The following is a 72089-nucleotide window of genomic DNA, read 5'->3' as shown; positions in this document are numbered from 1 at the left end:
ATAAGTGATATAAATGACAGACCTGGTTAATGCTCCTGACTCTATCTCTAGCCCTCTGCTCTTCCCACTATCTGACTCTCGATCCTATACAGATTTTGTGGAACTCAAAGAATATCCACCTGAAAAAAATGAACACACATAACTTGTTTAGCTCTCTGAAAAAAAAGAATCTTACTTTAAATATCCTCAAATAGTAACTTCAAGTTAAAACTTGAAGTTTGGAAAGTTTCTATTTTGGGGTGTGGGGAGGAAAGCAGAGTATATTTTTTGTGAGAATGCAGAAGTTCTTTCAAAGTGAAAAAGTAACAGAGAATCATAAAGGAAAATTTTGATAGATTGTATTACATAAACATTTAAAATATTTAAAATACTTATGTATAAAAATTCATAATTAAATTAAAAGGAAAATACACTAAAAAATATTGCAGCAAGTATGCCAGATGGTTAAAAGTTTCAATATCTAAAGAGCTCATAGAATTTAAAACCATGGCTTCAAAAAAATGGGCAAAGGCTATAACACTTTTCAAATGAGGAAAAGCACATGTTTGGTGAACATATACAAATATTTTGACTCGACAAAAGAAGTAAGAATTTTTAGAATGAAATACCAGTTTGTTGATAAGGTATACTAAGACTTTAAAGATAATGAAGGTGGAGTAAGGAAATGGCTACCCTCTTAACATATTGTCTGGAAAACAATTGCCTTAAAATTGTTGATCACCCTTGACCAAGGATTTCAATTTCTGGAACTCTATTCTAAAGAAATATTCAGAAATATGGTTAAAAACTTATACCCAAATATGTTCTTCACAGTGTTTATTAATGAACCTGAAACACTAGAAACAACCACTGTGCCCAACAGTCAGGGAATGGCTAAGTCATATGTGATGGGGGTGAAGCAGCACAGACTAGCAGCTAGAAATATAGATCTGGAGTCTCACCGCCTCGCTTCAAATCCTGGCTCTGCCAGTTATTAGCCCTTTAAGCTTAGACACCTCTCCATGTCTCACTTTCCTCATCTGTATACTGGGGATGACCAGAGTACCTATCACAATAGGGTAGTTTTGTGACTTAAATGAATTGATATAGGTTTACAATTCTAAAATCCTCAAAGCTTTAAAAACATAAAGGTTTTTTAGAACTTTATTATCAGGAGAACATGATTGAATAACATAAACTAACATAACTGTATCCCACTTACTGTGACTATTTTCTACTATTATAATTAAGATTGAATCTTAACTCTTTTTCATAGTTTCACTTTCCTTGTAGAATCTCTAAGGTTCTCCTTATAAATTAATAACCCTCTTGCACATGTGAAAAGATTAATTTTGAGGGCAAAGCTAACTGGAATCAGGTATATCTACTTTGAGCTAATCTCTTGGCCAAGAAACTTTTGCACATCCTCCAGTCCAGGGCTTTCATACTTTAAGATGGGGATATTGTTAACATGCAGATTGCTGAGCTCCACCCCCAGGAATTCTGATTAAGTAGGTCTGGAGAGAAGTCTGCTGTCTTACAGCTCCCAAGGTGATGCTGGTGATGCTGATCCATGGACTACACATTAGGTAGCCCTGCTGTAATCCACGCTTTAATTTTTTTTATATACTAAAAGAATAAAGATTTTTATTAAGCATTGTAAGTTGCATTCAGTAGCCTTCAGACACACCACACCACAACCCATCTACAATCGGTCAAACCCAACAGCAGTTCATTCTTGCACAATCCATGAGTTAGGGCAAAACTCCCTTCAACTTACAGTAAGATCCTATTCAGGTCTTGTCACGCCTTAATTTTTTTTTATTAATTAGTTATTTTTTTAACATCTTGATTGAAGTATAATTGCTTTACAGTGGTGTGTTAGTTTCTGCTTTATAACAAAGTGAATCAGCTATACATATACATATATCCCCATATCTCCTCCCTCTTGCATCTCCCTCCCACCCTCCCTGTCCCACCCCTCTAGGTGGTCACAAAGCACCGAGCTGATCCTGTGCTATGTGGCTGCTTCCCACAGCTATCTATTTTACATTTATGCCTTAATTTTTAACACCCCTTACGTTGTCCCTTTTTAATGTGAACATTTTCATTTCTGGAAATCTTCAATTTGCTTTTTATATTCTCATTCTCCTGTCCTCTTATTTCTATGCTGTGCTTTTATGTCCAGGAGTAGTAACATAATAAACTTATCTATCACTTTCCAAAGCACTTGTCATGTACCAGTAACTGTGTTAGTGCTCTATTCATATCATTTTTTCACCCTTTCAACAACCCTGAAAAGAGGGCATTATTACCCTAGTTTTAGAGGTGAGAAAACTGAAGTACTAGGACTCCCAGTAAGTGGGAAGAACAATTTACTTTCCATTTTACTGTCCTACCTCTTTCACACAGTGGTACATGTCACCAGGTCTCCAGTGACATGCCTTCTCAGTCCTGTCCCAGCTGCTTAGCTCCCCAAAATGGAACACCCTTCACCTCAGAATCTGTCCAGATCCCATCCAGGCCTTCTATGCCAGGAAGCTTTCCTAGCTATACCCCGCCCATAGCCCACACCCCTCTGCATCTTTTGTTATTATCTGGCCATTTATCATATGTGTTTGCATTTTCATACCAAGGGATTTTATCTTCCTAACTGGACTTGGAACTCCTCAAAGAAAGGGCACATCCCGTGCATCTCTCAGTCACCCTTGGAATAGCCATGGTGGGGACTGATTGCCTCCCTTATCCCCCTTCCTACTCTTCTCCTTTCCTTTCCCCCCAGTCTCTACCTTGTCCTTTCCTAATTTGGTAAAATCAAGCCACCACATTGAGAAGGTGGAAAATAGGCCAGGCTGAACCCTTCTTAATCCCCTTCCCTGAAGTGCAGTTGTGGGTGGTTTGCTGGTGTTTGCCCTGTTGTTCCACAGTATCATGAGAAGGAAGCTTTCCATGCGGCCATGCACTGGGCAGCAAAGTACCTGCAGTGCCCTTTAACCCTTGGTTCTTCTTGAGGGTTTCCAGACACCCCTCCCCTCCTTTCATATTTCCTCAAATCCCATTTCCTTTGTTTTACTTCCCAGTAAAACAAGAGTTTCACTCTCCATCCTTGTCTTCATTCAAGTATATGTCAAGAAGTTCTCACTTGCCCAATCCTAACTTGTACATCTTCGGAGTTACTTCCCCACTAATGAAACCTCCTAGGTCCAGTACAGTGGGACACATTCACCTGGTCTGTACACTTTGGTTCTTTTCTCCTTTCTCCTCCCCTCCTCTTTCCCCTCCTCTTCCTCCTCTTCTCTCCCTTCATTTCTCCCTTCCTCCTTCTGAGGTCATCATTCCTGATATTGCTTGGTTGGTATTATCAACCCACTCTGATAGCTTACACATCTCAGGCCTTGTAAGCTTCCTTTTGTAATTTTCCCAAAACTTGTAAGGGGTCTTCAGAGCAACTGGGCCTCGTAGCAAAAGGGTGAGATTTCCGTGTTGCTTTCATTTCCTCCCTGTCCATTAGATGAAAGTATTGGTTGTGTCCGCCTCGTGGGGCTACACTGATAAACTGACACCTGCACTAGTACGTGATTTTAGATTCCGTTAGTTTTCTCATTCAGATGGCTTTTTGTGACCCATGCTTATGAGCCAGCTCTGTGGTGAGCCTGATACTCTCCTTCAGTGTCTTCTGGGGCCTCAATTCCTTCCCCTTGGGGCCTCATTCCATTTTCTTGGATGCTTTCAGAGTGAAACCCTAGGAAAAAAAGTCTTTCTGAGGACTGCCCTTTACTGTTTCTTTAGTGTTTCCAATGTATTAGGCATGGTGCTAAGCATTTTTATACCTTGTTTTGTTTAATCCTGTCAAAAACTTTAGTTAGGTATTATCCCAATATGATGGGGAAACTTAGGTTTAGGAGGTTAACTGACTTGCCTGGGGTCTTATGGCCAGTAAGTGGAACAGGCTAGATACAAACCTATGTCACATAATTCCAAAGCTCATAGTCAAAATTTAGTTTCTGGGGCTTCCCTGGTGGCACAGTGGTTGAGAGTCCGCCTGCCGATGCAGGGGACACGGGTTCGTGCCTCAGTACGGGAAGATCCCACATGCCGCGGGGCAGCTGAGCCCATGAGCCATGGCCGCTGAGCCTGGGCGTCCGGAGCCTGTGCTCCACAACGGGAGAGGCCACAACAGAGAGAGGCCCGCATACCGCAAAAAAAAAAAAAAAAAAGAATGCAAAATATGTTGTGATTATACTAATGTGTTTATTAGGGTTTTTATTGGTTTTATTAATATTCTGTTTACGAAGTGATATAGCATTTTTTTCATTTTTTCCATAGGAAAACAGTCCATAATCTGTTACTTTTATTTATTTTTTTAAACATCTTTATTGGAGTATAATTGCTTTACAATGGTGTGTTAGTTTCTGCTTTATAACAAAATGAATCAGCTATACATATACATATATCCCCATATCTCTTCCCCCTTGCATCTCCCTCCCTCCCACCCTCCCTATCCCAACCCTCTAGTGGTCACAAAGCACCGAGCTGATCTCTCTGTGCTATGCGACTGCTTCCCACTAGCCATTGGTTTTACATTTGGTAGTGTATATATGTACATGCCACTCTCTCACTTTGTCCCATCTTACGCTTGTCCCATCTTCCCTGTGTCCTCAAGTCCATTCTCTAGTAGGTCTGTGTCTTTATTTCCGTCCTGCCCCTAGGTTCTTCATGACCTTTTTTTTTTTTTTTTAGATTCCATATATATGTGTTAGTATATGGTATTTGTTTTTCTCTTTCTGACTTACTTCACTCTGTATGACAGACTCTGTCATCCACGTCACTACAAATAACTCAATTTCGTTTCTTTTTATGGCTGAGTAATATTCCATTGTATGTATGTGCCACATCTTCTTTATCCATTCATCTGTTGATGGACACTTAGATTGCTTCCATGTCCTGGCTATTGTAAATAGAGCTGCAATGAACATTGTGGTATATGACTCTTTTTGAATTATGGTTTTTCTCAGGGTATATGCCCAGTAGTGGGATTGCTGGGTTGTATGGTAGTTCTATTTTTAGTTTTTTGAGGAACCTCCATACTGTTCTCCATAGTGGCTGTATCAATTTACATTCCCACCAACAGTGCAAGAGGGTTCCCTTTTCTTCACACCCTCTCCAGCATCTATTGTTTGTAGATTTTTTGATGATGGCCATTCTGACTGGTGTGAGGTGATATCTCACTGTAGTTTTGATTTGCATTTCTCTAATGATTAGTGATGTTGAGCATTCTTTCATGTGTTTGTTGGCAATCTGTATATCTTCTTTGCAGAAATGTTTATTTAGGTCTTCTGCTCATTTTTGGATTGGGTTGTTTGGTTTCTTTTTGATATTGAACTGCATAAGCTGCTTGTAAATTTTGGAGAATAATCCTTTGTCAGTTGTTTCATTTGCAAATATTTTCTCCCATTCTGAGGGTTGTCTTTTGGTCTTGTTTATGGTTTCCTTTGCTGTGCAAAAGCTTTAAGTCTGTTACTTTTAATGCATGGTTTTGTAGGATGAGAGAGTTTTCTTTTTTTTAATACATATATTACCTTATATGAGAAACACCTATGTATCCCTAAACAATGCATTGTTTAATTTGCATTGTTTTGAATTTTGTACAAATGGAGTCATGTTCTTTGCATTCTTCTTCAGTGTACAGTTTTTTTAATATTTTATCTGTGAGAGTAATCCATGTTAATGACTATAGCTGTGGCTCATTCATTTTCACTGATGTATAGAATTTCATTGTACAAGCATTCTAAAATTTATGTATTCTCCTGTCGACCAGCAACTAGTATTTGCAGTTTCCTGCTGCCGTAAAAAAAACAATGTTGTTATAAATATTTTTGTACATGACTCCTTGGCATATGTGCAAAAATCTCTAGTGCATTCTACCTAGGGGAAGAAGGGCTGGGCTTCGAGTATGGACATCTTCATGTTTACGAGATAATGTTAAATGGATTTGCAAAGTGATTTTACAAATTCAAACTTCTGTCATTAGAGTATGCAACTTCTCATTTATTCACGTCATTGCCAAGAGTTGAGTTGTTGCCAGACTGCTGTGGTTTTAATTTGTTTACAAATGTGTATATGTTTCTTTCCTTGTCTACTCATTTTTTTCCTCTGTGAAATGTCTGTTGATGTCTTTTGCCCATTGTTTTTCCATTGGGAGGTTTCTATTTTTCTTATAATAGGAATGCTATATATTCTGGATACCACTCCTTTTTCAGTTATATTGTTACAACTATCCTCTTCCTTTTTGCACCTTATCTTTTCACTTAATAGGGTCTTTTTATGAATGGTAGTTCTTAGTTTAATATAGTTGAATTTATCATCTGTTCTTTTGTTGTTTGTGCTTTTTTTACTTGTTTAAGAAATCTTTCCATATTCAGGGTTATAAAGATGTTCTATATTTTATCCTAAATTTTAAAAAATTTTGTCTATCACATTTAAACCTTCAAGCCATTTGCAATTGATTTTTGTGTATGATCTGAGTACAGGTCCAATTCATTTCTTTCCCACATGGTTAACCAGTTGTCCCAATACTGTTATTGCATAGTCTGCCCTTTCTCCTACCAGTACAGATGCCATCTGTCAACTGTCACGGTTCCATGTATGCATGAATCTGCTTCTGGGCTCTCTGTTCTGTAATATCTGTCTTCTCTGCCATTATCAACTGTTTTGATTATTCCAGCGTAGTATTGTTTTGGCAGCTGGTAGGATGAGCCTTCCTTTCATGTTCTTCTTCAGGAGTATTGATTATTCTCAGCCTGTTGCTCATCCATATAATTTTAGAAGAAGTTTGTCAAGTTGTGCACATGCAACACACACACCTGCTGTCAAGTACACACGCGCGCACACACACACACACCTGTTGAGATTTTTATTAGGATTGCAGTGAATTTATAAATCAGTTTGGGGAGAATGACATCCTAACAATATTGAGTCTTACTATGCATGAACACAGTAGAGATCTCCATTTATTTCAATTTTTTCAAAAAGTTTTTCAATAATGTTTGAAATTTTTCCATACAGTTCTTACACATCTTTAGTTCATTCTATTTTTGACAAACTTACTTTTTTCTATTATAAATAGTATCTGTTTACAAAGTATATATTTCTGTTATTGATGATTAATAGAAATGCAGTTGACTTATATAGTATATGTCTGGTAACTTTGCTCATTTCTCTTATTTATTCTCATTATTTGAGTGTAGATTCTAAGGTTATCATGTTGTCTATAATTAATGATAATTTTATTTTCTTTCTAAACCTTACACTTATGATATCTTTTCACTATGTTACTAAACTGGCTAAAACCTCTGGGGAAATGTTAAAGAGAAGTGGTGATGGGGCATCCTTGTCTTCTTCCTGATTTTGAACGGAAGGCTTTTAACATTTTATCATTACGTGTTGTTTTCAGCACCTGTAGCACCAAGTTTCTGTGCATTTTGGAGTACACTTTTCTCATACTTAATTGGAAAGAGCTCAACTCAAGGTTAGCCTTGGAGAAAGGGGCACGATTGCTTGCCTTAGTCTAGATTATTTAGGCTAATGTAGTGGAGAAAGAGGATCCTCCGTGTGGTTCACCCTCAGTTACTAGAGTTTGACATTGGAGTTGGGGAGCAAAGCCCAGATAATATTCTCTGTACTTGCATTTTCCTCTGGAACCTTGAGGGCAGGATTTGAGTAGTTCTGAGTCCCCAGCCAAAACCACCTTATAATGCAGTGAGTGGGTATCAGAATTACACATCGTTGGGTCCCACCCCAGAGTTTATGACTTGAAAGGTCTAAGTTGGGGCCTGAGAATTTGCATTTCTAAGAAGTTCCCGGGTGGTGCGGATGCTGCTGGTTTTGGAATCACACTTTGAAAAACACTGTCCTAATACTGTCTCTTTAAAACATCCCAACACTGGGCAGAACAGAGACAAGGAAACAAAATTATTAAAGTGCCTGAGAAGGAAGGAGGAAAACTCAAGAGAGTGACAGCAGCTACCATGAGTAGCACCCCTGGAGGATGACAGACGGCTACCTCCAAATGTGGGAGAATGGAAGGAGAGGGAAATGCAGGAGGAAATGGGAGATTTGGGACAATGAACAATGGAAGGAACTCATGGGAAAGTATGAAGGGAGACCATAAATAAGCAAATACATCAGGTCGGGCTGATCATTCAGTTTGCATCCCACAAAGGACACTGAGGGGAACGATAAGAGACCTGTGTAACTTTGGGAAGGAGAAGTAACAGGATGGCCATTTAAGCCATGGTTCCTTGTAAAGATCTGTTCCACATCAAGACAAGCCTCTGCCTAGTAAGACAATAAGTGCTGTATAAAACAGAAACCCAAGCCCCAGGAAATGACAGACTTAATGCAAATTTCCTATTAAGCAGATAAACTGGATTTATTCTTTTTTTATTTTTAGAATTTTATTTATTTTTTTATACAGCAGGTTCTTCTTAGTTATCTATTTTATACATATTAGTGTATATATGTCAATCCCAATCTCCCAGTTCATCACACAATGAATTGGATTTATTCTTAAAGTGGAAAAGAAAAGGGGAAGTATTATAAGCAAACAAGGCTTAAAATCACGTTCATCACTTGGGGAGCTGCAACTCCTGCCAGAGACGCTTTGACTTGGGCTCAGGGCCTGCGAGGTGGCAGGAGTGGGACAGGGAGAGTCACTCGAAGAAGAGGAGGTTGGGGCTTTGCCCTGCTGGAGGCAAGGCAATACCAAAGGTGCCAGAGAGAGCCAAAGGCTAACTCTACACAGAGAACTGGATTCATATGGTGCTTTTGAATCTGGGTTTTTACTCATCAACAGTGTGAATAAGCAACTGATAAAAATAAGAAGGGCATGAGTTCTCCACTCCCCTTGCATACCTGCTGCCAGCCACCTCCCTGTCAAGGACTAGCTGGCTCTCTGGGGCACCATGTCTTAAAGCTGCCTCTGGCTTTGATAGTGTACAACATGTCAGAGCTGGAAAGATCTGAAGAGGTGATCCTCACTGGTCCAGCAGGGCCCAGACAGCAGGAGTGACTTGCCAAAATTCAACCAGAGTAACTGCATTCATTCATTTATTTTATTTTACAAATTTGTCATTAGGACTGCTTGATTCAATTTATTGACATATTAAAACATAAAAATCAGTATCCCCATATTTACTGTATAAAATCTGAAAAGCTTGCCTTGGATTTATGTAGTATCTTGCCTCTGGGTAAACTCAAGTAGCTTCATAGGTATAAGTGCATAGAAACCACTGAGAATTATATGGAATAGGAAGGGTTTTGGTGTTTTTTGTTTTCAATGTTTTCAACTTAATTTTAATGATAAAACTCAGCTTCTCAGACTGATACATCACATCCCACCGGCTCACTGGGGCCCAGATTCTTCTTGCTATGATCACAGAGTGAATGGCAGTGAGGCCTTATGCCCAACGTCCAAAGAGAAACTGAAATAGTACCTATGTGTTAAAAGGGAACATTTCATACCTTTTATATTTTTAAGACATTAAGGAAAAAAATGCAAGCATTTTTTAAAAGCTATCAAAAAAGCCTTCTTAAACTAAATGTTTTTCAATTATTTAAAAGCTATGCCTTAAAAAATATTTTTAATCACTCTCCTTTAAAAAAAAAAAAAAAGATTTATTTATTTATTTATATGGCTGTGCCGGGTCTTTGTTGCGGCGCACGGGATATTCGTTGCAGCATGCGGGATCTTTTAGTAGCAGCATGTGGAATCTTTTTTTTTTTTTTAGTTGTGGCATTCAGGATCTTTAGTTGCGGTGTGCGGGACCTTTATTTGTGGCATGTGACCTCTTAGTTGCGGCATGTGGGATCTAGTTCCCTGACCAGGGATCGAACCCGGGCTCCCTGCATTGGGAGCTCAGAGTCTTAGCCACTGGACCACCAGGGAAGTCCCTAAATCATTCTCCTTTAATGTTATTTGAAATGTCAAAATAAATGTTATGATTTTTAAATTAAGAATATTAAATCTACTTTTGCAAAGCACCACTTCTCTCATCCCCACTAACAAACAACAACAAAACCCATTGCTTTAACCTGCAGCTCTCTGTGGCCACTAGTGTTTCCTAGAGGCCCAGAGCCTGGTGGCCGCTGATTGACAGGCCCACAGAAGGGCTGTGCTGCCCCTGTGGGCAGCATCACTGCTGGGGCTCATACGAGGTCCGAACTGGGAACTCCTAGGAAGGGTTTTGATCCCAAATTGGTTGCAAACAATTTTTAAGCAAGTTGCTTCATTGTTCTGTGATTCACTGAATCTTGTGAGACTAGAGGTAAAGGCACTTTAAGTTCCAAGAAAGAAAAGTGCAGGGACTTCCCTGAATGTCCAGTGGTTAAGACCTCACCTTCCAATGCAGGAGGTGTGGGTTCTATCCCTGGTCGGGGAGCTAAGATCCCACATGCCTCGGGGCCAAAAAACCAAAACATAAAACAGAAGCAGTATTGTAACAAATTCAATAAAGACTTTTAAAAATGGTCCCCGTCAAAAAATCTTTAAAAAAAAGAGAGAAAAGTGCAATATAAATTCAAGATTATTCTTAGAATTTCAGGTTCCTCTAGTTGGACCTACACGTCTCATGTCCACACTTACCCTGGCGCGATGTCCTCTCTGCTTCCCTTACACCTGATCATCTAGCCTTTTTCTGAAGATGTTTTCACTTTCACTTTGGGAGGCATTATTTCCATTGTTGACTAGCCCTACTTGTTGTAATGGGAAATTTTTCTTGTGCTGTGTTGGAAACCTAGTGCATTGCTGTACAATTCTGAGGTTAGAAAATTCTTCCTTACATCACACCAAAATCTATCGCCATGGAATTTCTGCCTGTCTGTCCAGCCCTATTCTCCACACCCACCTAGAAAAAAATCTGAGACTTCTTTTAGCATCTCGAGTATCCAAACTATGTCCCAAGTAAGCGTTCTTTTCTCCAGGAGACTCTCAGGGTTAGTTCCCACAATTGTTTCCTCCCCATGGCTTCATTTCCAAGCTTTCACTGTCCTGCTCGCCTTCTCTGAACATAGGCCAGCTTGTCTGGTCCCCTTCTCTGAGACTGAAGTACACATACTTGGACACCATACTGCATATGAAGTCTAGGCCAAGGCTGAGATTGATAGGTCCCCCTGGTCCTTGCTAATGATACATTGCTTTTAGTAATCACCTGACCCTGAGGTTCATGTATTGTCTTTATGAGGCATCATAGACTCTTTTGTCTTTTTTTCTAACTATTTACAAATAGTTACTAAGCCAGTTTCATAAACACCTATCTGAATGACTGAAATCACTTATTCCCTATCTGCCATTTTGACGACCATAGCAAGGAAAGGTCAAGGATAATCTAGGATGACTTGCTCAGGGTGGCTCCTGACTATTTCACCTGTAGTTTCTAAGAGGTGCAAGACCTCCACTTGAAGTTGTCTTTCTCATTTCTCCCATGTGGTTGTTCCTCTTGACCAGATTCTGCCTGTTGTCCAGGACCTATATCAGTGCATTGTCTGCCCACATTTAGCTCCTCAACACTTGATCCTGTGTCATCCCCTCTTCTGGAAAACTCCAAGGTGACTTTTAGAAGTGCCTGCATTTTTGCATTTTTGTTGTTTTGTATACTATTTCCTTATCCCTTTGTCCCTCTGTGCCAGAGTCTGTCATTTGCTCTTTTAGGTTTGTTGATTCAACTTTATGACTCTGTTCTTTTTTTCTACCTACAATATCCGTTTGAAGATCCTTTAATGGAGAATATCCATTTTACCCATTAAAGTATTTTGTGCTGTCTTCTAAAAAAAGAGAAAAAAGGGAAACAAAGCTTCCTTCTGAACCTCTCTAAAATATGCCTTAGTAGCTTTATGGTATCTTAAGTGGGAGGGGAGTGGTGAACAAGCAGTTTCAGAGCTGGAAGAAAACCCAGTTCTCCAGCTTCTCATTTGTGTATCTCAGACAAGAGCATGGAGACACAACCTTCTTATTCTCTCTTAGTTCAGAATGTTTATAAACCTCCAGGAGATAGTGGGGTGGGTGGGAGGTAGGGGTGCTGAGCTGGGCACATCAGGAGCATCTAATGCCACATCTGATTCCCAGCTCTAGCCCAACAGGAAGAGGTGTACCACTATTCAAGTAAGCTCTGTTGTCATTCACTTTGTACTTGGACTGTATAGGAATGCTTTACGGTCTAGACTCTAATGGCTAAAATTTAGCCAAATAAAATTTTTCTTGGCTGCTAAGGAGTCCTTGGAATGAAAATGACCAAAAAAGACCATTTGCCCTAACAGGACACGTGGCAACGAGGCAGTAAGGCCAATTCCTTATTTGAAAGTGCCCATAGCACAGTATTTTTTCATTGACTGGACTGAGGGTCACACAAAAGCCCATGATAAATGACTTGCTTTTCTTCAGAGTCATTTATTAACCTCAGGAGTGTGGAATGCATCACCAAGAGACTAATCTGTGTCACTGAAAGGACATAAACCAGAGTTTTCTGGACCTGTAAGGGGGAGGGTAGAAGAAAGGAGGAAGTAGGTTTATCCTTGCCTTTGCTACTTTCTCAAATATGGATGCTGCACCATCTAACAAATGGATAAAGAGCCTTGCCTGCACATATGAGTAAGGTGGGCCATATTATGATTGATTGCCTCTGCCTCCAGGTGGGAACAAAGGGCACAACTGGACAGTTGGACTACGAATGAAGCATAAAATAACTTAATTTATTTTCCACCAACACATTGGTGTGTACACAGCCAAATGAGTGTGGTCTTCTTTTAAGAAAAGCCTTTTGAAAGGCTTCCCACTTATTCCATGATGCTTCCGTTGCTCAAAAGATTGTTGGGGAACTGGGTAAAGGAAAACACACACACGCACACAAATGACAACCATCTACATCTACAACTCAGAATTAGATACTGTCAATATTTTGGCATATTTGCTTCCAAAATTTTTGTTTATTTAAGAAATCTCTTTCTGTTGTTTCTCATTAAAATGAAACATGGTTTATTATAGCAATTTCAAGTAATGTAGAAAAGAACAAATATTAAAAGATTTTTTATAAACACCTGGAAGTTCATAATTAATATTTGGTGAACATTATTACAGGCATTTCTCTGTATTTCCCATTCTTTTGAATATCTTCAGTTTTGGCCAAGTTTCCACCTTTGGAGGAGGATTTGATTTTCAGAAATAGGTCCAAGTTGCCAGGAGCCAGCTAAGTCTGGTGAAGGTAATGATTAAACTAAGTAACAAGATTGTGTTGCCAAGTCAGGTGTAATTGATTTTCTTGGACAGCTTAGAAATTGGCTCTAAGAGGGGCACTCATATCAGAAGTGTTCTGAGCATCAACAGCAAGAGCTGCTCTCTGAGGGGCTGTCTCTGAAGGACATGTACATGGGGTGGCAGAAGCCTAGGGAACCATAAACTCTGGAACTGAGCCAGGCTTGTGCCCTAACTTGAGGGCGGTGGCTTCGATCAGGTCCTTACCCTCGCAGAGCTTATGTTTGCTCGTATTTAATGGGATGTTCCTAATGTCCACTTTTCATGAGCTGTTATGAGAATCAAATTAGGTCATGGACATGAAAGCTCTTTTGCAAACTGTCAAGCCCTATACAAATGTAAGGCACTATTATTTAAGTATGTTTGTCAAATTAATCTTGTTTCTTCATAGGTGCACCTCCTACAAACAAAGTCACTCCATGGCCACATCATCAAAGCATAAGTGGGTAGGACCATTCTCTTCCCTTTTGCTCTCCTCGGGCTGCAGGTTTATTATCCCTTCGAGGCTGCTTTGCCCTTGACCTTATGATCATTTTACCTGATTTTTCCAATACCCAAGCGTGGGCAAGGGAAATCAGAGAAGGCCAGTGGGACACAGTTTGACTCATCACCACTGGCATTTCTAGCTTTCAGCAGCCTGGGGTGGGGGGCAGGTGTGAATGATCTCAGTTTGGGGTGTCTATCTTGGAATTTTAAAAGGATCTGATCGATTTACTAATACCTCAAAGTTCTTTTGACATTTGAAACCCATCAAATCATCTTTCACAGAACAAGGGAATCTGAGTTCCCATGATGCATTTAAAAAGGGAAGAAAGATTTAAAACTACAGTTATCTCATCTAGAAAAATGGGAGTAAAACTGTACCATCCTAATAGGTGGTTGGGTGGGCTAAATTTCAGATACTAGTACAGTCTGGCACATAAAGAGTGCTCAATAAATGTTAGCTATTATTTTTGGTGTTATTATTAACATGAAGATTGGAATCTATTGTCTCTGTAAGTTAGAAAGATGTCAGTGTATATGTTATCAGTGACTTTTGACGCATGAAAGAGTACCTCAGCAATAATGAGCTACTACTACTCATACATAATTTATAGATATAATTTCACCATTTGGAATGTCTGCTTTTTAATTTTTAATCATCATATATTTATTGAGTGTTTACTACATCTAAGGCATTGTGTGTCCACTGGAGATACAACAGAGAACCAAACAGCCCTCATCCCCATGAAGCTTACTGTATACTGAAGGAGACAAGCAGTAAACAATTACAGAAATGAATATTCTATTAGAACTTAAGTGCAATGATGGGAAAGTATAATTCTATGATGTTGTGTAGCTGAGTAGACCCAGTCTTGTGTGGATGAATGGGGAATGGGTAGGGAAGATTCAGGGGAATTTTCCTTAAGTACATGACAGGTGTGCTGAGATCCAAATAATGAGCAGGACAAATGTAGCAAAGGGTGAGGAGAAGCAGATTCCCAGTGAAAGGAATGACAGATGCACAGGCCCAGAGGCTGGAAAGAACAGGACATAGTCACATCTTGGAGTAGTGAGAATGATGGGTGTGGAGCAGAAAATGAGGTTGGGGGCAGGCGGTGACCGAAAAAGGCGGGGCTTTGTAGACCATGATAACAATTGTGGTCTTGACCCTCACAGCAAAGGAAGCCATTGAAGTGACTTAAGCAAGAACATGAAATGACCAAATTCCTGTATTCAAAGATCACTCCCACTGCAAAAAGAAGCATGGATTGGAGGGGAGCGGAGCCCAAGTGAATGCACGGAGACAGTGTGAGAGGCCATCACAGCATGCCACATGAGGGCTGATGGTAGCTTGACCTAGGTGATAGTGGTGAAGCTGGAAAGAAGTGGGAAGAATCAAGCGTTATTTAAGAAGCAAAAGTCTATAGGATCTCCTGATGAATTGGATGGTAGGAAAGGGGAGGGTGAATAGTCTGTTCATTCAGCAAATATTTATTGCACCCGTATTAAATTCCAACATATGCTAAGTACTGAAGATTCAGCTATGAACAAGAAAGGCAGGTCCCTGCTCTCAGGGGGTTACAATCTAGGTTTGGAGCTTAGAGAGTTGATAATAAGTAAGTAAACAGATAAACAATTACATGCTTGCCTTTGCAAATTACAATTCCATGTTACAGAGTGTGTGACTACAGATAAGTGCTACGAATTTAAAATATACAGGAATGTCAGAGACTAGGTGAGGGTAACTTTTGATATATTAGTCAGGAAAGACATTTGAGGTCAGACCTGAAGGATGGGAATGAGGCAGACAGAAGAGCATTTCAGGTAGAGGTAACAGCAAGGCCAAAGAGCTTGGTGTGTTCCAGGAACAGATAAGAGTCTAGGATGGCTGAATATAATGAGCAAAGGGAGAATTGTACAAAATGGAGCTGGAGAAGCAGATCATTTAGATTTAGATCATTTAAGAGAGGCAGATCAGTCGGTATTTAAGATTACTCTAATTGCTATGTGAAAAATGGGGGGTAGGGTGGGGTGGGAAATGGATTATTTAGAAGGAAGCGTGAGAGCAGGGAGACCAGTTAGGAAGCTGTCATTCAGGAGATGGAAGATGATAGGTTGGACTAGGTGGGGTGTTGGTAAATCAGGGAGAGGTAGACAGACATGAGGTGGATAGTTGTGTTTCGTAGATAAATCTAACTAGCTTCACTTAAGATCCAAATGGCCCCTAAAGCAGTGGTGACGTGATTCATTTGCAGATCTGCAGAGGTTGACAGCCTGGTGTAACCTACCTATAGAAACAATATAGGGCTCATTTCCTGAGTCCAGGCAAGGATGGGGCTGCAATAGTCCAAGCTCCAGAAGAGCAGGTTGTTGGCATTAGGGAAACCCAGCCTGGATCAGGGATCGAGACTCAAAACTGGCACCAGGGTAACTGGGATCAGAGTTCACCAAGACTGGGGTCGCCAAAGTCACAGAGTGAAGGGGAAATCTGTTGAGCTAGGTCTCAACAGGAAGAGCTGCCTTCCTGGCACCAGAAGTGGGAACTGGTTCAAAACCTGGGTCAGGGCTGGGCCAACCATGGAGGTTAGAGTGGCAAAGCTGCCAGTTAAAGGTTAGAAGGATGGAGATGTGCCGCCTATCACACCGGTTTGATGAGACATTTGGAGGATGAGTCAGACATTTGAGATCTATTGTAGAATAGCAGGTAGTGTGATCTCAATGTTCTTTATTTCTTTGTGATTTAGACAGGAGGAGTCCCTGCCTCCCAGTCTTGGTTTGATCTAGAGCATAAGGCCTTTTGGAACCCTTTCTGGGAACATAATTGGCTTCATGATTCCATTCTGTTTCTCTGCCATTTCAGCAGCATTTTGCTCATAAGGTAAAATATTCAGAATTCTGTGACAAGTTTCATTCCAGTGCTCCCATGCTGGTATATTTGCACACACATAGGTGTATACACACGTTGTGTCAACCATGATGAACACATGTGGCAGCTGGGGTGTGAGTAATGGCTACACTAAGGTGCATTAATCTGCAGGGTAACAAGCATCGCCATGCTCTGAGTTACATACGAAGTTAAGATAAGCAAAACTAATCTCAAGTAATAGAAATCAGAACAGTAGTTGGGGGTGTAATTGACTAGGAGGGGGGATGAGGGACTCTTCTGGGGTGCTGGGAATGCTCTATGTCTTGATCTGATTGGTGGTTCCATGGATGTTATACATTTGTAAAAGTTCATCAAGTCGTACTTCTATGATTTGTGAACTTTGTTGTATGTTAGTTTTACTTCAGTAAAAATGCTTTTATAAAAGAGAGAAAGAAAAGTGACACCTGATTCCAAGGCAGACGACAAATAAGGATGGTCCATTCTGGTGTCAATCACAAGGATCAGCAATTACCTCCTCCCAGAGCTTGCCTGCATCTGACCACTCCTTCCTGTTCTTCTCCCAATCTCAATCCCAGCCAATGCTAAATACCAAACAACACGCAGAAAGTTTGGCAACTTATGACAATAAGCCAGAAGCCAGTGATGTGTCAGATAGTACTGATTATTTCCAACTAATCCAGTGTGACACAGACTGAAAATTTCTAGAGAAACACGGAGCAGCATTCCCGTTCATCATCATCAGGGAACCACAGTTAACCACAAATGAATTAAATAAATCATAGAACATCAAGGACTTACAGCACTTTGAACTTAGATCCAGGGAAGAGAAAAAATAAGAAGAAAATTAACAAAATGACATTATTTTGTCTTAACTTTCAACTTTATTTACTATGTCCTTTTCTTGGAGATTATACGATGCACATTAGACTGTGTATAAATCCTGCAGTAAAGAGACATGTTTACTTTTATTTGACACTGTGTTTCCATATATATTTGACCAAGAACACTTTGTGAAATTCCACCTTAAGGCTATCATTCACTTTCTTTTCCCCTTACTGCCTTCCTTGGAGAATCATCACTCCTTACCATTTGGTGCTAAAGTCTTTCTTGTCCCAGCCCCAGCCCCAGCCTCTCCCTGCCCATAGCAGATCTTCACCTGGATGGTCCATAATGGGGTAGAGTAAGGATCTACAGAGGTTTGGAGGAAGCTTTGAATTTATTAATCTTTCCTTCAACAGATATTAAGAATGAACCTAATTGGTATGGAAGAGGCTCTAATTCTGCAGTTTTTATTAAGCCATTTAAACTCAAATCTTTTATTAAAGATGTAGGCTCTTGGGCTTCCCTGGTGGCACGGTGGTTGAGAGTCCGCCTGCCGATGCAGGGGACACGGGTTCGTGCCCTGGTCCGGGAAGATCCCACATGCCGCGGTGCGGCTGGGCCCGTGAGCCACGGCCGCTGAGCCTGCGTGTCTGGAGCCGGTGCTCCGCAACGGAAGAGACCACAACAGTGAGAGACCCAAGTACCGCAAAAAAAAAAAAAAAAAAAAAAAAAAAAAAAGATGTAGACTCTTTACAGATCTATTACAGCTAGAAAGACTGTAACAATAAAAAAAAACAACAAAAATCTCCAGTACACCAGTGAAGTCTTCTGGGAACAATCCACCCTAAGTTTAAATTCTTTCTCCATCATTTATTACAGTGTGACTTGGCCACATTGCTTCACATATCTGAGTGTCACAAAATTCATCCTGTGAGTGGGAGAACATCTGTGGAGATCGTTGGGAGGGTTTAATGAACAGCTATGGCAGATACCTTTTACCTTTTACTCACGTCTCTCTTATTTGTCTATTAGCTCTCATCTTCTCCTACTTCCTTTGAGATCCCATTAAGCTAGCACATTCTCCACACAAAATACCTGCATCCACATCTATTAAGCCCCTTCCTCCTGACCCAGGCACATCAACTAAGAATTCTACCAGAAAAAGAGAACTTTCTTTCAGGTTGAAGGTGGGGTTGGTCTTCTTCTGGGATAGCCTCTAAAAGACAACAGCATTATTTCAGAGTAGATTCTACAAACTGAGATAATGGGGACTGGAAGAGGCCCTTAGGAGTGTCCATTCCCAGCTGGGAGTAAAGACAATTCACTTTGTCCTGACCCTTCATTTTCTCATTTGCTAAGTATTTCCCAGGGTCCCCTCCAGCTCTGATAGCCTAGGTGCAGAGAGTGTGTGCATAAAGTGCCTGGCAGCTTGCCCACACGACTTGCTGATGAGAGATTCAGGAAGCAGGGAGGATGTCTTTCTAAAGGCATCTAAATGACCCTGTGGCCATGTCAGTATGGCTATGTTAAAGTAACATGTCCTTCCTGAAATGTTATACCTATGAGGGACACCAGCAATCTGGAGAAGGAGTGGCTTAGAATGGTCCAGTGGAAGAACATTGAATGAGGAATGTGTAATCTGGCTCCAGCTGAGGCTCTGTCAGTTACCAGTTATGTAATATTGGGCAAGTAAGTTGCTTAATCCCCATGAACCTCAAGTAATTTTGTTTTTGCTGTTGTTTGTTTTCAGCATCATGGGACTAACACTAGTAATCTCTTCCCTATTTAGCTCACAGGGATGTTAATACTCCTCCATCTTTTCTTCCTTTGTCTATTCATATTTTCAGAACAAATTAGTTTCACTGTACATTCTGTTCTGTAAATTTGTTTTTTAAATTTATTTAACGGCATATCATAAGTATTGTCCCATGTCTTTAGGTAGTTTTACCATGTGTTTTTTAGGACTGCACAGTCTTCTGTTGTGAGACTGTACCATCTTTGCATGCCAGTCCTCACTTTTTGGGCATGGAATTCCATTATTTGCTGTTGTGAATAGTGTTGCCAGATGCAGAGAAAAGGAAGGGATCTGAGCTCCTCAGACTGAGGTCACACCTCTTGTGCTGTACTTACATAGACCCATCTGTCTCTGGCTGGAATCAAGACCCTGAAAACCCGAGGGACTGAAGGGCTGGTAACTTTGAAGAGGAGAAGGGTCTGAGTAGAACAGAGCCAGAACTGTGTCTGCTTATTGAGGACTAACACTTTTACGTGTGCTAAAACAACAACACTGTGAGGTAAAGGTTATCCCCTAAGAACAGAACCACCACTGTGCCACCCCCTCCTGTGCTTCCTGTCCCCACCTTCCAGCCCCCAGCACCCCACTCCTTTCAAATACATCCCTCAGATACTCGCTGATTTATCTTTTCCACGATTCTCAACCGCATATTTAGCATTTTATTTTGAATGACTTAACCCTCAGATTCTTAGGGTTACCACAATTGATTGACACAGCCCTGCCTGCGTGCAATCACGTCCCTACAAGTTAGACAAACTCCTTGAGCTTAAATTTTCGTGATCCCACAACATTATAAAGATACTCTATACTAAGTGTATATTTTACGGTAAACAGTCTTAAATTTTAAATGTACATTTTTAAGTCTGCTAAACACTTTTTACCAGCCTCCATACTTTTCCCTCCCACTCCACCCTACCCTCAAAATCAGGACACACACTAGAAGCAAAATTTTTTACTTTTTTACTGGATTGTGTGTATGGATTTTATTTGCATTTCTATTAAGATGAGTTTCCTTATTTAATAACAGCTGGAGCAGTGGCAGGGTCTGTGGGAGTCTCTGCTCTTCTCTGCCACTAAGCAGTCCATGACTGAAGTGAGGGAATGAGCCAGAAGACCTCTAATATCCTTTCCAAATTTAAAATTCCGTATCAGTTGGACATAATATGTAAATGTTCCAGTGGGATGGATCTTTCTGTCGACAAAAACAAATTAGCCAATAGTCAATCTAAGAAAGAAATAGAAAAATTTATTCAAGCCAAACTGAGGATTATAACCTGGGAGTCAGTCTCTCAGAGGGCTCTGAGAACTGTTCTGAAGAAGTAAGGGGGGAGGTCAGAATATATGTGCTTTTGATGAGGAGGGTATGTGCAACCAAGCATACGTCTTGGTAGAAGGTTGCTGCTGGTCATGAGGAACAGACATCTTAGTTAACGGTTTTAGTGCTTTTCTAAGTATGGGAAGATGCAAGATTCCAGGTTCATAAAAAATTTCTCCTGAAAATATCTATCTGAGGGCCAGTTCTGTCAGTTTCCCAGGGCAGAGTCCCTCATCCTGATCTTTTGCTCTGAGTTCCTTTTAGGATGTATTGTAGGTCAGCAACTGCAGTGGTGAATGACTTGATTCATATAGAACAAGAGGTCAGGCAACATTATTTTATAATCCCTTCCCTTTCAGTCTTAATTTCGACCAAGATTTGGGAGGCATTTCATGACCAGTTTGTTCCAGGGCACTAGGAATGCTCATTCCCAGGTCAGGTGAGGATTTTGTTGATAGGCCACTCAATGTGCTATTATTGGACTAGGCCCTGTTAACAGTAGCCAAAAGCCTCTGGATTGCCTGTCATACTAGTCTCTCATGGTCCAGGAAATGCTTCCCTCTCATTGGTTCTTCCCGTATCTGGAGTTACACTGTTAAAATCATTGATCTTATAAGACTATATATTTGGTCAATTGTTTCAAGTCACCTAGTTGTTAATTTTATCGGAGGCTCAGTCACACATTTGGTAATGCGAGAAACAGTAATCTTATAAAATAGGCAGAATACAAGTAATATAGCTAGTAACATTAATAAGGTCATAAATAAGTATTTAAGCTAAGAACTTCCATTAGGTGTGGCCCAGTATCTTCCCAGGTCAGCTGACCAGTCTGCACCAACTGATATCTTTAAGGAGATAATATGATGGCATTTGTACATAACATTCACCAAAGATGTCTGCACATGCAAGTCATTGTGACGTTACATTGTGACCTGTAAGGTCATCCTTACGGGATTGAGAAAGGAATGTTATCTTCTGGGGAGCTACAGGGCTGGCACCAGAAGAAGAAAACTTAACTTTTATAGCTGAGCAGGTATTTCTGCCATTGGGGAGGTCTAGTTAAGACATAATGCACAATAGAGAGGAAGGGGGAGGCCAAAATGGGCAGAGAAAATTTTTATGTTTAAATTTTTCTTGTCATGCCTTAAAATATGAATTATTTCATCATTTCCATTGTTTTATTTTCTTTGGTAAAAAGTTTGTACACTAAAATATTTTTGAAAACCTTCCGTTCCTTACCTAAGTAAGCTCTGTGGAGTGAGAGACATTCACATCCTACTCCTAGCACTGCTAGAGGCTGGCCATGTGACCTTGGCAAGCTGCTTCCCCTCTCTGAGCCTCAGTTTACCCTTTTGTAAATGGGAGATTTAAGCTAAAATTATTCCGAGATGACTTCTGGCCCAGGCATTACTGGATTCTAATTACGTATGCATTCTGCTTAGAGTATGTCGCTGGTCTTAAGTTATCAATAACCCCTGGAGGAGCTAGGCCCTGGGCCGGGATGCTCCGAGCCCAGCAGAGGCGCGCAGGGGCGTCCCTTCGGAGGAATGGCCCGCCTGGACCAGGAAGGCTCAAAGGCAGCATCCCCGCGCCGTGGAGCTGGCGCCCGAGGCCAGAGGGCCCCTCCTCTAGCCTCATGCATCACAAGTCAAAACAATCTCTCTTCCCTGCTGACGCCACGGCTGGGTTGGGGCTGAAAATCGATCTTCAATCTTTCTGCTCCAGCACAGCCAGTCCCGCGGCGGATGTGGGCATGGACGCGCAGGCGGAAAGGCCGGCTGGCTGCTGACGGCAGAGAAAGAAGCCCGCGTCCGGGGAGAGCCCTTCTCCCCCCGCACGGCGCCCCTGGCCGCAGGACGGTGGCTGAGCCCCCAGGAGATGGGCGGTGGGTAGGAAGGAGGAGGGAGACCCTCTCACCCACGAGCCTAGGGGAGGGGACAGGAAGAGTGGCCACTTGTAAGCCCAGCAGTCACTGAGGCTCCGCCTGCATAGACAGGCCCTCGCAGGACCCACGAAACCCGCGCTGCTCAACTCCGACCCACTTACAGATGAATAGACCAACGCTCAGAAAAGGACAGCAGCTGGTCCCAAGGGGCAGTGGCAAAGCTGAGCCTAGAACCACAGTCTCCTCCACCAGGTTTCTTCAGCCCGAGGGCTTTCACTTGGTTTCTTCTCTAGTAGGCTTCCAAGTTGTTGCATTGACCTGTCAGATTGTTGGGTTTGCACATTTGGAACCTGAAACCCATCCCTCCCTGTGGAATCTACAGCAGACTTTCCTTGCTTGTTCTGCTTGCCATCAGTTCAGACTTTTTGCAGCTTTCTGAATGTCACCATCTGGCCTGTGTCACCTTAGAGATGTCGGCAAATGTTTTGATCATGATCCCATGTAAGAGTATGTCACACAGCTAATCTCATCCACCCTGTGGACAGGATGCTAACTGCACTTGGGAGGGTTCCATTTCTCTAATCTAGCTGTTGGGTGACTTGCCTGGCTTTCTGAAGCAGTCCTGTCTCATCATCATACACGTGCTGTTTGAAGGCAGCCATGCTGCAGGTGAACTAAACCAGAGGGAGATGGCAAACTGACAGTTCTGCTCAATTCAAGTGGGGCGTCACTATCCTCATCATATTAAGAACTAAGTTTCTTGAGCATTTACTATGTGCTAGGCTCTATGCCAAGTTCTTACAAGTATTTTAATATAAGCAAACCTGCTATTGTTATTCCTGTATTGTTATACAGATGAGGAAACAAAGTCACAGAAATTAAACAACTTGCCCCAAGTCACCAACTAGTGGTTGTCGAAGCAGAGATTTGAACCCCAGGTTCATCCAGAGCCCGTACCTTCAAAGGTTATGCCCTGTTGCCGCTCATGATGGAATTTTGTTGTAAGGGAAAGGATACTACATGAGGAATGAGGAAACAAGCCTTCTATTCTAGCTCTACCTGTGTGGGCAAGTCACATAACCTTGTTTTTCAGGTACATGAAACCCCTGAGACATTTAGAATCATGTGCAGATGTGCATTTTTCTGGGACAAGCCACCATAGTTTTCATCAGCTGAATCTCAGCTAGATCCATATACCCTCTCTGCCTCCCCAACCTGCCCCAGAATACTATATATGTATAAGAACTCTCTGAACTATGTTAGCTTTATACACTTTTTCATGTCAGTCTTCTCTATATTCTCTTCTAACATTTTAGATAATGATGCAATAGCAGCTTCAGACTCCAGGACCTTTCTCTGGTTTAGGGGTGTGAAGGGCTCCTGGCTGCATGCTGTTCTTTCAAGCACACCCGCATGTCCAGATAGCGATCGCAGGAAAGACGACGTTGGAATAAGATCATCAAATTAATCCTCCAGCTCCTTGCAACACCTCAGCATTTTTACTTTAGCCCGTTGTATTCTTTACTTGCAATCAGACTGTACGTTTATATAGAGGCCCCAAGATTTCAGAATCCTTTTTTTACTCTATTATAAAAAAAAATTCTAGTGGTAGAGCCTCCAGCAGGCTTGGGGTAAAGCATCCATTCATTAGTGAGCATCTGCCGTGTCCTGAGCATACATCAGTGAACAAGATAGACCAGACCCCCGACTGCATGGAGACTCAGAGGGACTCTGGCAGGGCAGTGTTAGAAAGATGCACAGAGCACAGGAGAGTGGGGCCTGGGGAATCAGGAGGGGCCTGCTTAAGAACTGGTGTTTGAGCCAATCCCTAAGGATGAGGAGGAATGGATTGAGCAAGAGGTGGAGATCATAGGGGTGGAAGAGCATTCCAAGCAGAGGGAACAGCTTGTGGGAAGGGCCTCAAACAATAAAGAACCTGACCTGTTGGAGCAACTGAAGGGATGGGCAGGCTGGAGCACAGAAAGAGGGAGAGCAGGGTAGGCTCTCCCTGTACCTATGGATGAGGCTGCTGAGGAGGTAGAGCCAGTGTATGCAGGGCTCTCAGAGTCAAGAAACATGGGTCCCAGTGCCAGCTGTGACATGCCACCTGTGATGCTTACTGGCTGTGTGATATTGGCAAGGGAGGTGACATCTCTGAGCTTTCATCTCCTAAACTTAAACATGAGAGCTTTGAACTGGGTGGTTTTTAAAGTCCTCTCTGTTTCCACTATCCTGTGATTTTGTGACTTTGAAAAAAGTGAAGTGGTTAGTGAAAAAGAGAAAAATGGCACCTGATAGCCAGGAGCAGGGCTGTACTGTCAGTGAGGCCCTGGTGTTCTCCTGTTCAACATAAGCAATTTCATAGAACATCACTATCAAACACGGCCACTCTTTAACCATGATAAATAAAGATGAAAGTAAGGCCACTCCACAATCACATCCGAACATGGACAAAAGCACATTAACGTTGTCACCACTCCACAGTCACACCTGAACACACACATACACACACAAAATTAACACTGTCCAAACCACAAAAATGACCAAACATCCCCTTATCCTGGCTCAGATGACTGCTGCTTCTTTACCAATTACAGCTTCTGCATCACTCTAGTCTTCCTTCCTTCTAGACAAGATTTACTAAGATACCCAATCATAGAATGACCCCTGCTTCCTGACAGCATGCAAAGCTCTGCTTCCTTAAACCCTCCCCAGAATCACCGTGCACAAGCCCCAACCCCGTAAGTCCTTTCTAACAGTCTACTTCTCTGCAGTGAGTAACGAACCCTCTTGTCCAACCACAGGGTGTTCCTCAAGCAGGGTGGGACCAGGACCATTATAGCAAGCAGCGCCTTTTGCATTTTGCACCCTCGCTGTCTGTTTCTCCTTCCTCACCCTAGTTCCAGCCCCGTCCTAGGGTTCCTTGGCCAAAGGGCATCTGCTGCTGATGTTCACCCAGCTCTGGGCCCCAGGGTATTAGGGAGTGGAGCCTTGAAGTGGTGGGGCAGGGGAGTGAGGAAGGGAGATGCAAGATGACGACTTCACACGGGAATTTGCTCCCATCCAGCGATGAGGGAGCGGAATTAAGACTACCTCCAGAGTGAACGTTTCTTCCCTCACTTGAAGCCCTGGGCTTTTTCCTTCAGGCCTACACCCCACCCAGATTATGCCTGGGCTACTTGGGAGGTAGCCGTACTTCTGTTGTACTTCTGTACAACCACACCACACCAATCATACCCTCCCTCAGAGTTGTCTTCACAGGAAGGTAACTGGCTCCCAGAGAACTGACTCATTTGCCAGTGTTGAAGGGGCAGAAAGTGCTGCTGCTGGTGACTCAGCTTCTCAGCTTGGACTTCCCATTCTTAGCCAAAATTTTTTCACTGGCGGGAGAGTCTCACCGCACAACCCACTCTATTCTGTTCATGTGAACGAATGGTAAACAGACACCACGCCTGGTGCCTTCTGAATCAGATGGCAACCAAGGGGAAGAAGTGACCTGTTTGACCACAAAACAGACTGTTGGACTCACTCTGAGAAAGCTAGTGGAGTCAGCTCCTTCTTACCTGCAGAAACCAGTGCTCTCACCGGCACATAACTATTTCCAAAGCTATCAGTATACAGTCATGGCAAAAGTAGAGTTTTCTCTGTGTTCAGTTTAATGCAGGGGTCAACAGACTTTCTCTGTAAAGGATCGAACAGTTAACATTTTAGGCTTTGTGGGCCAAACAGTCTCTGTCATCACTACTCAAATCTGCCCTTCTAGCCCGAAAGCAACCATAGATAATATGCAAATGAATAGGCATGCCTGTATTTCAGTAAAACTATTTACAGAAACAGGTGGACCAGATTTGGCCCACTGGCTTGGTTTGCTGACCCCTGGTCAAATGTAATCCACACATGGGCATAGCTGAATAAGAAAGGAATAGTGGGCTTCTCTGGTGGCACAGTGGTTGAGAGTCTGCCTGCCGATGCAGGGGACATGGGTTCGTGCCCCGGTCCGGGAAGATCCCACATGCTGCGAAGCGGCTGGGCTCGAGAGCCATGGCCGCAGAGCCTGTGCTCCGCAACGGGAGAGGCCACAGCAGTGAGAGGCCTGCGTACCGCAAAAAAAAAAAAAAAAAAACAAAGAAAGGAATAGTGTATCCTTACATGTAACTTTTAAAAGAGCCTTATTTTTCATCAGAAAGATTGGAAGAAGACTTTTTTTTTAAGTTTAGAAACTTCCAGAAAACAAAGGAAAGAAAAGAGGGAGAGAAGAGAGAAGAAAGCAAAAATAAGAGAATAGGATTTTATTTCCAAAAAGGAGTGGGGACCTGAGATGGGGAAAGCTCTTTGTAAGGCCTCTGGTGGCTGTTTCTTACCCCAGCCAGCTCTACAGGAGCCCCTCACTGGCTCAGGGGCAGGCAGAGAGGCACTGAGAATGCACTGGATGGCCAGGGATTGCAGAGTATTCAGGACTGTTCCAGCTCCTGAGGCAGAGGCCTTTCTGAGCCCTTGGAAGGACTCCCAGAGAGCAGAAGAGACTGGTGGTGCTGAACAGAGGGGATTCGTTAAGGTGACTTCTAATGGCCCCATGTAAACAGGGTCCCAGACCTTCCCGGGCTTCAGGGGCTAATGCACTGGCTGTGAAGAATATTCCCTCAAATTTTGCAAATCTGAAAATGGTTAATAATGAAAGATTTAAGTTTAAAAGTAGAGGTCCCAAGATTCTGCCAGGGAAAGGTAGAAGAGAATGGTAACCAGATAGGTAAATCCCCTCCATTTCTCTGGGAGAAAAGGCAAGAAGTGGCTGGTCTATGGTAAATGGGCATTTTCTGTAGTTCACAGAACATGCATACTGATTATATATTCAGAAAGTTACCCTAGCAACGGAGCAATGATTTCTGAACTGTGTTTCCTGGAAAACTAGTGTCATAAAATGTTAGCAATTATTGCATGAGAAAAATTTCAAGGAATCTGAAGAATGAATTGACATTGACAGGAAACTGTTGTGTTCCTGTGCATTTCTGTTTTTCTAGGTTATGCTCAAGGGTGGGGGGGAGGGAGAGTCATAGTATTACGGAAAAAAAAAAAAAAAACACGTTCATTTTGAAGATCATTTTTAGGAAACACATTTTTCAGGGCCAAGACCAGTCTACTAACCCGAGCTAGTGCAGTGGTTCTCAAAATTGAGTGTACATTAGATTCATCCAGAGGGCTTTTTAAAACACAGGTTGCTTGGTTCCACCCCCAGAATTTCTAATTCAGTAGGTTGGGGTAGAACCAAGAACTCGCATTTCTAACAAAGTTCCCAGGTACTGCTGCTGATCCAGGGACCTCACTTTGCCCTGTACCCAGCCTGACAGATATGAGGCTTTTTATACCATCACATTTCTATCTGAGGAGTACCACATTACAGAAAATCAATTGGTTGGGTTTCCACCATGTGTGAGGGTGTGTTGGATAAGCCAGCTTCAAAGTCAGGCTTATAGAAACATACATGTGATTTATTTGGGGAAGGCTTATTACTTTGGGACAGGTTTCCTCCAGAACAGCTGCAGATGTCATTAGCAATGGAGCATCTTCTCATAGGGTCAATGGAAGGTGGCATATTGCAGGATTTATTTTTTAAATGATGGCTCACAATTCTCCTGTGCTAAGCTGGAGATGCCAGTTGATAAATCCTTAAATTTTTTACTGACATTTTCTGACAGGGAGACATGGTCCTTCAAAAATGGGAACAAAATCCAAAATGAATTTAACAGGGGGCTATAGTTCTTCAGTAATAAAATGCAAATTCAACAATTGCACTGTGATATATTTGGGGATTTAAAAAATACAAATATAAGTTTGGATAGGACTGTTGAAGCAAATGTATATTAGAAAAATGAAGAGGACCCAAATGACCAGAATGTGGGTGTGAGTCAGCCAAATTATGGAGTTACGGGCAAAAGGCAACAAAACACAGTCATGGAAGGGCTGGGACATGATGCCTCCCAACCTTAGGTCAGTCTCAAACATGGTACCAATTTTTGTTAGCATACTCTAAAAAATGACATAAAGGAGTTAGAGAAAGTCCATGGGATATTAGCGTATATCTCTAGAAAACATGAAATAGCCCTAAGCAGAAACATTTGAAAGAAATTTGGGTTGTTAAGCCTGGAAAAAAATGAATACCACTCTATTCTACCTTTAAATGAATGAGAGTTTTCTGCCTCTGGTCTTTCATTGCAGTGGTAAAGTAAGCAAGAGGAAATGGCACTAATTTTTAAAATATTGGGTTGGCCAAAAAGTTCATTCAGGTTTTTCTGTAAGATGTTATGGAAAAACCTGAAAGAACTTTTTGGCCACCCCAATATATATGATTTTCATTAACTTTGAGGAAAAAAATCTTCTTTAAAACAGCATGATTAAAACACTGGGGCATGTCATTTTGACCTTGCAAATGTGCAAGAAGCTAATAGCAGTTATCCATTTTAAGTGCCTTTAGAAGTTCATAGAGCTCTTGCATGATTCCCAAACAGTCCTGGAGCAAACTTGAAGGAAAGAATTGCCATGTCATTGAAACAGGCCAAATGCCCATCAGTGGGAAAGTGCATGCATGAAGTGTGATATACTCACACAGTGGACTATTATACAGCAATCAAATGATGAACTATAGTAAAACAGAGTAACATAGGCAAATCTTATTAATATAATATTAAGTGAAAACAAGTCTCGAAAGATTACAGCATGATACACTTGTATAAAGTTTAACTAAAAATTTTTAAAATACTTTTTAGGAATACAGGTAGATACAATATATCTATATAAAAGGAAAACAAGAGATGACTACAATCAAAAAGACTGGCAATACCAAGGGTGGGCAAGGATGGATTAATGGAAATTCTTGTATACTGCTGATGGGAAGATAAACTAGTTAAAACCATGTAAAAAATTTTTGGCAGTATCTACTGGAGCTAAACATACACAAACTCTATGACCCAGCATTTCCACTTCGAGGTATGTACTCAACATATTTCACCAAAAGACATGTTCAAGAATGTTCATAGAAGCACCATTCATTAAGACCCCAAACAGTTCAATAACAGGGAAGTGGATAATGTTTGATATAATCATATAAAATTCTATATAACAGTGAGAAAAACAAACTATGGTTACACACAACAATACAGATGAATCTTGCAACATAATGTTGGACAAAAGAAGGCGGACACAAAAAAGTATATATTATGTAATTCCATTTATCCAAAGTTCGAAAACGTGGGACACTGATTCGTAATGATAGAGGTCAGGCTGCTGGTTACCTTGGGTGAAGGGTAGTGACTGGGAGGAGTCATGAGTGAGGCCTCAGGAATTCTGGTTCTTTTCTGGATCTGGATGCTGCCTACATGGGTGTGTTTACATTGTGAAAATTCTCTTATGGTTTTGCACATGTCTGATGTCTTATATGTCAATTGAAAGTTTATTTTGAGAGAGAGAGATAAAAAAGGTGAGGTAAAAATAAGGGGAAAAAAGGATGGAGGATATGAAGAGGTAAGAAGCATCCATAAGCATATTTTTCAATATATATTTCAGAGTATCTATAGTATGAGTAGACAGTAAAATCTTAGTAAAATCTCTTTTTTTACAATTTTTCCATCTTGTTTAATGTTTATGTCTATTTATATTGCCATCATTTTAAATAACATTTTACAATAACATCTTCTGATTTTAAAATAATACATTTTTTTCAAAGAACAAAACAAAGAAGAAATACATAATTCCATCACTGAGATCTAATCACTCTTATCATTTTGATGTGTATCCTCCGAGTCTTCATTAGAATTAAAAAAATTTTTAAGCAGGTGTTATGGGGGGCGGGGAGGAAAGCAAAGAAATGATGAACACGCGGTTCAGGATGATAGCTTCTTTGGTGGGAGGGAGGCAGGAGAACAGAATGCAAGAGGGGAACATAGGGTACTACTGACGTTCTTTGTTTTGGATGGTAGATTCACAGGTGCTTATTCTTATTAAAAATAACTTAGAAATAGAGAAATAAAAGTGGGCGAAGTTGGTCAAAAGGTACAATCTTCTAGTTATAAAATAAATAAGTCATGGGGTTGTAATGTACACCATGGTGACTATAGTTAATAATACTGTATTGTATATTTGAAAGTTGCTAAGAAAGTAGATCTTAAAAGTTTCATCACAAGAAAAAAAAGCTTGTGACTATGTATGGTGTTAACTAAACTTATTGTGTGATCATTTCACAATATATACAAATGTCGAATCATTATGTTGTAAACCTGAAACTAATATAATGTTATATGTCAATTATATCTCAATTAAAAAAGAAATAATATTCCTAGAAAATACTAGAGAATCAATGAACAATAAAGCTAATTTAAATGATAAAAGAACTCAGTAAGGTATCGGGATATATAATTAACATACAAAACTCAATAGCTTTCATAGACACAATGACCAGCTAGAGGAGATAATGGTAAGAAAGCCCCATTTATAATAATAACAAAGGTGATTAAATACTTAGGAATAAACTTGACAAAAATGTGCAAAACCTAAAAGATGAAACACTCTCGAAAGACACAAAATTAGACTTGAACAAAAGGAAAGGCATTTCTGTTCTTAGGAAGATTCCTCATCATAAAGATGTAACACAATTCCAATAAAAATATCTAGGGACCTAGACAAGTCCATGCTCAAATTCATAAGGAAAAAGAAACCTGCAGGAATAGCCAGGAACACACTAAGAAATAAAAGCTACAAAGGTGGACTAGTCCACCAGGTATTAAACCATACTATAAGGTCCCATAATGAAAACGGGGTGCTACTGCCACAAGAATAGATGTACAGACCAGTAGAATAGAATAGAAAGACCTGAACTAGATCTGAGTGAATATGGAAATAATAAACGTGGCGCCTTAAATCATGGAAGCAGAGATGGGCTTTTTAATTAATAAACGTTGCTGGCACAACGAGGCAGCCACTTGGAAAAAAGGTAAAATTAGATCCATACCTCACACCATACACAAAAATAAACTCCACACTGGTTAGGAAACTAAATGTAAAAAAAAAAAAGAAAATAATTTAATAAGCTAGAAAATATGGTGAGTTCCTCTATAAACTCAGTGTAAGGAAAAGCTTTCTAACACTGACTCAAAATCCAGTGGCAATAAAAGAAATAATTCATAAATTTGACTACATAATAATGTTTTTAAAAATTGCATAGTAAGGTAAAGTCAAAAAAGAGCTGCTAAATTAGAAGAAAACATTTACAGCATGTATCACAGATAAAGGGCTAATCCATAATATATAAAGAACTCTTAAAATTTGAGGGGAAAAGGACCAAAACTCTGATGAAAAAATGGGAAAGATATAAGAACAGAACAAATTTAAATAATAATAATAATAATAAAGAAATAAAAAGGACCAGGCATGGGCCAATGATAAGGATATGTCACCAACCAAGGATTATGATTAATCCAATTTTGTGCACCTGAGGTCCATTAAAACTACGAGAATTCCCATAATAGATTTTAGGCTATAATTGAAAGTAAGTTTAATCTTCTGAAGACCTAAAATAATACTAAAACACACTAGGGTGCTCTGACAAATCAGAAAAAAAAGAAAAAAGAAAATGACTTCCTTTTCATCACTAAACCTCACACAGTTTTTTCAATGAGTTCTGAGTTCCAATTCCTACTATGATAAAATTGGCCACCACAGTCCAAACATCAATGTGTCAGAAGCCTCCAGTGTGAACCAGATAAACTTCCCAGGTCCCTTTTACCTCTAAACTTCTGTTTTTTGTTTTTTTGTTTTTTTCAGTACGTGGGCCTCTCACTGCTGTGGCCTCTCCCATTGCGGAGCACAGGCTCCGGACACGCAGGCTCAGGGGCTATGGCTCACGGGCTCAGCCTCTCCGCGGCATGCGGGATCCTCCCGGACCGGGGCACAAACCCACGTCCCCTGCACCAGCAGGTGGACTCTCAACCACTGCGCCCCCAGGGAAGCCCTAAAATTCTGTATTTTAAACTAATGACCTGGTGTCCCAAATGGTCTGTTTGAATCCACCCAGTCAGTTAATGAGGCAAAAGTGACTTTCCCAGGTCCCTTCCTCCTAATTACACAGGGAGTTTCACCTGGGGACACAATTGCCTGCAGCAAAACTCTAGATTTATGCATTTGTTTGTTTGTGTGTTTATATCCCTATCACTGTTTATAAAAATGAAAGATTTAACATGGTGAGGAAATTGGAGTGAAATAAGAGCAGTAAGAAATAAAAAGTAATACTATAAGTAATATTAGAACACAAAAATGCACACTTTTGGTTTCTATCTTAGCTAGAGCTGGGCCACAAATTTGGCTTGCAGCTTCCTAACAGTTGGAGCAGAGATGGAAACAGGAGGAGATAAGAGATTCACAATGCCTATAAAGTAATTTGGGCAGTTTTTCCAAAGACCAGGATTCCATTTCCTTAGAGATGTGTCCCAGTGGTATGCTGCAATAGGTTCTACCGGTTCACAAGAACCAATGGTTAAGTATCAAGGATTTTTGTAAGTTGGCTGTTAAACCATTGGTAGCTTGAAATTAACCATGGTGGGAGTATTCAGCAAACACTACAAATCAGGGCATTTGGGGGTTTGTTTGTTTTTCTTTTTTCTTTTTGCCTTCAGAGAGCTGGTTTGCCAGCACTCCACTGCATGTTCCGATGGTCCTTGTAGGGGGACACAATGCAAGGCCAGAAGAGCTACAAGTAGGAGAGAGGGCTCAGTGTACAAATTTATTGAGTATAGCAGAAACTCCCTCAGGAGAAGAGAGAGGGCATATATGCCTGAGACCAGATAATGATGGCAGAATACATCAGCATTCACCTAAGCCACCTCAGTCCTTCCTTCTTTCTGGTACTACCCTTTGGAATTTCATAGCTGGGGTTACAAAAAATGTTAGGTCCAGTGAGAGGCAGACATACCTCTCCATTCAAAAATGCATCCAGGGCTTCCCTGGTGGCGCAGTGGTTGAGAGTCCGCCTGCCGATGCAGGGGACACGGGTTCGTGCCCCGGTCCGGGAAGATCCCACATGCCGCGGAGCAGCTGGGCCCGTGAGCCATGGCCGCTGAGCCTGCGCGTCCGGAGCCTGTGCTCCATAACAGGAGAGGCCACAACAGTGAGAGGCCCGCGTAACGCAAAAAAAAAAAAAAAAAAAAAAAAAAAAAAAAAAAAAAAAAATGCATCCAGAGAGACTGGGGGAGGCTCAGGTGAAGGGTTTTATGCTTTCCACTAGGTGAGCACTTCCCAAGCCTGTATTTCACAGCATTGTAACAAGTGTCCTGCAGGGAGAAAAGTGTCCCAGGCCGAAATAAATTTGGGAATGAGTGGGTTAAAGTTAAGCAGTTTTCTTTACTGCAGGTCTTACAAGAACCTTTGGGAGGTGCATGTGCCCTTTGGCACAGAGTACACATCAATTCCCAAACTTATCTTACACGAGAATACCTTGTGGTGGCACATCTTGGGCTGAAAAACGCCAGCCTGGGTAGTCAGGGTTCCTTACGATTTTGAAAGGCAATACTGAGGATGTTATTCCACAGAAACATTACTTTCACATAGGACTTGAAGCTCTGGCATCTTTATAAAAACATGACTTGCATGTCTTTGCTTTTCACCTGAACCGTTTCATTAAGTCTGTGGGTATCCACATATCCATCAGCAGAGCTTACTTAAGGGAAATGTTTCAGGCCAAGGAATTTCGTAACTCATGTCCCATGTCCCAAGGAACTCACTCAGTCCTGGACCACCCTGCATTAGTAATGTTAACGCCCAAAGCCAGTGTCCACTTACTTTCAACTCACAAGATTCTGGACCGGAGAAATGAGCATTTCTTGTCATTTTTTTAACCTTAATTGTTCACCCCCTCAACACCCATTCTATTTCTTTTTTCTTCTTCTGTCACTTTCTTTTTTCTTGCAATAGTTTCGTAAACTTCTAAGACAGTGTATCATGCCATGGGCACTCCACACATATTCAGTCCTTTACGGAGCCCCTCCAGGTCCCAGGCCACGAAAGGGACAGACCAGGCCCTGCGTCGAGGAGCTCATAGTACAACATTAATGAATGTTCATTTCCTCTCCTATTTGTCTTCTTTATTTGCTTTGTCTCGGCTCTTTGCCCCACTTTACTCAGCGCCCCCCATGCTGCTCCTCCCCATTTTCGTTCATCCTCTCACCTCCCTTCCCTGATAGCTTTTTCCAATGACTAACGGGGACCCAACTCAGCTGGTTTTTATCACGCTCCTGTCCTTGCATTTTTCCGACTCAGTTAAGCCATTACCAGAGCTAAATGAGGCATGGACTCTCCAAAAGTCACACCTGTCGTCAGGGAGATGGAGGGTAAGACCCTGTGCAGCTGGCGGGCGGGCAGCAAGCAAGGCTGGAGGGAGGCAGCCGAGTGTGACCTGGCAGTTTGTGCTCCCCCAGTGCTGAAAGAGGGCCCTCATTGTAAAACAAGATGCCCCTTGCTTTAATATAGAAAGAATGAAGTCTGACACAGAACTGAGGACGGTCACGTTTGTGATGACAGATGAGATGTCCCTAATTCTTTGGCAAATGTGTACCAGGTGCATAGAATAACCCACGTTGTGGATGTGTCCTCAGCAAGAGGTAAAGAAAGCTGTAACCAGAGCCAGCTACGCAGGGTTTTGTGATTATTGGTTGAACTTTCCCAGGTTTTTCCCTGTTCACCCTCATTAAAACATACACATTTCACCTTTCTGCAGTGGTGGCTTCACGCCTTACTGTTAGTATTCTTTATAATCAGAGTGACGAAAGAGGGCAAAGATCACAGTACAGTAAACTGGAGACAAGTCAGTGTACTCACCCTATGAAGATAAATGATAAATGATCTCTACTGGAAATCAATTTTGGTTTCCACCTTATTTCTAGGCAACCTAGAATTTTTATTTCTGCAGCCTAGGAATTGAGAAATTGTAGCTTCTGAGCTTGCTGTGCTTCTAATTTACAAGAGTGGTTTTATGTTCAGAAGATCTATGCCTTTCTTTTCTCTAGTTGAAATGTGGGCAAAATCATTCTGCTCTAGAGTTATACAATTTCCAGAAATGTTAAAGCCAAGGGGCAAGAGCCAGGGTTTTTACTTTCATGAGCATTGAAGTGTTGCTGTGTTGACCCTAACCTTGCCTTGCTATCCTGTGTTAATTTGTCCTTAACTCTGGAACTTGGATGAGCCATCCAACTTTTTGGACAAATGCAAGGTCAACAGATTTTTTCCAGCATCCATTCAGTACCAGAGTTCCTTGTTCCATGCTGGGGATGCAACTGTGATCATGATGAGGCCCCTGCCCTTGGGAACCTTCAGTTTTGTGGGGTGACCCCTTCCCTGTTCTGTCCTAGAATTGCCCAACCAGCCCCTGGTTTTTACTGGTTATGCTTTATTCATTCATTCAGCAAACATCTGTGGAGAATCTACTAAGCTCTAGGCACTGTGCTTGGTACCAGGCTACAATGAGAAAAAGAGACAGGCCTTACCCTCATGAAGCTTCCAGTCCCCACCTTGAGTTAATTCACTCTCCTAGCAGTCACCAGAAAGAATGTCACTCCTCCCTTTGTACTTTCTCAATGCTTAGTTCATGCCTCTTCCTAGGTTTTGTATCACTGTAATTATAATACATCTTCCTGTCTCCTTTTAAACCTTGAGCACATTGAAGTCAACTGTCTCAACTTTCTTTCCTCAGTACCTTATACTCCCTAGTGTCTAGCAAATAGAGGAGCTCAATCAATGTTACTTGAGTGAATAAATAGTTGCATGAATTTAGAAGTTCATGAACCTGTGGAACCATAGACCAGTCTGCTCTGACCTCCCATTCCAAGTCTCTTGGATGAGAAGCTCGATGATCAATCAATCACCTGTCAGTACTGAAACACTCCTTGTGATTTCAAGGATGTTCTAAATGTAAAACCAGCTGTTCCACGGGTCATTTCTTCTTTCAAACATATCTGCCATTGAGATAAAGAACAAATACTAGCTTCAGCTTGTATTTGCGATACTTTTTGCAGGAGGGTAAACATGATTATATATGATTTAAATGAAATGAACTTACAATAAAGAGAACAAATGAGTTTATTTGTGACTCTTGGATAGATACTGTTAATATAGCTGCAGTGAGAAAAATATAACAGTGGCTTAAACAAGCTAGAAGCTTTTTTTTTCTCTGTCATGTCAAAGTCCAGGAACAGTCTGATATACAGATTCTGCTCCATGAAATCCTCAGCTCATGGCACCATCATTCCCTGGGATATGCTCATGGTTCAATATGGGCTCCAGCTGTCACACCCACCTCCAGGCAGCAGAATGGAGGAAGGCAGATGAAAGAACAAACGCCAACTGTCTCTTAAGCGAAGTTTCCTAGAAGCTGCCTCAGGGCACTTCAGCTTACATCCTACTGGCCAAAACATAGTCATATAACCACATATAATTATAAAAGAAGTTGGAGAAAGTAGTCTTTATTCTGGACAACCTTGTCCAGCTAAAAACTATTTTACTGTGTCATAAAAGGAGTATGGTACAAGGGATACAATTTAAAATCTCTACCATAGATCCTAAAACTGAAATGTTAGTGATTATTCAAGAACTTTTGTATTCTAATTGTTGCAAGCTGAAGTCACAATGATGAACCCAATAATTAATCCATTGTGCTAGGGTCATGCTTGGTAGTGCTGTGATTGCCGATATCTAGTGGGTAGGAGGAGTGAGGTAGAAAGAAAAGAAAGCTTTTGCGGGCTTCCCTGATGGCGCAGTGGTTGAGAGTCCGCCTGCTGATGCAGGGGACACGGGTTCCGGTCCAGAAAGATACCATATGCCGCGGAGCGGCGGGGCCCGTGAGCCATGGCTGCTGAGCCTGTATGTCCAGAGCCTGTGCTCCGCAATGGGAGAGGCCCCAACAGTGAGAGGCCCGCGTACCGCAAAAAAAAAAGAAAGCTTTTGCGATAAGGAAGTTGGTGGGGGCGATGGGAGTCTGGCAAAGGCAGCGGCGACAAGAATGGAAAAGGGAAGGCAGAGTGGAGAGAGATGGTAGAATTAACAAGACACCATAATCGGAGATGGGGGGAAAGGGGCAGGGAGGATCTAGAATGATTCTCAGCTTTGAAAGCAAATTAGACCCTGGTAATTGTACTAAAAAGGGTGGTTTGGAGACTACATTAGACTCGAGGAGTTAATTGCTACAAATTGACCCGAAATCTCTCCTTCATCTATTACTTCTTGCCATGAATTTTCTCTTGAATGGACTAATGAAGTTAATAAACTTCTCCAAGTAGTTAATCTTTCACAGGAAAAATCTAACAGGTCTCAGTGACTTCCCCTAGCCAGTTATAATGTTCCCTTTCCTAATTCAGTACACCACACAGGACTCCTTAATATTCTGAGTTCTTGAGGCCTTCTTAATTCAAGTGCCAGAATTTCTCACTTGAGTAATCCAGTCCCCCATCTCAAAAGTGGAGTTTGTATTGCCCTCTTTACCACTGTGAAGTTTAAAATACATTGGATGTTTAAAGGACCTGACACTATGCTTGGTTCAATAAATGCTAGTTTCTGTCTCCTCCCAAAGTATTTTCTTTTCTTGTGCGTGCATTCAACCAGCATTTATTCAACAGTTACTATTTCAGACATTGTGCTAAGTACTGGGGAGCAAAGTTGAATTTAGTCATTGGAAACAAAGTTACTATATATTTTTTTTTCATTTCTGAATGTTGAGGTAAATTCTGCCCACTGGCTGGGGAGCTCCTGAGGGCAGAGAACATGATGTGTGTGGTACCTTTATATTTCCAGTCCTTAGCATATGTACTTATTAAATGTATGAATGAATATATGACCAAGGTCAAGAAATGAAGCCAAAAATCTAACAGCAGGACTGGAGTCAGAGAACTAGGATGGTCATGGATGTTCAGATGTTATTTCAGACAGTTCTGTGACTGTTGAGTGTCTGCTGGGGTTCTCCTTCCATTTGGGGCCCAGCACCCTGTACTTGTAACGCTGTAGGAGAAAGAGCCCCCTTCCTAAGGGGCAGGGGCAGCATATGACAATGGTTAAGAGCTTGGGGTCTGGAATCAGACATTTATGCATCTAATTATAACAAAGTATGATCAATCTTTCAAGAGGGGAACTCCAAAATCCAAGATATAAAAGACTATAACAGGTGGACCTACCTTAATCTGAGAGTCCAGGGCAAGCCTCCTTAAGGAGTCCTCAAAGTTGCTCACTGCACAACTGAGGGGTTAGTGTGGGTAGAAATCCAACCTGTGCTCCACTCCCCAAGCTGGACATCTTGGTACAAGGTTGTATCTGGCCCATAGGAGTTCTTTTCTCCATTCACACAATGACCCCACAGTTGACCAAGCCATGCTCCAACAGTTATGGACGTCTGAAAGCTAAAAGACAAGTAGATGTTTTCCAGAGGGACCAAGGAGGTGGAACAGCATATGTGAGGCCTGAGAATTTTTTTAAAGGCCTAACTTGAGGATCTAAAGGAAATTCGGTGTGCATGCAGTATGGAGTTCAAAGGGAAGACTAGCAAGAGTGAGGCTGGACAGGTATTCCTTACAGCTGGCATTTCCTGTGAGTTTACTAGTTACACTGTGCGAACGGCTCTCCATGCATTATTTTATTGAGATCAGAGGTTAAGTGACTTTCCCAAAGTCATATGTTAGGAAATAGTGGAATTGTGATTCAAAGCCAGGTTTAACTCTGGAGCCTGTGCTTCAAACCACTTGTTCCATGGCATCCAAAGACTTGCAGAGGAGGGTTGCAAAGGGACAAGACTGAAGGCAGGAAGACCAGTTAGGAAATAGTTGCATAAACCCAAATAAGAAATGCCAAGGTACTTGAGATGGCCTTGGAAATGGGAAGGTGTGGATGGATTCCAAAGAGATTTAGGAAGTAAAGTCTACAGGACATGGCGGTTGTTTGAATATGAAGGATGATGATGAGAAGAGGGAGGAGGTAAGGAGGATTCCTTATTTTGTGTCTTTGTGGATGGCATGTCGTTTGCTGAGGAAGAAGACAGTGAAGGAGGAACAAGGTTGGGAGGAAGGTGAGTTTAGAGTCTGTCAAGTTGGAAGCACCTGTGGGACATCCAGGTGGAGATGTCCAGTCGACAGTTCAGTGCTTGGGCCTAAACCTCAGGAGAGGCTGTATAGTTAGTCAACATTGGCATGTAACTGGTAATTAGTAATTGACCCACAGAGTGGGTGAGATAGTGTGTGGAGTGAGAAGAGCAGAGAGTTCCTACTAGGATAATCATGCTGAAGCAGAAGGACCATTCCCTAGATCCAACTGTAGAGTTTGGTAGAACATAATCCAACCCTTGATTTATCTGCATCCTTTACAAGAACTATTCTTCAAAGGTTTATGGAGTATCATATTATAAATGGAACCAGAAATCTGGGATGAGGAGGCCCCGAAAGGGGGGGGGGGAGTACAATAATAAATAAAAATAAGTGGCCTTCTCTGACATTTTTGTTTGATTTGGAGTCAGATTTAAACTTAAATATGACTCATTCTGTATTTTCCATACAAACATATATGCTGAATAAAATAGCATTAATAGTATTATAATACAAGGAACTGCTACCACTAGGCCAATTCTGTGCATTATTCACACGGAAGAACGAAGGGATTAAAATCCAGTGGCAACATCAGTGGAGGCCTTAGCTTATCAATGGCCTCTTTAAAATGAACATGGTCCTTCTCTGATATGGGCAATTGAAATTTTCTGTATCTTATGTGAAGTGCTATAAAAATGAGGTGCTAAGCCATGCCCTCCCCACCTGCTACCCCTCAGCCTCTCTAAATGGAAATTCTGAGCCACTTCTGTTTCAGTCATCATAACAACATGGGATTTAGGCTTAGTTGAATTCATTTTGTTTCTCTTTTGTTTTTAGAAAGTACTACAGGCGGTCTCTGCATGATGTGGCTTCTGAAGACTCAGGAACCACCTGCCTCACTAGTCTGCAATGGAGAAGGCAGAAGTGGAAATTCAAACACCACGGTTCCATTCTGTTACTAATTCTGTAGACATGTGCCTCCGCCGCAGGGAGTAAGTCACACCAAGGGGGAAAGTTCTCAGGGGCCCCCAGACCACCAGCACCCTTGTCCCTCCCCCTGGAGAGAAAGCAGAACTATGGCATTTTATAGCTGCTGTTGGATCTTCTTGGCTTTTACCTGGTGTACTTCTGCCTATGGGCCTGACCAGCGAGCCCAGAAGAAAGGGGACATTATCCTCGGGGGGCTCTTTCCTATTCATTTTGGAGTAGCAGCCAAAGATCAAGATCTAAAGTCGAGGCCGGAGTCTGTGGAATGTATCAGGTAAGGTCAGGAGCCACCTTGGAGAGTCTTTTCTCCTCCTGGTGGTTAGAGAAAAGCTGTACCAAACCCGAAATAATTTTTTCAAAGTTGGTTCTCTCTTTTCAAAAATGGTGATTGGTAACCATGCTGAAGCTTATTATTCCCCCCCTCATTTTTTTAAAAGAAATTTTTCCAAAAATAAAATGTCAAAGATACTGAATAGAAAAATCCATGGCCTGTCGGAGCCGTGCTTGGTCACTTGGTAACTGAGTCATCATTGTTCACCTGGAGGCTGTGTTACTTAATGGAAGACCAAGTACCTAGAAAGAAATTTATTGTAGGTTTTGCAAACCTGAGTAGTAAAATCTCCTAATGACCTTAAGTGCCGCAGTGGTCATAATACCTGAGTGTTGGCTGCCTCACTCTTATTTTTTTTAAGGATTTTAAAGCTGAAGGAAACTTCAGTGGCTGGCATGACCTGGGTGTCTTCAAAATGCAGCCCGTAGCATTTGGAATCACTCCCATTAGAATTCTTATAGAAAGCTGAAATCCCCCTGCTAACACAGAATCCATCTACGTAGATAGAGAAACACAGAATCCATCTTAACTCTCTCACTGGACTCTCTCTTCGGCCATTTGAAGACAGCTAACATGCCCCTTGAATCATTTCTTTTCCAGACCAAATAGTTTTCTAAATAATTGTTTCATGACATGATTTTCAGACCCTCACCATTCTGGATGCCCTCTCTCTGATGTTCCCTAATTTATCATGACTCTTAGAATATGGCATCTAATACTAGGTACAATGCCTTCAAATAGTATCTGACTTCTGCAGAGCACAGAGGGCTGTATATCACCTGCCTTAATCTGGACATCAGAGACCATTACTGCACCTCAAGTCTTGACCCATCTTCTGAGAGAGAAGAGCACTTTCTCTTGAGATTTGCAACTTCCAGAAGGGATCCAGCACTTTCCCTTGGTCTTCCTGATAGCTAGAAAATGAAAATGAAAACTAGAATCATTCCAACAAAACTGGATTTCTGCTCGTGTTCTAATGAGGTCTCACAAATTAGATAACATTTTCACTTTTTTTATGAGTGCAGAAAAACTAAGTGTAGAATTTCACTGATACTGTTTATATCCTTCACGTAACCCACGTGGACAAATATCCTTTTTGTTGTTCCCTTGCTGGACAGAGTTGTGCAGGTGCCGCATACATACCTGAGATCAAGCAAGAGCTTGTTCTGAAATAATATATGTATTTTTTAATTGTATTAAAGAAAGATAGGAAAATCAGTTTAGCAGTATAGACATTTTAGGTAATGAAAAATTCAGTAATAGATCTTCATAACTTTGCAGGTTTAAAAAAAAATGAAGGAAACATGAAGAAAATGACTTAGAGAAAATGTCACATTAAAAGTTAGACCAGGACCTTTAGGAACCTAACTGATACAATGAAGTATAACAGCTTGTATTTCTTTCCCCCTGCCTTTGAGTTCAAGTCATGAAACCCACGAGAGAGAACCTGCAGAGTTGTTAGGTTTTCTTCTCTGGGCGCTGATACACTGATTCAGAACATTTATCAAGCTCTCACTATGTGCTGTGTCCTGGAAGAGTGAAAACTATGTCACTGATCCTGTTTCTCTTTGTTAATTTGCTTGATTTTTATTTAAAATAATGTTCTTTGAAAAGCAATGCATGCTCATTTTTTAAAATAGAAAGTATAAAGACAAAAGCACACAATTTTAAAACTCATCATTCTACCACCCAGAAGTGACCACTGTTTGTGAACAGCCTTCCTATGCATAATATTTGTTTGCTTGTTTGTTTATGAAGATGATATCACTCGTTTCCCTTTCCTCTTCTACCTCCAGGAATGTCAGTTTAAATTTGTGGCTCTGCAAATCTGAAGTTATTTTTAGCTTCTTATGTATTCAAATCCTAATCTATTTATATTTTCCCTGGTCCTTTTTTTTTTTTTAATCTCTGTATTACTTTTACTAAAGTACCTCATATCGGTTACTTCAAATTCTTTGTTGGATAAGGCAGATACAAATGATTCATTCTATTACTAACCACAGTCCTTGTTATTATTGGTCCCTAACTCTGTGTGAGGCACCATGCTGAGAATTGTGCATAATTATCTCATGCTCACAGCCACCCTCTGAAGTAGGTGTTATCCCCATTTTACAGAGAGGATTTTGAGTCTCAAAAAACACAACATCATGAAACCAGAGTAATGGAACCAGGTTCAAACCAGCTTTGCCCAGTCTGTACTCTAAAGAAGTTGACCAGAAAGCCTCTTGCTTTCTTCCATTTCTTTCTTCCAGGTATAATTTCCGAGGATTTCGCTGGCTACAAGCTATGATATTTGCCATAGAGGAAATAAACAGCAGCCCGGCCCTTCTTCCCAACATGACCCTGGGATACAGGATATTCGACACTTGCAACACTGTTTCTAAAGCCCTGGAAGCCACCCTGAGTTTTGTGGCCCAGAACAAAATCGATTCTTTGAACCTTGATGAGTTCTGCAACTGCTCAGAGCACATCCCCTCTACTATCGCGGTGGTGGGAGCAACTGGCTCAGGCATCTCCACAGCGGTGGCAAACCTGCTGGGGCTCTTCTACATCCCCCAGGTACCCGTGCCATCTCAGATGGGGTGATGTGGGCAGGGGCCAGGAAAGCAGCCTGGGAGGATGCTACACCCAGTGTCCATACAGTTTGCTATTTTCCCTTCTCTGGCTTTACTTTGGCACAAAAGATCTTTTAATTATCTGTATCATGACCACTGGGGATTTTTGAGACCCCAGAGTCAACAATGTCAACTGGGCCTTCACAATTCTTCCAAAATTCTTTTAAACATAACTTGTATAAAACTTTGTCTTTTTTTTCCAAAGGGTTCAGTTATTTATTTTCCACTCCATTCCTTCAGTATACGGCCGTTCTTCTGCCTTTACTAAAAGAAATGAGACCAAATGATGTAAATCCCACCTTTCAAACCCAAAATATCTGCCCCAAATCCTAGTCCCTTAAAAGTCTCTGCCTCTCTCTCCTCTGGTTGAAAGTTTAGCTCGGAGGAAATCAGAGCATATTTTCTCACAAAATCGGAACTTAATCATTATCTTGCACATTCTAGAAATGGAAACTATTCTATTTCATTCAACAAATACTTGTAGAGTGTATATGAATAAGCAGTTTCCACCCTGCAGGAACTCAGCCTAGACAGGGAAATAGATGTCTGCATTTTCAGATACTAACAATTCACTGAAATAAGTGCTTTAATAAACATTTGTTCAAAGTTGCATATGTTTTTCACCAAAAAAAGACAGTGAACTCTAAATGCCATCTTATAACCTGATTTTTTTCCCATTAACACTACAGAGCAAACCTTTTTTCACATTAATATTTAAAGGGCTGTGACATCATTTTATAATAGTGAAAAATTGGAAACAACCTAAATGTCCATGGGTGGGAGAATCAGCTCAATTGTGTTGCATCTCATATATCAATTTTTAAATTTAATTATATATCACACCTTAAATTATTTTCTTCAGTGTCTAGTATTTAAAATTTGTAAGAATACCTTTGATAGATTCACATTTCTATGCTGGGAGGTCTCTGTTTCCTTGGTGATAGCCATTATCCCTTTTTATACATGTGGCAACTGAAAAAGTCTTGTCATCATTTCCCGAATCCTTACTTCAGGGAATTAAAGGTGTTTCCCATGGGGAAACCCTGGCTCTATAATCTTTGTGCCAGAATGATCTGACAAAGCCCACAAGAGTAAATGTGTTGGGCAAGATGCAAATATGCATCTTTATATTTGGCATATTGCGCAGTAGTATTTTAAATACACAGTTAAAGCAGGTTGTCACAGCCAACAGACATAAGATGTAATTGCCATCAAGTAAATAAAGAACACGAAGGGGAGGGTTTTAATTCATTGTGGTTTGGATGAAATATAAGGTTAAGTTGAACTTGAATTATAAAAATGCTGAGAAGATTATAATGATTATCAGTCAAACCAATGTAAGTGTATCTGCAGCAGTGGTTCTCTGTCATGGCTGCATGTTGGAATCACTTCAATAGCTTTAAAAATACTGATGCCTGGGACTCATCCCCAGAGATCCTGGTTTAACTGATATGAGATGCAGCCTGGGCCTCAGGAGTTCTGAAAGCTCCCTCGATGAGTCTAATGTGCAGCAGAGCTGGGAACCGCGCCCTATTGGGTGAAGGCAGAGGCCCCAGTTGAACTTCTTATGCCACTCACGCCACCAAGTGGATGGAACAAGCAGACCAGCTAGAACAAGTTGTGGTTAGAAGTTTTCTGAATCATTCATGAAACTCTCCCCTCTTACAATAAAAAATTTTGTGTGTTTTTAAGGGGTTTTTGGGGGGGGAGTGGGTAATGAATTGGTATTTATCCCCACTTTTATAGCTTGCCTTTTAAAAAGTGGACATATATTATAAATGCATCCTTTAAGAGAAACATATCTATGGAGGATATGTTTATTTGTAATTTTTATATCTTTAAAACCCTTTTTGGCCCATTTTTCGAAAGAGTATCAAGAAGTAAGCAATAATGAATGAATTTACAAAAGGCCTGGGTAGACTTTTCATTTGCAAAAACCTGATCAAGAAGCCTGTTGTTTGGGTCTGCAAATAGAGCTCTCTAAAAACAGTTACATCTCAACAATTACTTAATCTAACTACCTGCCTCATGAGGTGTCACAGTAGAGCAAGAAGGAGCTTATTTTAATAAAAGGAAAAAAATCACTTTCATATTATAACTCTCAAAATCAAAGCTCTTGTCAGAAAAATAATGCCTGCTCATTAACAAAGTTGGACCAGGTCTTTCATGTATCAATGTCTTTTATGTTTTTGATGTAGAAACTATTCATTAATAAGAAGAAATATATAGAAAGAATTCATTTTAAAGCACTGAACATTGAAAACTAATTGTTTCAATCAGTGAAAAATATTAAAAAGGCATTCCCCCAAATTTCTTCAACATGGTTTTCTTAAGAAGTTTTAAATCTCTCTAGAAAACTGGAGAACAAGAGATATTAAATGTTCCTTCATTACCAAGAAGAAATTCCATTCAGTGTAAAAATGTTTTGTCCTTCATAGAGAACAAACGTATGGACACCAAGGGGGGAAAGTGGCAGGGGGTGGTGGTGGTGGTGTGATGAATTGGGAGATTGGGATTGACATATATACACTAATATGTATAAAATAGATAACTAATAAGAACCTGCTGTATAAAAAATGAGTAAAATTCAAAAATTTTAAAAAAAGAGTTGAAAGACAAGACTGCTAATGGCAAAAATGCTGAACGAATGCAGGGATGAAATATGAATAAACCTCAAATTAAATTAAAATAAAAATACTTTGTCCTTCAGAAGAAATGGTTCAATGACTTGGAACTTCCTAACTGGTGAGCCAAGACACACAGGAGTGCTACAGATAGGCTGAGATACTGACCCTCTCCAGGTCTGGGATGGTGGGTGGGGTCTAGGATGGTCAGAACACACCCACAAGGGCTGGTCAGCCTCCTCCATTCACCCCACCTTCTATGTTTGCCACAACTTGAAAAGAAATTGGGAAGCTCTGCACTAACGAATGCTTTACATGATATTTGGATACTTCTTCAGGCAAGAATCTTTTACCACAAAAGGTAAGGCTTTCTACCCTTGGTGACCCACATCCATGCTCAAATATAGTACTGGCTATGTCCTAGAAAGTGGAAACATATCAAGGCAGCTTCTCCAGAGTTCCTTTTCAGCCTCTTTTGGTTTTGGAGACCCACATCAAAAGTCAAAAGGCCTCAACCACCAGCTGAAATTGCAGAGGAAAGGGCTGCCGGTGGTGGTTGAACTCACTGAGAAGCCAGGAGAGGAAAGGATGTTTTTCTGACTATATTTAATGATGTACATCATCATGATTGTGATGAAGGGGAATTGAGCCTAATGAACCTAAATGGCTAATTGAGCCTAAATAATAAACAGTTCTTAGAAATGACTGCAATTGAGGGTACTTTTATCTAAAGTAGTGCTGGCGTGGAGGAGGTGGGGAGATAGGGGAGGGGAGAGAGGGAATAGCTGGAGACTGGAAGAGAGAAACTAGGCAGAATAATAAAGGGGAACCCCAGAGGCTTCTCTAAAGAGCCTTAGGTTCATAACCCAAAGGGAACCTGATTCTTTCCAGAAGTAAGTCATGGACAAAGTGTTCATTATAGTAAAGGGGAAGCTAAAATGTTCAAATGAGAACCTGGACCCCACAGGCAGAAGATACGTACATGGATATATTGTAGCCATGAGGCAGCACAGAGGAAGTTAGGAGAAACTATGGAACAGTGCATAAAGGTTAAGTAGATCCTATTGTTGTTGGGTTGACTTTATGATCAGACCCATTTTTGAAGGTAGCACTGTGAAGGATCACCTGCTGGGAATTAGAATGCTCCTTGATAGACTGACAGATGCTTGAGTGCTCACACTGGAGAGGAATAGATTCTGGTTGTCTTTACTCCTTCATCCTGTCTGCAGTGACCAGCGTTTGATATATTAGATCAGTGAATGTTCAAAAAGCCTCCTCCACACAGTCTGGAGGCTCACCTGGCACCTCAATCACTCACTCATTCTGTGTTCTTTCCAGGTCAGCTATGCCTCTTCCAGCAGACTCCTCAGCAACAAAAATCAGTTCAAGTCCTTCCTCCGTACCATCCCCAATGATGAACACCAGGCCACCGCCATGGCTGACATCATCGAGTACTTCCGCTGGAACTGGGTGGGCACAATTGCAGCTGATGATGACTATGGTCGGCCAGGCATCGAGAAGTTCCGAGAGGAGGCTGAGGAGAGGGACATCTGCATTGACTTCAGCGAACTCATCTCCCAGTACTCTGATGAGGAAGAGATCCAGCAAGTGGTGGAGGTGATACAGAATTCCACAGCCAAAGTCATCGTCGTCTTCTCCAGTGGCCCAGACCTGGAACCCCTCATCAAGGAAATCGTCCGGCGAAATATCACGGGTAGGATCTGGCTGGCCAGCGAGGCCTGGGCCAGCTCTTCCTTGATTGCCATGCCTGAATACTTCCATGTGGTCGGAGGCACCATTGGATTCGCTTTGAAGGCTGGGCAGATCCCAGGTTTCCGGGAATTCCTGCAGAAAGTCCATCCCAGGAAGTCTGTCCACAACGGTTTTGCCAAGGAGTTTTGGGAAGAAACATTTAACTGCCACCTCCAAGAAGGTGCTAAAGGACCATTACCCGTGGACACCTTCCTGAGGGGTCACGAAGAAGGTGGTGGCAGGATAAGCAACAGCTCCACTGCCTTCCAACCTCTCTGTACAGGGGATGAGAACATCAGTAGTGTCGAGACCCCTTACATGGATTATACACATTTACGGATATCCTACAATGTCTACTTAGCCGTCTACTCCATTGCTCATGCCCTGCAAGATATATACACCTGCATACCTGGGAGAGGGCTCTTCACCAACGGTTCCTGTGCAGATATCAAGAAGGTTGAAGCTTGGCAGGTACATCCTTCACTTAGATGGCAGTTCACTGTGTAATAAAGCAGAGTTAGACTGATCCAAGCAAGACAGATTAAAGTGGTTACCTCAAAAAGCCAATATTTAAATGAGGTCACTAGATGTAGCCTGGGATTCAACTTGCCTTTTCAAACATCTGAGCAACTGACTTCTGCAAAATTGATAGTAATTTAATTTGATTATCTGTTTGAACCCTTGAGGTCAACTATTCTTTAGTCTAGTGGTTCAAAATATCAGGAGTATGGTCCCTAAATGTTTTTAAATATCCTGGGACAAATTTAGTACTGAGTGGAGTGTTTTTATAGTGCTTAAATTAAATATATTGTTCCCTTGTACGTAACAAGTATTTCTTGAGTACCTATTATATTCCATATACCAAGTGTCATAAAACCATAAAATTAGTGTCACTATGTTTAGCCACCACTTTTGCCATTATATTACTCAAAATATAATGTGCTGGACCCCCCCATAAGTCAACTAAAGCTTAGGACACAAGCAAATCAAGGGCACAGAAAAAACTCTTCTTAAAAGGATATTGGATATTTCAAAAAGAAACACTGAAGTAGTTGTCATAAAAAATAATCAAAACTTAAGTGGAATCCCTACACTTTAGACTTGTTTTGTATTCTTCAATTATATGCAGGAGAGACATCATAATCTTTTTTATTTCATAGAGCTTCTGAAGATAAAAGTCTGGCCCAACTTATATCCCATGGAGCTGTTCATGTCTTGCATATGTACCTTGATTTTTTCAATAAGACCGTGTTTTACACTCCTTTTGTATTTTCCTCAGTCCCAGACTGAGCTATCAGAAAGTGCATGATGGGGAGTGGGACATGAGGGGAGGGTGTGAATCCCTGAATATGGGTTGAATGACTCAGCCTCCAGCTTCAGTTATGGCTCCCCCACTTACTGGCTGCATCATCTCAGGAAAGACACTGCTCTGTTCAAGTCAGTCTCCTCATCTGTAAAATCACCCTAATACCCAGCCTACTTTCCAACCAAGTTTCTTTTGAAGAGGAAATAAGATGATATATGTAAAAGCAATTTGTAAATTTTCAAACTCTTAAACAGGTGGTGATTATTTTAAGTAGGATTTCAATATGCCTCAAATTAATCAATCAACTGAGTAAAACATGATAATGAAACCAGCTTTGCATACAGAACCCAACCACCACAAACCCTTGGGAAAAGATGCCAAGAAACAACGTACATCCTATGTCAGTCACTTTAGAGATTCTCATGGGATGAGGAGTGACTGTCTAGGCTGGTAGAATGAGCCAAAAGGACCTACAAGTTCTTAGCCCTTCTCGTGCATGGGACGTCTCACTCAGGCATCATTGTTGGCTAAAGTTTCTAATCTTTATGAGGGACTGAAAGTTTCCTTCCTCGCATTGCGCCCCACACACTGCCTGGCAGAGAAAGGGAGCTCTAAAGAAGGTCAAAGACCAAAAAGATTTCAGGAGCCATGATGCTATAGAGTGGAGTTTTAAGAAAGAGGAATAAAGGGACAGTCTTTTAGTAAATACTAGTGTCTTTCTCTCTTCCCTTCCATGTCTCCCTCTCCTTCTTCCTCTCCCTCTTGGAAAGCCTATGGGGGGAAAAAAGCCTAAAGAAAAATCCCAGGGTGGGATTGAAGGGAAAAGAGGCTTCCAGTAGGTAGGTTGACAGTTCTGCTCTTCAGAGACTCCTCTCCCAGACAAGGAAGTAAAATCCAGATGGCCAAGGTCAAAGCATGGGCATATGAGAAAAAAAGCCAAGAATTAGGCTATAGTCAAGGGTGGGACTTTCAGCTGCATGAAATAGAAAATTCAAACCAAACTGGCTTAAACAAAAGAAGGAACATTATTAGCTCACAATACTGAAAAATCTCAGAAATACCCCAGGTACAACTAGATGCTCTCATCTTCATCTCTTTGTTCCTTTTCCTTGGGCTTAGCAGTTTTCAGCCTCTGCAGCAGCTTCAGGCTCATAAAATCCTTACTGCTAGGCTCTCCTTACTTCCCAGGATTTCTTGGAAAAGTCCCGGAAACCACGTTGATTAGACAGCCTAAGATCACAAGTCCATCCCTGAAGCTAGGAGTGGAGTTCTCCCAAACTACTTAGACTGAGAGTAAGAGGGGGGTTGGATCCCCAAAGGGCAATCAGAATGCTCTTACCGAAAGGAGGAGGAAAGAGTAGCAAAGTGGCCAAAATAAAAAGTAGCCAGTACACAGATACCTCAGCTGGCCCTCGGACAGGTAAATTCGTGTCCTCCTGGCTCACACATGGTCTGGCACAATTCATCCAGGAGAGGAGACAGATAGCAAAATAGGGTCAGAGCTCTGGGGAGGAGCAACATGTGGGCATTGCCCAAAGTGTCCTGTGTGCTTGCTGTAAGTCTCCTTTAAGCCTCAGGAACCCAGACGGTTGGGTGGGCATTCTGGAATTTAAGCTCTTGGCCATGTCTCTGTCTATCAGGAGATGGACCAACAATTCTTCACTCTCATTACTAACACCTCCATGGAAACCTATCACTCATACAAGCTATACAATCTAATCCAAGTATCTCAGCCTGGAATTCCAGCCCCACCTTCTTTCAGTTCTCTTATAAGCCAATCTGCCTGGCACCTCCCCACAAGCACTTATTAGTTTTTGGCACAGTACTTTTACCTGAAGAGCTATCAAGTTTTGTCTCCTCTATCATTGTCCACCATGAACGTTTAACTCTTTTTCAAACTTCACTTTCTCCTGGAAGTCTTTTCAAATCATACTACCCCACACACACTTGCTGACCGTGCTTTCTTCCTCGCTTTTGCTGTTTATGTATATCCAAGTTAATCTTCCACAGCTCTTCAGTTAACCAAAATAGATTCTTATCAACTAAACTTCTGACTAAATAAGGTCAATCACAATCTTTTTCTTTTGTTGATCTTTTCTCCCCCTAAAATTTATCAATCAAGTCATATGCCTTTAAAGTAACACCAACCAACAGGTAACTTAAGAGCACACAACACCCAATTCCCTCCTGACCTCCACAGAGACCCCAAGCCCTTCTCACACCGTTCCTCAGCTCTCTCTTCCCTCTGATTCCTCTGCAATACTCTGAGCTTCATACAAGCAGGAACTATGTCTGTATTGTTCAGCACTGTGTCCAGAACACCTGACACCTGAATATGCGTAGAATAAGTGAATGAATGAATGAATGAGTAGCAATCTAGTTGATTTGACCTGACAACATGACATAGAGTCCTTTGCAGAGAATTATCCTACCCAATAACCCAGCCTTGAATCAAATGACTCTGGCCAGGGTATTCTAGACTCTGATTAGATGAGCCTGGGTCACATGCCTAATGATCAAATTTGAATGGAACATCATGTAAATAAGTAGGTAAGGAACCACCTGCTTCCTTCTCTCAGGACAATTGTGCACAAGGCATGCTTCCTACTTTCCCCCACCTTACACCAACCACTCACTAGTCAAAAAATAGGCATGCATGGGAATTCCCTGGTGGTCCACTGGTTAGGACTTGGTTAGGACTTGGCGCTTTCACTGCTGGGGCCCAGGTTCAATTCCTGGTTGGGGAACTATGATCCTGCAAGCTGTGCAGCGTGACCCCCCCCCAAAAAAAGGCATGCATGGTGAAAGAACCATGGTGATAACAGAAGTCAAATGGAATTGATCTGACCAGGAAGTTTGGGGGAAGGGGATGAATTGAGGTGAGAGCCAGAGGAGATGGAGGGGAGATAAGAAAATATGACTGAGGTTAGAGAAAGCAATTGGTCCTGGACTTCCCTACATTTAGCACAGGAAGTGGCCAAGAAGCAATAGGCTCCTTATCTCTGTGAACTGTCCCTCATTATCTATGTGAACGGGGTGCTTCGTGCATTCCATCCCATTTTCCCTCTGTGCTAAAAAGTGATACCATATGTAAGCTCTGGAAATTCTAGTTTCTAGTCTTTGGCTTAATTCAATTGACCTTTAGAGTACATACCAAGAGGTGATTCCCATTTATGCTTATAAATGAGCAATAATTTGACTTTAAAACCCTTTAGAGGAAATACCCTAAAAGGCCACAAGATGGAAATATTACCACATAATAGATAATACATGACCATCTAAGTGACGCGTGTTATGCGCACCTGTCCCTCTTTTAGTATGTCTTTCTCACTATTTGGTTTTCTTTTTGAGCCTGTCAGTCTCTGTCTGTATATTATATTCTACGTTTAAGTCTTTCTTTTAGCTTTTTTCTTTTCTCTTCCCCTTCATTTATTTTTTCTTTCTCCTCATATTTCTCCCCAAATAAAATAACTTAGAAGTGTATTATACAGAATTATAATCTCAAGTATCGACAAAATTGTGTATTTTCTTTTTTTTTTAATTAATTAATTTATTTTTGCTGTGTTGGGTCTTCGTTTCTGTGCAAGGGCTTTCTCTAGTTGTGGCAAGCGGGGGCCACTCTTCATCGCAGTGCGCGGGCCTCTCACTATCGCGGCCTCTCTTGTTGCGGAGCACAGGCTCCAGACGCGCAGGCTCAGTAGTTGTGGCTCACGGGCCTAGTTGCTCCGCGGCATGTGGGATCCTCCCAGACCAGGGCTCAAACCCGTGTGCCCTGCATTAGCAGGCAGATTCTCAACCACTGCGCCACCAGGGAAGCCCCCCTTGTATTTTCTTTTTTAATGGAACTATTAGTTCCTTCTTTTAAAATTCTCAAAAAGCAAAAAAAAAAAAATAAAGGGAGTTCCTTGGCGGTCCAGTGGTTAGGACTCTGCACTTTCACTGCTGAGGCCCCAGGTTCAGTCCCTGGTTGGGGAACTAAGATCCCACAAGCCTCACAGTGCAGCCAAAAATAAAAAATAAATAAATAAATAAAATTCTAAAAAAAGAGTGTTTTCTCTGGGAGAAGTATCTAAATTTTTTTTAGCTTATGTTGCTTTTTTGTGGTTCAGTGGTTATCAATTTAAAGATTCCCTATAATTGATTTTAAGGGTGAAATTGTTCCCATCTCCACCTTCCCTGTTATGCAAGGTATGATGCAGAAAATTAGGTGCTCAAGTGCAAAACATGCAAGTCAACACACCAAAAGAAATATTAAAGATGCCTAAAGAGATGACTTAAAGACATGACTTAATAAACAGGTAATTGATTATTAATGGACAAGGTGCACATTTTGATTAGAAAAATGCAACACTCGTGATCTTGCTTGCATACCTGCTGTGAGGATGAAACACTACAGTACTATGCAGGTTAGGATTTGAAGTAAGGAAGAAAGTAAAAGATATCATCTGAATAGGCCTTTAAGGATGAATAAGATGTGTGAAAGGGATCCATTCCTTGAAGGAACTGTCAAATGCAAAGGCAATTACACAAAACAACACAGGTAAGTCACAAAAACATCATGCTGAGTGAAAAAATCTGGACTGAAAAAAAAAAGTACAAATAGTATTGTGCAATTTATATGATATTCTATCTCTAATGGTAGAAAGAAAACAAGCAGTGGCCTAGGGCTGCAAATGGGGTGAGGACTGACTTGAAAGGGACATTAGGGAACCTTTTGGGGTGACAGTAGTGGTGGATACACAGTGGTGGGCAAATACATTTGCCAAGACTCAGAGCTACACTCTTAAAATGGGTGCATTTTATCCTATGTAAACTGTACCTCAATAAAACTGATTAAAAATGGAAAACAATGGAAAGCCCCCAGGGAAGGGGGCTTGCACGGGGATCTGAATGCCATTCAGTTTGGACCACTTTTCCTATTACTGCCTCTTGGGTTGCCACAAGCATTATATATGTCTCTACCATCCCATTTTTAAAGTATGTCTATCTTCTCAACCTAAATTTTACACTGTTCAACCTGTTGTAACTAGAGATAGACAACCTAGTAGATGGGCTATATAATCTAAGTATATAGTGTAATGGTTGAGAGTTTGGACTCTAGAGCCAGACTAACTGGATTTAAATCCCAGTTACTACCTAACATAACAGCTTTATGGCCTTGAGTGGTCACTTAGTGTGCTTGTGCCTCACTTTCCTCACCTGAAGGATAGAGACCTCTATCTGAAACTTATGAGGTTTTTATGAGGATGACATTAGTTAATACGCATACAGTGCTTAGGATACTGCCTGTACATAATAAACTATTTTTAAGTAATATTTTGGCCTTTTTTATAAAAAAAAAAAAGGAAGCCTCATCCCTCATGCAATTAGTCTGAATCACTTTATCATAGCTAATTGAATAATTCTGCTTCTCTCTATGTTAAGAGACTTCCAGTCCTACATTTTAGGTGTTGGTTGCTCCCTTCATCCTTCAACTGGCATCCTCCTGTCACATTCTTATATGGAACAGTTGTGTTTGGGACTTACCCTTCTCCTCAAGCAACTCCCAGCTGTTACTCCAACATTATTACACTATGGTGATTCCAACTCTCTTTTCCCTCAAGAAAGTGGTGGAGGTTTTATAATCAGTTTATTCCATGTTTTGAATGGTTACTGAGAATTAAATTATGCCTATAGCCGAAAACATGACATGCAAAATATAATATTTAGCTCGAGCTTTCTAAAAAGACCACAAAGGAAATATTTCCTCAGAAAAACCCAAGATGCCTCTTTTTCCTTCGTGAAGAGAAAGTTATTTTATCCTATGAAAACTGTAATTTACTTAAGTGTGATAGGATATATCTATCCTATCACACTTAAGTAAAATCTTCTAGCACATTTTAAAGCAAATTCTAGTATTTCCCTGTTTGCTTGTTTGCCTGCTTGTTTGTTTGAATCTAGAAGTTTGATTTTTCTTTTTAAATCAGAAACCAAGAACTTAGGTTACATTTATAGCTCAAAAGGAGAAATTGTGTTGGCCCTTAATCCCATAGTATAATTGTAAGTATTCTGCTTTTTAATATATAGGTTTAAATTGCAACCAATTATATAAAAGCCTTAATTTTTATGGTCCTTCTGCCTATGTACTCTTTAACGAATACAGATCTCACGTTGACCTTGTTTTTCTCATCTATGCTCAGACTGGTGAAAACCTCATTCTGGGCACCATTTGACAAACCTAACAGTGTTGATTTAATGTTTACTCTATTAACCAAAACCTTTAACACACATAGTTTGAGTAGCCATTAAAATTCAGGCCCTCTACAAGTCATTAGGAATACAGAAAGGAATAAGAAAGCATCTGCTTTAGAGGAGCTTGGTCTAATAAACTGTAGGTATAAATTTTCTAGCCACAAAGATTCCAGGGTGCTTTCTTTTCTGGATAAGATGTTTGCACTACTAACTCTTACCTTCTGCCTGTCTTTATCTCCTGTCCCATTTGTGGCTAGAGTTACCAGGTCTCATTAGTAAAATCTCAGCACCAAGTATCCTAGAGGTCACCTTGGTATCAAGGTCTCTACCTGCAGCTGAACATCAGCTCCACCAATGAAGTCATATTTGTATATTTTAAATCCCTTTCTATACTTTCATTTTTGGAACAGCTTTACTGAGATATAATTCATATACTATATACAGTTCACTCATTAAAATGTACGATACAATGGTTTTTAGTATATTCACAGAGTTGTGCAGCCATAACCACAATCAATTTTAGAACATTTCACCATATCAAAGCTGTCACTCCCTACCACCTCATTCCCCCAATTCTTTTTTTAATTTATTTAATTTTTTTAATTGAAGCATAGTTGCTGTACAATATTATTTAAGTTACATGTGTACAACACAGTGATTCACAATTTTTAAAGGTTATATTCCCATTTATAGTTATTATAAAATATTGACTATATTCCCTGTGCTGTACAATATGTCTTTGTAGCTTATTTTATAGCTAATAGTTGGTACCTCTAACTCCCCTACCCCTGCCACTGCCACTCCCCCCTTCCCTCTCCCCACTGGTAACCACTAGTTCTCTATATCTGTGAATCTGTTTCTTTTTGTTATATTCACTAGTTTGTTGTATATTTTAGATTCCACATATAAGTGATACCATACAGAGTTTGTCTTTCTCTGTCTGACATATTTCACTTAGCATAATGCCCTCCAAGTCCATCCACGTTGCTGCAAATGGCAAAATTTGTTCTTTTTTATGGCTGCGTAGTATTCCATTGTGTGTGTATACTATATCTTCTTTATCCATTCATCTGGTTTTTTATTAATTTTTGCTGGAGTATAGTTGCTTTACAATGTTGTGTTAGTTTCTACTGTACAGCAAAGTGAATCAGCTATATGTATACATACATCCCCTCTTTTTTTGATTTCCTTCCCATTTAGGTCACCACAGAGCACCAAGTAGAGTTCCCTGTGCTATACAGTAGGTTCTCATTAGTTACCTATTTTATACATAGTAGTGTATATATGTCAATCCCAATCTCCCAGTTCATCCCATCCCCCCTTCTCCCTTGGTATCCATATGTTTGTTCTCTACATCTGTGTCTCTGTTTCTGCTTTGCAAATAAGATCATCTATACCATTTGTCTAGATTTCACATATAGTGTGTTAATATACGGTGTTTGTTTTTCTCTTTCTGACTTACTTCACTCTGTATGACAGTCTCTAGGTCCATCCACGTCTCTGCAAATGACCCAGTTTCATTCCTTTTTGTGGCTGAGTAATATTCCATTGTATATATGTACCACATCTTCTTTATCCATTCATCTGTCAATGGGCATTTAGGTTGCTTCCATATCCTGGCTATTGTAAATAGTGCTGCAATGAACATTGGGTTGCATGTGTGTTTTTGAATTATGTTTTTTTCTGGGTATATGCCCAATAGTGGGATTGTTGGGTCATATGGTAGTTCTATTTTTAGTTTTTTAAGGAGCCTCCATACTGTTCTCCATAGTGGCTGTATTGATTTACATTCCCACCAACAGTGCAGGAGGGTTCCCTTTTCTCCACACCCTCTCCAGCATTTATTGTTTGTAGATTTTTTGATGATGGGCATTCTGACTGGTATGACCCAATTCTTAAATAACTACAAATCTACTTTCTGTATCTATATATTTGGACATTTCTGGACATTTCATATAAATGGAATCATAAAGTATGTGGTCTTTTGTGACTGGCTTCTGTCATTTAGCATGTTTTCAAGGCTCATCTGTGTTGTAGAATGTATCAGTACTTCATTTCCTTTTATGGCTGAATAGTGTCCCATTGTATGACACATTTTGTTTATCCATTCATCCAATTGATGGGCTTTTAAGTTGTTTCCACTTTTTGGACATTATGAGTGATGCTGCTATGAACATTCATGTACAGTTGTTGTGTGGACTTATGTTTTCATTTTTCTTGGGTATGTATATAAGAGTGGAATTGCTGGGTTGAGTGGAAACTCTATGTTTAACTTTTTGAGAAAGTGCCAGACTATTTTCAAAAATGACTGCACCATTTTACATCTCCACCAGCAGTGTATGTAAGATTCCAATTTCTCTACATTCTTATCAACACTTGCTATTACCTGATCCTATGCCTTTTGATATGAAATCTAGCCTCTTTGCCTTGACTGTTCTTTGCCTCTCAACTTTATTTTCCCTTGTTCTCTAGCACTTACATAAATTTTGAGAAGTTGGTCTCTTCACTGCTTCCATAATATTGATACTTGTTTTCCCATGTTGTGCCCACTGTCTTTAATATCTTTCTTCCCCTTGTCCTTTGCCACTACAAATTCCTACCATACCTCAAGCCAGTGCTGACCATTTCAGCCCTTTTTAATGTCCATCTCCCCTGAGTTTCTCTGTACTTAGAGTTGATACCCCATAAGTTAGGCATTAACTGTATTTTATCTTGCACTGTTGGCTCTATCATCCAATGTCTTATATCTTATCACCCTAATCCATAGGTAAACTCCATGAGAACGTTATTACTATTACATCCTGTACTACTGCAGCCCAGTTCAGAACACACAGTGGATAACCTATAAATATTTGTTTGTTGATTGATTCTAACAGTATACAAATCTAACCTTGTATTTACAATGAGTTTTTTAAGAGAAAAATTTTTAATGATTTTGATTGGTTCCCTTTTCTTTCAAGGTAGGTTATGGTAGAAATCGCTAGCCTGTGCCAATAGCAATGCAGAAGAATTATAGCCAGTGATGATCTTTGAGTCACTTTTCTGTCCAATCTAATGTGGAAGATGACCATTTAATTATGAAATGATCTTATTCCAGTTCCCCTTCCAATTCACCCACTGTTGTCTGGAGAGTTTCACTGCAGAGAAGCTGTAGACTGAGAAAAGGAGGGAGGGAGTTTGTTGCCTGGAGAATAAGAACCTAGGAATTGAAACCTGGATAGCAGGAAGAAAATTTATGCTAACTACTCTAGCTTTACTGCTACTCGTGCTTTTTGAAGTATTCTTCAAACAAGAATGATGCTTTTTAAAAATATATTTAATGAGGAACTATTCCTAACAAATACCTGCCGTCAACACTCTCAACAATTTATATTGGAGGCAGGAGGGTGAAGCAAAAAGCACATGTTTAAATCACAGCTGGAGAACTTTCTAGCTTTTGACTTTGGCAAGTTTCTTGATCTCTCCATGCCTCGGTTTCCTCATCTATAAAATGAAGATATTAATAGTTCCTATCCATAGATTTGTTATGAGGATTAGATGAAATAGTGTGTGCAAAGCATTAGTACAATGTCTGGCACATAGGAAGTGTAAATAAGAGGTAGTCCCCTACCTCTCCACTCTTCTCATCTTTTACACACATCAGGGCAAAGGCAGAGTTAGCATGACATGTGGAAAGGATATGGTGAGGATAAAACATTTGCACTAACAAGTAGTGGTAGTTACATAGGACCGAAGTATGGAAGGCTTGGGAAGCTACCTAGAGAAGGTTGAAGCATATTTCATCTGAACCATGGTAGGTCCCCAGTAGGAAGTAGGAGGGGCATGGTTATGGAATGGAGAAGGGAGGATTATTCATATCAGAAAAGTTCCAGAGTAGGTGGGAAGAATAAGGTTCTGAGTACTACAAGAGGGGTCAGCCTTATAGAGCAGAAGGAACGTGTGTTCCTCTAAGAGAAGGAGATGTATCAGGACAGGAATTTGTTAGGGTAGAGACAAAAGGATGTACCCCACTGTGTAGGAGGAGATCATCCCAAGAGCAAGGGGACAAAGGGAGGAGAGTTGGAGGTATAAGAAAGGAGTATGTCAGTGGCACCACCTCTCTGAGGAATGTTTTAAGGACTCAGTAAAAATGAAGGGAAAAAAGTAAGATTGATGACCACTGAGGAAGGCTTGGGAGAACATGGGTGACATGAATCCTTGGTAGGATTCATTCTCCATCTTTTTTGAGGATGACTCAGTAGCTCTGGTTGCAGAACAGAGGAACAAGGCAGCAGGGAGTAAGGGGTCCCCTTCCCCCAACAGGTCTGGGATGAAAATCAGGGCAGCCAGCATCTGCCAGGGCAGCAGTGAGAGCACTAAAGGAGTAATCACACACACCAGTAATCACACAGGTGCCCAGGGTGCTGTGCCCATGCACACATGTGGCCGGCCACAGATTCTATCCCCAAACTCATCCTAGGGCTGTTTATGAGCAAATTCAGGTGGCTCCTTTTCTTCATTTGATTTTCCTTACAATAAATGCTTACTTTAAAATAAAGTCAATACGGATATAAATTGTTTAAAAGCTGTGTCATCTCTGGAGTGGAGTGGAACATGAAAGGTGCCTCCCTTTGTCACACATGTGGATAATAGGTGCTGGGCCCAAAGTTTTCCCAGTGTCAGATCAGATGCTGTTTTTTTAGGTACCTTAAAAGTTATGCTAGGGGGGCTTCCCTGGTGGCGCAGTGGTTGAGAGTCCACCTGCCAATGCAGGGGACAAGGGTTTGTGCCCCAGTCTGGGAAGATCCCACATGCCGCGGAGCGGCTGGGCCCGTGAGCCATGGCCACTGAGCCTGCACATCCGGAGCCTGTGCTCCGCAATGGGAGAGGCCCGCGTACCGCAAAAAAAAAAAAAAAAAAAAGAAAAAGAAAAGAAAAGAAAGAAAGAAAAGTTATGCTAGGGAATTCCCTGGAGGTCCAGTGGTTAGGACTCTGCACTTCCACTGCAGGGGGCACAGGTTCGATCCGTGGTTGGGGAAGTAAGATCCCACGTAGCATGGCCAAAAAAAACAAAAAGCTATGCTAAAAGGGAGAGGGACCTCTAAATGTACTCCTGGGGTACTCCAAACCATAGAACAGAAAGAAGTTCATACTAGAACCTGGAGATTCCTGCAGCCTCTCTGGCCCAGCCCTCTCATCCTGCAGGTGAGGAAACGCACTCAGAGCCAGAGAGTGAGAAAGCCCCATGAGTCGTGAGGTACAGTGGAAGTGAGCACCCCTACTCTCACAGTCTGGACTGCGTGTGTTTCACTCTCTCGGTGCCTCAATGACCCCCTGGCCCTGGGCAGGTCCCGCATGAAAGATAAGCTGCAAAGTGCCCACTGCTCCTTCTTGACCAAAGTCAGGGGCACACAGGAGGCAGAGGCAGGAGCCTAATGATGCTGCAGTGGAGCAGAGCCACTACAAACGCAGGCTTGGCACCACTTGCTAGCTGTGTGACCCTGGACTAGATACTTCTATTTTCTGTGCCTCGGTTTCTCCATCAATAAAGTGGGGGTAATAGTACTATTTGTTGTGAAGATTACATAACGAATATAAAGTATTTAGTATTATGCCTCAAAGGTAATAAAATGACTAGTAGGGTTTAGTAATTATTATCATTACTTTTTTTGTACAAGGGCTTTGTGACCCTTAAAACCCTGTAAAAAGTAAAGGATTGGCCATGATTATTACAACAATGATGGCCAAGACTCCACTCACAGCCTGTTTCTTTCTTCCTTCCACCCTCTCTCTGTGATCTTTGGCAACAAGACACTTCTACAGAAGCAGTAGCATAGGGAAAGATGGTGCAGAGGGTAAGAGTACTTACTCTTTCCAAGGCCCATCTCAGAAGACACCAGGGATGGCTCTGGCTTACAAACCCTGCCCCCCTCCTGGACACCGCCAGGTGATGGTGCACCTGCAAAAGTCTTGATTTGGCCAGTGGCCATGGTAAGACATATTCCTTTTCCTTTCCTGACTTCAAGAAAGTGTTTCCTACCCCAGTTACAATTTGAGTATCAAATAAAGTTGAGTATCAAAGTTCATGGGTTACCAGGGCTGCCATTAACACATATAAGTACCTTAGTGTGAATTGCAAAAAGGCTTCTCTTCTTCAGGTCATGTGCCTTCCACTTTGTTTGAACAAGATAGTTTGCTGTCCTGTGTAGCACTCAACCTACATAACCATACATGGCAGCCTGTGGCTTACATTCAGAATATTCATCTCTGTTCTTTAGGTCCTGAAGCACCTACGGCACCTAAACTTTACCAACAATATGGGGGAGCAGGTAACTTTCGATGAATGTGGAGACCTGGCAGGGAACTATTCCATCATCAATTGGCACCTCTCCCCAGAGGATGGCTCCATAGTGTTTAAGGAAGTTGGATATTACAATGTCTATGCCAAGAAAGGAGAAAGGCTCTTCATCAATGAGGAGAAAATCCTGTGGAGTGGATTCTCAAGGGAGGTACGTGTTGTCCATCAGGATACCAGATGCCTCCACCACAGGCAGAAACTGTGCTGGGCTTTGGGAGGGCCTTGGACTTCACCACTGGACTTCCAGAATCATGAGTCCACTTCCCTCAACTCACTAACTGCATTGCCAGGGCTCCCTGTGAAATCCACTAGTGTTTAGTGTACAGAAGAGAATCTTCAGAACCTGAGCCCCATACTTATTATACTGAAACAATTTTATTATTTACAAATCTGACTCCTTGGCTAATAATAGTTTCCTTGGCTAAAACTTTCCCCAACCAGAGCAAAACATCACTCAAGGCAGGGCATGGACAATTCATACAGAGGTAGTTCCCTGTCATCCAGATAGCTCAGGACTGACGTATAAGTCAAAAGGACAATTTATTCTCCTGCTATGGGAGACCTGTAACAAATAGGAGGATGCTTGTGACCATGATCAGGACCCCCTTGCATGAGTATCACTGCATCTAGAAGCTTGATTAATAACCAGAAGCACATTACCCAATGAATATGCACTTAAGGAAAAGACACATAATATGCTGAAATAATAACTATTCCGTGATGGTTGCTTCCTAGAATACAGTAGGCTGCTGAGGACCCGGATCCTCTGTAGAAACAGACCCTGGATGGGGCATCCTCTTTAACTCTCCCAAGAAGCCTGGATGAGACCCACTACATTTCTCTTTGCATTTGCCTTTCTATTATCACCTTTGAGTGTCTTGAACCACTTTTTATAACATGACCAAAAATTCAACTTCATCTTTTTACCAAATGCTTCTTAGGTTGATGGGTTTCTGATGAAATACTACAATTTCACTGTTTCCCAATATATAGGATAAGTCACCCACGAGAAGTTCTCCTATAGATAGCGAATATCATCCACAGTGTGCAAGTCTTTTTTAGCTTCTACCTCAGAGGGTGGATTCTCAATTATAAACATGTCATAACCTTTTCCAGACAGAACTTTTGGGGTTCCAGAGGTTATATCCCTCTGTCCACTAATTATACTCTTGTCTAAATTATCACAAGTTTCAACTGACTGAAGTCTAAATTAATCAGCTATATTATCAAGTCTTCCCTGCTGTTGACTCATCCAGGTTATATTTTACCTCCATTGATGCACATAATTGGTGTAGATTGAACCATTTTTATTTTGTTATTTTGAGGTTTTTGCCACTCACAGCCTAACAGAAGCCAAGAGGGAAAGCTACTAAACTCATTTTATGAGGCTGATATAATCTTAACACCAGAAACAGACAATAACAGTACAAGAAAAGACAATTATAGGCCAATTTATAAACATAGATGTGCTCACATCCTAAATAAAATATCAACAAACTTGGACCACCAATGTATAAAATATATACTATATCGTGATCCAGTAGAGTTTGCAGTGAATTTACAGGAACATAATGATACCCAAACATTCCAACGTTGTAATGTTTGTAGATGTAGTTTATCCTTTCCTTTCCTTTCCTTCCCTTCGAACCAGGGTCCTGAGAGTCTTAGCAATCATCAGGTCTGCTACTGCCATTTCTATTCCTCTTTCATTAGAAAATAGTGCCAATCATCTTCTGTTCAAGTGTTTTGAAATTCTTTGTTAAGCCAGTTATTTCTTTTTTGCTGGAAGCAGTGGTAATTATTTTATTGCTTTCCATGTGTTTAACTTTGTAAGATGTCTCCAGTTCAAGCAGTCTTGGGGACGGGGACAGTCTTATTAAAGAGATATTTTGGAAATAGTATGAGCCCTACCACGTATCAAGCATTATTCAAGGCTTTGTAACTGGGGCTACAAAAATGAGGAAGACTTGCTCCCTACCTTCAAGATGCTTTTGCAAAGTATACTTCATTCTTATGATACGTCTGTTATCTCTGATACACATAGACTGTTAGGTAGTAAATACCTAATAAATTTCTAGAGTAAGTACTCAGTTACCTGGCATGATAAGAGAATGAGATAGAAGCAGGACTTCTGAAATGGTGAAGCAATGGTAAATTGGGCAAAACTGTCAAAAACAACCCTTTAAGAACCTAGAAATCAACCAATAGCATACATCAAAAGGTGAAGAGTTTTTTTTAAGAAAAACTAATGAAACTCAGGTAAGAATAGTGGCAGTCTGGGCATTTTAGCCTGGGGCTGCTCTCCAATTGTTTCTAATGTGGACAATCATATCATCCTCAGTTTTATTAAAAATAACAGGTTTATTTAGCCTTTTCCAATATGTTTTCCCTTATTTTTCTTGTTTTATTCCACCAGCTAGGAACTCCAGTGCAATATATAATAATAGTGGTGATACTGAGCATCCTCATTTTAAAGTAAATGCTTTTAATATTGTGTATTAGAATAGAACAATTTTTGGGCCTCCCTGGTGGCGCAGTGGTTGAGAGTCCGCCTGCCGATGCAGGGGATACGGGTTCGTGCCCCGGTCTGGGAGGGTCCCATATGCCGCGGAGCGGCTGGGCCCGTGAGCCATGGCCGCTGGGCCTGCGCATCCGGAGCCTGTGCTCCGCAACGGGGGAGGCCACAACAGTGAGAGGCCCGCATACCGCAAAAACAAAACAAAACAAAACAAAACAAAACAAAACAAAACAAACAAACAAAAAAAAGAATAGAACAATTTTTAAGAATTTTGGGGGTTTTTTCAAGGTAAAGGTATTTCTTCCTACTCTCTTTCATTGTTTTTATCACTAGTTTGTGTTAAATTTCATCAAATACTTTTCATCCATTGATGATCATATTTTTCTGTGTTAATTTATTATTGCAGTGAATGACACAGATTTTCTAATATTAAACTTGTTTGCATTCCTGGCATAAACTCAGCATGATCATAGTGTATTTTCTTTTTCATATCCTTTGAGTTTTAGTATTTTTCATCTATTTTCAAGTAGTAGAAAGTAGTTGTACTCTTTCCAGATCCTTTCAGATTCCTTACACTTTGCATGTATCTCCAGGACTTCTGTACATTTTTACTTCCAATAACCAGAACTTGATGCTCTTTTGCAGAAGACTGCCTGCAGGCTAATGGAACCCATTTTGCTCAGAGGCTCAGAGAGGCAAAGGAGAACCTCAGAAGAGCCTAGGAATTTACATTTCCCTTAACCTATGAGTGGTGGGGAAGTGTGAAAGCCCTAGCCCTTTTCTTCAGATCAGGACAGCTCTGGGATATAACCTACAGTCCAGAGCTCCCCTGGGGGATCAGGCAGAAGTCTGAGGGACTTTGCTCGGGATCACACCCTTGCTTGTTCTCCTCCCTTCTATGTCCTACTTCCTCTAGTCTCTTCCTGGTTCCCTTGGGAGAACTTTCTTTATAAATCACTTGGACACAAATCCTCAACTCAGCTCTGCTTCTGAAGACATAAGTGAGATGGGCCTGTAATTTTTTTTTCTTTCTCATGCTGTCCTTGTCTTGTTTTGGAATCAGGGTTATTATACTGGCCTTACACGACTGAGTTGGAGGGTACTCCTTTAAAAAAAATAATTTAGGGCTTCCCTGGTGGCGCAGTGGTTGAGAGTCTGCCTGCCGTTGCAGGGGACACAGGTTCGTGCCCCGGTCCGGGAGGATCCCACATGCTGCGGAGCAGCTGGGCCCGTGAGCCCTGGCCTCTGAGCCTGCGCGTCCGGAGCCCGTGCTCCACAACGGGAGAGGCCACAGCAGTGAGAGGCCCGCGTACCGCAAAAAAAAAAAATTATTTTCCTGACCTCTGATAGAGTTTGTACAAAATTAGGTTGCTCTATTCCTTGAGAGTTTACTACTTGCCTGTGGTGAACATAGGATGATGGTCATCTCAGGTATGACTATGTGGTGAGGAGGAAGTAAGTGGAAAGGGGAGTGTATAGTTAGATGTAGGTTATTGTCCCAGTCCTAGTTTTTGTCTTGGATGGTAGTCATTAAAAATGACTAACCAAAGTGGTTCAAACATGGACAAGTAATGATGGAAAGAAACAAGGATTATGATTAATCAAATTCTGTGCACCTGAAGTCCACTACGGAAATAAATAAATTAAATTAAATCCATGTTATCTGAAGTTAATGTAGCTACTGAAGCTTTCTTTTGGTTAGTAATTACCTGATATATTTTTCTGATCCATTTACTTCTGACTCCTCCATGCCTGTCCTGCCTGCCTCACTGAGCTGTTGCAAGGATCTCAGAAATCACCCTATAAAGCCTAAAAGAAAATTGCAGGAATTGCAATTCACTACAAAGTTCAAAGTCTCATTTTCAAATAAATTTCCCTTCGTCTCAGCATCTCCCCTTGTGACTCTCCCTCTGTGTGTAGGTCCATGTCCCTGTGTCTTTTAGTTTGTTTCAAACTTTTACTTCTATGGAAAGTAAACAGATGTCTCATTATGGGACTTGGAGACAATGGAAGGAAAGACTGTTTAAGGAGGATTTTGTCACTGTTGTAGACTCCCAACAATTAATCTTTCTAGAATCCCACTGAGGTGTGTGTGCGTGTGTGTGACGCCAGCACTTGCCCATAGACATCCCTCCCTTTCATAGATAACAGGAACAAAGACCTCTGGACCTTCCTATGCCTGGATTGGGCCTGAGTCTGCCGCAGTGGTCCTAGTGCCCATCCCCTCCGTCTTACACGTGTCAGTGGAGCTGGAAGACTGATCCTGCGGCTGCAGCCCCTCACTGTTGTGATCTCTGTCCTCCAGGTGCCTTTCTCCAACTGCAGCCGAGACTGCCTGGCAGGGACCAGGAAAGGAATCATTGAGGGGGAACCCACCTGCTGCTTTGAGTGCGTGGAGTGTCCCGACGGGGAGTATAGTGATGAGACAGGTAAAGGAGCAGCCCCTCGTGGACACCATGCAGAACTCAGTTCACTTTGGGGCCCTGGGATCAGCGAAGTCCCTGGAAGGGCTGGGCTGCGATGGTGCTTAGCATGGTTTCTCATTTAACAAGGTGTGTCTGAGCATCACGCTGGGCTGGGCACTGAGGGGGTAAGAAGAGGAATGTTAGTCTCTGTAATACCATAAAAGCTTACAAACACACCTGTTACACATCTTTCTCTTACTTCGATACTGCTCTCCAATACTGTTTTCTTTTTCTTATAGCTCAATGATCCTGAATAGACAAAGTTCTGTCTGTTCCAGTCTCCAGAGTTAATAGGCCATGATGGATTGCCTGCTGAGTGACTGGCACTGTACTTACTGTCTTACTTATGTTTTTCCTGTGCCTCAGTCTCTTCATCTATAAAGTAGGAATAATAATAAACCTATCTTATAGAGTTTGGGGGATTCATTGAGTTAATATTGGTAAAGCACATGGTAAATTATAGATAAATATTTGTTAAATAAAAACCTTGATTAGCATATTGGAAGCACTCTATAAATATTAACTATTATTATTTTATCATTGTTTTAACTCATTTCATCCTCACCACAATAATGGGGTTATTATTGCCTACATTTCACAGATGATGAAACTGAGGCTCAGAATGTTTAATTAGCCTGACGAAAGTCACACAGCTAATAAATGGCAGGGCCAGGATTCCCATCCAGATCTCTGAGTGCAAAACCTATGCTCCTTTCACTCCCCAAAACTGCACACTGCGTGAGACATAGCAGAGACTTAATAAACATTTGTTGGTCAAATGAGTCTGTAGACTCCCTCACTAGAAAGCCGTGGATGAGGAAGGCACAGGTCACATGCGTGGAATACTTTGCCTTGATCTAAGAAGAAGTCTGCTCTGGCATGTCTACAAAGCCCATCCTTATGTCCAAAATGAGTCAGGCTGAGCGTGAAGCACTGTGAAATTTGGTGGACAGTGCCAGACCCTTAGCATGCAGGGCAGCCACCTACCCAGCAAGACTAATCATTCTCTGCTACAAACCATCAGCAAGGAGTGTTAAAGGAAACAAGTAGCCCCCTTAGGTACAAAGGAAAAAAATAATAGAACCATCAAAGACACATGAAATTAAGTATATTATTAAGCATAAGTCAGGGTTCAATACATTATTTGATGATGTAAAAATCACAATTATTTCATCAATAAAGAAAATTTAAAGTGCCCTCACCACCACATTCACACTCACAAATTTCAGTCTTTGTCACACAGTACTAACCCTTTACTGGGACATTTTACAGACGCGAGTGCCTGTGACAAGTGCCCTGATGACTTCTGGTCCAATGAGAACCACACTTCCTGTATTGCCAAGGAGATTGAGTTTCTGTCCTGGACTGAGCCCTTTGGGATCGCACTCACCCTCTTTGCTGTGCTGGGCATTTTCCTCACTGCTTTTGTGCTGGGCGTCTTCATCAAGTTCCGCAACACGCCCATTGTCAAGGCCACCAACCGAGAGCTCTCCTACCTCCTCCTCTTCTCCCTGCTCTGCTGTTTCTCCAGCTCCCTGTTCTTCATTGGGGAGCCCCAGGACTGGACCTGTCGCCTGCGCCAGCCGGCCTTTGGTATCAGCTTCGTGCTCTGCATCTCATGCATCCTGGTGAAAACTAACCGCGTCCTCCTGGTGTTTGAGGCCAAGATTCCCACCAGCTTCCACCGCAAGTGGTGGGGGCTCAACCTGCAGTTCCTGCTGGTCTTCCTCTGCACCTTCATGCAGATCGTCATCTGTGCCATCTGGCTCAACACCGCGCCCCCCTCGAGCTACCGCAACCACGAGCTGGAGGATGAGATCATCTTCATCACCTGCCACGAGGGCTCGCTCATGGCACTGGGCTTCCTGATCGGCTACACCTGCCTGCTGGCTGCCATCTGCTTCTTCTTCGCCTTCAAGTCCCGGAAGCTGCCGGAGAACTTCAACGAAGCCAAGTTCATCACCTTCAGCATGCTCATCTTCTTCATCGTCTGGATCTCGTTCATTCCCGCCTACGCCAGCACCTACGGCAAGTTTGTCTCTGCCGTGGAGGTGATCGCTATCCTGGCAGCCAGCTTTGGCTTGCTGGCCTGCATCTTCTTCAACAAGGTCTACATCATCCTCTTCAAGCCATCCCGTAACACCATCGAGGAGGTGCGCTGCAGCACCGCGGCTCACGCCTTCAAGGTGGCGGCCCGCGCCACGCTGCGACGCAGCAATGTCTCCCGCCAGCGGTCCAGCAGCCTTGGGGGCTCCACGGGATCCACCCCCTCCTCCTCCATCAGCAGCAAGAGCAACAGCGAGGACCCCTTCCCGCAGCCCGAGAGGCAGAAGCAGCAGCAGCAGCCGCTACCCCTGACCCAGTGCGCACAGCAGCCGCAGCTGCGGCCGCCGTCGACCCTGCAGCCGCAGCAGCAATCGCAGCAGCAACCCAGATGCAAGCAGAAGGTCATTTTCGGCAGTGGCACAGTCACCTTCTCGCTGAGCTTTGATGAGCCTCAGAAGAGCGCCATGGCTCACAGGAATTCCACGCACCAGAACTCCCTGGAGGCCCAGAAAAACAACGACGCCCTGACCAGACACCAGGCGTTACTCCCGCTGCAGTGCGGGGAGACAGACTCGGAACTGACCGCCCAGGAGACAGGCCAGCAGGGGCCTGTGGGTGGGGACCACCAGCCAGAGATGGAGGACCCGGAAGAGATGTCCCCAGCACTTGTAGTGTCTAATTCACGGAGCTTTGTCATCAGCGGTGGAGGCAGCACTGTCACAGAAAACATGCTGCGTTCCTAAAACGGAAGGAGAAGGCCAGTCCAGGGGGAATTCCAGAGAGGTTTCCTGGGATGACGGTCTCCGACAGGGATGAGGAATCGCCCCAGACTCCTTTCCTCCGGGAAGGAGGAATAAGACACCCCAAATGCGTGGAACTTAGTTGCACTGCCACAAACGACAGTGAATTGACTAATGTTCCCTTTAAAATTAAAAAGAGGAGAGCTGTGTGCTTCTGTGGTTGGATTTGTCAGAGCGCTGAGATCCCTGTAGTCAGGTTCGCTGTTCATGTCCCTGCCTCTGTTCTCCTCCTCTGTTCTATCCCGCTCAACAGCCCAGAGATGAAACCAAGGCTTTAAACTACCCACCTACTCCCCCTGTTTTTTGGGTTCTGGTTTTTGGTTTTTGGTTTTAATATTGAAATGTCTGCCCTGAACTTTGCAGACAGCCTGGTCCAGAGGCAAAAGTGTGCAGAGTGACAGAACATCACATTTGACCACCACTAGAGTTGAGTCTGAAAGAATGTCACCAGCACTGCCCAACACCTTGACAACGGAAAGAACTTGAAATGTCCAAAACTGTAAGGTGAATGTGTCCCCTCCTATTTATGAAAACCATAAAATATTTAGACTCTTACTTGCTGCTGCTATCATGTGACATCGAGAAGGTTAGCATCCCTCCTGTACCAGGACATCTGGTTTCGTCCAGAATGTGTTAGTGATGTCATGCTTAGATTCCATGATCACAAGAATCACCTCAGATTGTTGGGAAGGGACTGCATGAATCCAATGAGCTGTATCTGTAATTAATATTGCCATATGTAGCTTTATCCTTAAGAAAACACTTCTGTTGTAATAGTCCGTGGACAATACAAACTGGGAAAAAATGCCCCAGTCTGGTTTATATAAGGCAGTATTATTGAGCTCCATTTTCTTTGCCCATCCCACCACCCGCACCCCCATGAGCTAAGCCCTATGTGAGTCCTTTCAGGGCCCCAGGGATCCAGAAACTCCCCGCTTCCCTGCCCCAAAGGCTTCCTGAAGCCAAATCCATGCCTTCCCCTGTGAAGAATAAGCTCCCAGTCACTGGCCTCCTACCAGTTGCTGGGGTAAGAAAATGTGATTCTGAGAGAGCTCTCATGGGCTATTACCCTGGCACTCTACCCCCCAAATGCTGTAGCTACGTTCCCTCCAGCAGTGGGAGTCTGCCCATGGGTAGTTACAGGATTGAATGTTGGACGGCACGCTGCTGAACAGTCAGGCTCTAGAGCTAGAGAGACCTGGGTTCAAGCACTGGGTTGGTCACTGACACGTTGCGTGACCATAGGCAGGGAACCTTGACCTCACCCAGCCCCAGCTTCTTTTTGTCTAAAATGGGGGTAATAATCATTCTTTTCCCTCAGAGCTCTTATGTGGATTAAATGAGATAAATGTATGTAAAGTACTTTAGCATGGTGCCTAGCCCATAGTAAGCAGTCAATAAATATTAGTTAATATTATTCCTGATATTGTAATTTTTTCACGTGTTTAAAATACAAAACAACACATTTATTTACCATTCAGATTTTAACAACAAGCTCACTGAGCACAGTAACTTTCTCCATAATAAGCCCAAGAACTCTAGGGCCCAGTTCAAGGGGTCCTGAGCAACACTGCTCATGGTGAAGCCAGAAGGTCACTCCCCCAAGCGCCCCATGCCACCTCCACCTCTGTGGTGCCAGAACCCAGATCTCTAGCACCAAGGGGAGACCATTCCATTCTGGCACTAGTTTCCCAGATCACTCTAAATGCTGCCCTTAAGCCAAGGTCAGGTAGAGCCATCAAATCTGTGTGAGGCCACAAAGTGTACAGGTCCTGATGACTTCTTCCTCTGACCATTTTTCTCCAAAGGGCCACCTTTCCACGATTTTTAAAGTGACTTGTGGAAAGGATGGTCGTCAATCTGGATGAAAAGGTTTCAGAGGGCGCCATGTGGGAGCACCACTGTGAGACACGGAGAAGGTGTCACACAGGAAGACCTGGTGAGGCGCCTGCTCCCTGAAGCCAGGCCCAGCCTGCCGCCCCAACCCTGGTTACGCCTCTGAGCAAGGCCCAGAGCTGAGTGAAGATTTATATTTAACATTTTACCTGGACTTTTAAAGAAATGGCTGAAAATTTGATGGCTGGGTTTTTGTTTTATTGGTCAAAACAACTATGTGGAAACAGCTACTTTGCTATGCAGAGGGCCACACACTCAAGCTCACACTTCCCAGGTCTGACAAACAGCTCACCCTCGTGGCTGAGCTGCAGGAAGAGGCTCGTCAGGGAAAACACACACTTCACCTCACTTCACCAAGTGCTTGCAGATAAAGTCATCTCTCCCCACGTCCTTGTCAGAAAGGGAGACGGCATCACTGTCCTCAGTCATCCGTAGGAGGCACAACTCTCAGCACACAACCAGGGGTGTCAAATATGAACCTTCATTATTTTTCTGTAACAACCTAGTCTCTTTCTCAAATCCCCATTCAGCCTAATGACAGAAACTTCATCTTAGTCAAACTGGGTTTTTTTCTCAGTAACTTCAGAGCTTTCTGAGCCAATTTAGATGTCTGGGGATC

General features: G+C 41.8%; 1 protein-coding gene across 2 annotated transcripts; it reads left to right on the top strand.

Annotated features, from left to right (window-relative positions):
• Nucleotides 1-40593: 40593 nt before the first annotated feature.
• Nucleotides 40594-69517, top strand: CASR (calcium sensing receptor; the record flags this gene model as incomplete). Of its 2 annotated transcripts, none has more annotated exons than XM_082624769.1 (6): nt 40594-40823; nt 43133-43439; nt 47458-48342; nt 61666-61896; nt 66569-66692; nt 68001-69517. In XM_082624769.1, the coding sequence occupies exons 1-6, from the start codon at nt 40639-40641 to the stop codon at nt 69515-69517; spliced, it is 3249 nt and encodes a 1082-aa protein (XP_082480895.1). In that variant the 5' UTR covers nt 40594-40638. The 2 variants fall into 2 exon arrangements, with proteins under 2 accessions (XP_082480895.1, XP_082480894.1); XM_082624768.1 differs by having other exon boundaries at nt 66539-66692.
• Between the last annotated feature and the right edge of the window lie 2572 nt (nt 69518-72089).

This window comes from Mesoplodon mirus (genome assembly GCF_964341445.2).
Source record: "Mesoplodon mirus genome assembly, chromosome: 6".
Classification (NCBI taxonomy): Eukaryota; Metazoa; Chordata; class Mammalia; order Artiodactyla; family Ziphiidae; genus Mesoplodon; species Mesoplodon mirus.
Note: the sequence above shows the minus strand (reverse complement) of the source record. Positions and strands in the feature narration are given on the sequence as shown.